Source organism: Podarcis tiliguerta (assembly GCF_965153285.1).
Source record: "Podarcis tiliguerta genome assembly, chromosome: 2".
Lineage (NCBI taxonomy): Eukaryota > Metazoa > Chordata > Lepidosauria > Squamata > Lacertidae > Podarcis > Podarcis tiliguerta.
The window spans coordinates 53,912,073-53,969,553 of record NC_139535.1 but is presented as its reverse complement, the minus strand read 5'-3'; the positions used below and the strand labels follow the sequence as shown (position 1 = coordinate 53,969,553).

At 41.4% G+C, this 57,481-nt stretch overlaps 1 protein-coding gene and 1 long non-coding RNA gene across 12 annotated transcripts; both read left to right on the top strand.

Moving 5' to 3' along the window:
• The first annotated feature begins 207 nt into the window (after positions 1-207).
• Positions 208-56,809, top strand: RBM6 (RNA binding motif protein 6). Of its 11 annotated transcripts, none has more exons than XM_083429349.1 (21): positions 208-349; positions 4,141-4,248; positions 5,704-7,018; positions 7,407-7,496; positions 8,245-8,314; positions 16,800-16,873; positions 43,088-43,162; positions 45,195-45,255; positions 45,913-46,206; positions 46,470-46,630; positions 47,486-47,583; positions 48,023-48,065; positions 48,531-48,588; positions 50,203-50,294; positions 50,384-50,536; positions 51,797-51,886; positions 52,766-53,032; positions 53,933-54,007; positions 55,032-55,129; positions 55,527-55,656; positions 56,546-56,809. In XM_083429349.1, the coding sequence occupies exons 2-21, from the start codon at positions 4,205-4,207 to the stop codon at positions 56,669-56,671; spliced, it is 3,414 nt and encodes a 1,137-aa protein (XP_083285475.1). In that variant the 5' UTR covers positions 208-349; positions 4,141-4,204; the 3' UTR covers positions 56,672-56,809. The 11 variants fall into 11 exon arrangements, with proteins under 11 accessions (XP_083285475.1, XP_083285477.1, XP_083285476.1 ...); XM_083429351.1 differs by having other exon boundaries at positions 243-349; positions 4,200-4,248; positions 45,919-46,206; XM_083429350.1 differs by having other exon boundaries at positions 243-349; positions 4,200-4,248.
• Positions 35,674-40,366, top strand: LOC310672426. Its single transcript, XR_014508567.1, has 2 exons — positions 35,674-35,815; positions 40,140-40,366. It is a non-coding gene; the product is annotated as an uncharacterized lncRNA (long non-coding RNA).
• Positions 56,810-57,481: the final 672 nt, after the last annotated feature.

Sequence of the window (57,481 nt, the reverse complement as noted above, 5' to 3'; positions counted from 1 at the left end):
AAAAAGAAAATTCCGCAAGAAAGCTTGCTTTTTTAAAAAATTTGGCTGCCACACACAGCCCCAGCGACGCTTAAAATCTTGGATTTCTCCATTGTTTTCTTTGGGCAGCTCCCACTTCCGCCTCTTGGAGAGACCCCCAAAGATGGCTTCCGAAGCTATCTGGGAACCGCTCTATCCGCCTTAAGTCTATGGTTAGCCGTATAGGCCGCTGCGCGCGTGCCCCGGGATGGCTGGGTGCGCTTTGCAAGGTCACATGGTTGAGCGCACCGGAATTTCCGGTTTCTTCTGGCTCGGCGTTGCGGCTTCGCTGTGGAGGCCCAGAGTGGCCGAGCTGCCCGCCTTGCTTGTGGTGGGTATCTCCCCTTCGCGCTCCCGCTCTTTCTCTGGCACGGAAGGCCCCGCCTGCCTCGCTGGGCTTGTGCGGCCGACTACAGTCCGCCTTGGGTCGTGAGGGAGGCGGGTAGGGAAAGCCCCCCCCCCTTTGTCCCTCTTGGAGCAGCGAGACCGCACGCGGGAAACGCGCCTGGCGCTGACAGGGCCGCGCGGGACAGGGCGGCGGGGAGGGGAGCCTCTTGCCAGGGATACCGGCGACTCGGACGCATCCTCAGCTCGTGGCATTTGCTGGGTGGGGGGCAAGAAGAGGGGGGCGTTTGGGCCGTAGAAATGCTCTCCCGGCAGGGGGGGGGGGGCTGGAGGGGTGTCCGCTTGTTAACAGTGAAGGAGGTAGACCCAAGTTCTGCACCCGGCGACAGCGAGGACTGTTGGTTTATTATGTTTTTTGTGTCCTTTTTCTGTAGTTTTGTGTTGTGAACCGCCCTGTGATCTTCGGGTGAAGGGCGGTATACACATTTAATTGACAAATACGTAAATAACTGGGGGGTGCGATGGGTTTCAAGCTTCCTGTGAGAACGCCTTTGGAAGGTTCCCCTTCAGTTACTGGTGTCTTCAGTTGACAGGGTTGTTCAGAGGCCTCTCTTCCTTGGCACTTTGGCGAGCTGCTGCCAGTGTAGGCTAAGCTGGAGGATGTACCATTGGATTGGCTTGTGTAGTAAGATTTCCTGTGCTGTTAAACTCTGTCAAGGAGATGTGGGGCGCTTGCAGATTTGTGGTCCAGAAGTATGATTGGAACTGAACGTTCAGAAACAAAAACAAAACCCCTGGCTCTAGGAATAATTGTGCAAGCATCTGGGGAGGAAATGAAAAGTTAGTAAATTTAAATGATCTCAGGAAGGTGTTTTTATTTTAAAAAATGTGTTCATTGTTTTATATAGTTAATTGTGAAAACAACAGATATCACCAGCTGTCTTATCACCCGCCTTCCCATGTCTCACACGACAGAATGCTAGCAGTAACACACACACACACACATATGCATTGCAGGGTGTTGGACTGGATGACCCCTGAGGTCCCTTCCAACTCTACAGTTCTATAATTCTATGATAATCTAAAAAGCTAGTGCTCTTCCCTTTAAAAAATATTTTAATTTTATGTGAAGTTGTGCAGATGTAATCATATCATTTTTACATCTCATCCCTAACTGGAGTGGGATAGAAATTTAATAAGTTAAATAAAAATGTCTGCTTGGAAGCTACTTCTGTTGAACTCCATTGTATCTACCCCCAAGATAGTAGAATTAATTCTATGGCCTTAATTAATTGGCTATGAGTAATGACTGTAGTCTTGGAATCAAAGCAAATGCGGTCACACTTTGTTCCAGTGACATGTTGTTGCTGCAGGCAACACATAAATGAATGACAGATTCTAATTATGCAAACCATCAATAACCCTTTACCTCTCCCAGAGCTCCTTAGAGTATGAGTGGGATAAGAAATGAAATAAATAAAAACTATTTGGCATTTCCCCCATTATACTTACTGACTATCTGGAAAGACTTGTTGATGGATATAGAGCATATTCTTGTTTTTATTAGTTTTAATATGGTAGAATTTTTATTCAGAACACACTCTATTTGAGCATTGGCTTGGGAACACCTAATTCTGTTGCCATAGTTTAATTTTGTTACAGCTACACTTATATGCTGCTAGAAGACACCCATTCCAAACTGGCTTTAAGCAATTTAATATAATAAATACCTGAAAATGCAAATAAACAAAAGAACCAGTTTTAAAACAAGCATTAATTAATCATCAGCATCAAAAACACCCAAAATAAGGAAATCAATATATTGAACACTTTTTAAAGTATAATTATTATTTTAAAATAAAAGTTGTATTTTAAAATGCATCACATTGAGTTCTTGGAAAACAAAGGACATACCTCTACAAATAGTTTGTCTGCCATTAAAAATTGTTGTTGTTTTTTTTTAAAAGTTGTGTACAGTAACCTTCAGGGCAAAAATGGAATATCCTTGGATTGAAATATTCACCTAGCTTCTCTTGTGCTGCCATTTCTAATCACTGCTTTCTGTCCTTTCATTGTTGTGCAGAAAATATCCTGTTTGTCCTGTGTAAACTATAGCAGTTCATTGTTGCAAGTGATGGAAAGTTGTTTGCCATTGTCAGAAAATGTAGTAATTGGTTGTTGCTAGGATAACATGCAGTTAGTTATCAGTTCAGTAGTTATTCTTATAATGCTCAAATCAATGCAAGTTATTTGTGACTTTCTTTCAATACGAACTGTTCACAGGCTAGTTGAGGCACAGAACATGTATAGGTGACACATAAGGAGAGGCTTTGTTTATCCTGCTGCTCAGTCTTTTCTTTCCAGACTGCTCCACCCTAACACTCAGCTGTGCTGTTTTGCAATTTATCTTTGTTAATTCTACCTATAATTCAGGTAGAAATGTATACTAAATATGTTTTTCCCCCAGTGCACTTGTGTTCAAGGTATCTAGAACTCAGCACATTTTTGCTTTAGTTTACTGGATTATCATATTTACTTCCCCATCTATAAAAAGACAAGTTTCCATGCAGAATTAATGCTAGCACAGGTGTTTTTTTTACTTATCAGTATCAGATTAATAATATGTATTCCCTGCACTGGAATATGTATTGTATTAAGTGAAAACCCGCCCATTGGTTGTGGAATTCATATTTATATATTTATTTTTAAAGCCAAGCCCTAGAATTTATGCTGGAAACAAAAGTATTTTTGATATAAACATTGGAAACAGCCCAATTGGACAATGTGGCATAGTGCTGGCCACATATTTGCCCATTTTTGAGTCATATTATTCATTTGCAGAGTTCTTCTGAGGAAGACATAATGCAACTAGTATCCTGGTTGTTCCCGTATAATTAATAGTGGTGGATCTGATCTTTCTTCTTCTTTCACCTTCAACATATTGTACATCGATTTAAATTGGGATGCATACAGACTTTTGTTCTTTATAGAGTGAGTGTTTAAGGCAAATTGTGGTGGAGTTCAGGAAGTGCTGTACGTTTGCCAATATCCAGAATAAAGAGCACCTTGCTAGTGTTTTTGGCAAAACACAGGTGATTTATTTGTGGGCAGTTAGGATGGACTTGAAGTGCTCTGAATTTCAGGTATGCTAGATGTGTGTAAAGTTCAGTGAAGATTAGATAAGAACTCCTCTCTCTGATGTGCAATGTGCTTTGCTGGGCCCCCTTCCTTACTCTTACTTCCTCTTCTTCTGCTCTTTCCACTCTCCATATCTCATCTCCTTTGACACTTCTGAATAAATTATGGAGCAACTTCACACAATAAATTAGCATCTGTTGCTTTTCTTTGGATATGACCCATGTTGTGGTATTGATGCTATGTTTTAAATTGCTCTAATCAGAATGGGCTTATTTTATAATTCTCATTGAGTTAAATGCTGTCTGTAGATGTGCAGGATTCACTGAGATGTTGAAAGACCTGATGAACGTTCTAGACTGTCATTGATTCAACCACTCTTGTGAAACATAGGACCTTGCAAACCTCTTAGTGGTGGGGAAATGTTTTGATTTAGAATAGTTAAATCTCACAGTTTGCAGTGGAAATTCGCACTGTCTTTCAGTTGCACAGTGGTCAACTGCTTAGCTTTTGACTCTTACCTTGTAGGTTCAAATCATTCAAGAAGTTGAAATGGGTAATATTTGCTGGTTTAAAAGATAAAATTCATTAGCCAGAAGAATGCTAATTTAGTTGGCTTTTTATCATATTTGTATCTTGTAGAAAACACAGCTGCAGTTTGACAAAAACAAGAACTCTTTCTTCTGTTTGTCTTATCACAGACAAAATGTGGGGAAACCCTCGACCAGCCAACAGAATGGGTCCTTTTCGGTAAGTGTTTAACATGAAATAAGTTTTTGGATTTATATTTGTACTGCATTAGGCTAGATACCATGTAATAAGATGACACAAAATCTCTGCTTCATAATTGGTAACCACTTGTGACAACCCACTTGCACAGGATCTTTACAGGGCTTGCCCTTCCCCTCCATCAGCTCCTCCCCAAGGTTTCCTAGTGCTGCTTTTTATGTAGTCAAAATAACATCTCGAGTACACACAAGGGAGGTACCATTAGTTCTGGGGGAACCATGCTCAATGGTCATGGAATGCTGATGAGAGGAAGAGGATAGAATGGAGTATCTTGGAAGCAGATGTAGCTGGTGCATATAACTCAGTGTACACTTGGAAGGTATGGACATTTCCCTTGTCAAATTGACAGTTATATTAACAAATGCCGATAGGAATTATTGAATGTTGTTTTGGCAGAAAGTAAGTTCCAAAAAATAGATTCCACTCGATGTTGGGACACTGTAAGGTCATGGAAGAGTGTTTATGCTCGTGTTTAAATGTGCAGGACATGAACTTGACCCTCATGGCCAAAGCTACTTTGCTAGGCTACTAGAACTGTACGTTATGCCTTGTGTTATTGTAGGGCCTTGGGAGTGTCTAGGATAATGCTCCTGGAAACTTTATGGCATGCATGCCAGTGAAAAATCTTGAGAGAAACAGCTATACTGACAGAACCACATTGATAGGTTTGGGGAAATGTCTTCAAAGAGTAATGGATAGTAGCCATCAGCAGACGATAGAGATGCTTTGCTTTTATGCATGGATCTGCCTACTAAATACGCATGAGACATGTTAGCTGGGTATGCAGTTGTTACGGTGCAGATGAAGGAGCACATGAGGAAGGTGCAATATGCACTACTGGAAATTGAGATCAAAGTAAAACAATGGTGCGAGCTGAGAAAGTATATAAAATCTCATAATTGTCTCCCCTTCTTGATAGTACGTTAGTACAACTAACACATGGACTGGGCAGTGTCATTCAAATACAGTATTGAGCTTGTCCACAAAGGCCTTGTTTTATGAATATAGCAGCATGAGCATAGTTGCTCAACTGCTTGAGATAGTGATAAAACCAGATTTAATGGAAATTCTTTATTTGGAGGAGCATCAAGGACAAATGCGGTGGCTTCCTTAATGGAGAATTCCAAATGCCCCAGCTGTATGTACTGTGAGACTATGTAGATTGTTACCTTCAATGACTCATTAATATTTCAGGTATTCCATGTTGAGTTCAACTGGGAATTATGGTGAAATGGGAGTACGCAAGTTTACTTGTCACGCCTGTCGTATACTACCTCCTCTTAAACTACCAAACATCAATATCTTCTGCGGATCTTACTGTTGAACAGCTCTGTAAAAGGTTTAGAGAAGAACATGCTGATGTGTAGATTACAAACTCGAAGGACATTATGAATAACACTGTCTTTGTTTCTACAGTGGGAGCCAAGAAGAAAGGTTTGCTCCCGGGTGGAACAGGGATTACTCTCCTCCTCCCCTTGATAGTCTTGCTCAAGAAAGACACTCTGGCAACTTCTCTGGCAGAGAATCACTTCCTTTTGATATCCAGGGACACTCAGGCATCCTCAATCCTCAGTTTGCCAACAGAGAGGAACCTACTTTCAGCTTTGGAGGTAGAGATGGACCACATAGTGACTTCAGAGGTGGGGAGGGTCATTTGCATGGTTTTGGAGGCAGAGATTACCCACCTGATTTTCAGAATAGAGATGAGTCACACTTGGACTTCAGGGGCAGGGTGCCACTTCTTCCAGATTTTAGAGGCAGGGAGATGTATCAAGGAGATTTCCAGGATAGGGAGGGGCAGTCTATGGATTATAGTGGAGGAGACATTCCTCCAATGGATTACAGGAATAGGGATTCTTTCCGTATGAACTACAGGGATAGGGAAGCTCATAATATGAGCTATAGAGGCAGAGATGATGCTCCATCTGATTTTCGTGCAAGGGGAACATTTGATTTAGACTTCAGAAACAGAGATGGATCTCACCCACACTTTAGGGCAAGGGACATGTCTGAACAGGATTATAGGGGCAGGGAGCAGCCATATTCAGAGTTTAGGAAAAGAGAAATGCCTGATATGGACTTGAGGAACGTGGGTGCAGCTGACCTAGACTTCAGAGACAGAGATGTACCCCATTCAAATTTCAGAAATAGGCCAAAATCTCAGACTGATCAGGATTTTAGGGGTAGGGATGTGCCACCTCCTGTGGATTTTGCAGACAGAGATGTGCCCTCGGTGGACCCAAACCTTGTGGACTACCAGCATAGCCTTTCTACAGTGCCGCCAACAGATAGAGAATGTGAGGTAGATGAGGCTGGACTTGCTGCTAGGGAGCGGTCTTCCTTTAGTGTTCAAAGCAAGGAGTTTCCACATTCAGAACCAAGAGCCAGAGAAGAAGAATCTCAAAGACAGAAGCCCGAGACTGACTCTTCACTAGACTTCCAAAGTAGCTGTGGTCCTCTTACCACTCTTCAGGACCAAGATAAGCCTTCTCAGGCCTTTGTTAGCAATCAGGAGTTCCCTGCGGGTGAACAGCAAGTATCTGAACCATCTGCTCTTGGACTTAAGGAAAAAAGTGACCTGGATTTCCTTGGAAGGCAGGATACAGACTATAGGGGCATTGAGTATCGAGATGTAGATCATCGGCTGCCAGGAAATCAGATGTTTGACTATGAACATGGCAAGTCTTTTGCAGAGGGCAAGTCTTCTAAAGATTCTCAGCCAGATCTTCAGGTATGTGATCCGTTGGAAAACTTGTATCTATAATCATGTGTAAACATATTTATGAAAGCTTTGGAAGAATATGTTAATTACAGCCTCCCCTCCTTTGTATATTTAAAACCTAGTTAAGCTACTGTAAGGTAATATTGCAATGATATTTTATAATGTTGAAACTTTCTCAAATCTAGTCTTTCTTTGCTTACTAATAATTCATATTCCACATTCCTGACTGACAGGGGACTCCAAACAGTTTACATGTGAAGCTGGTTGTGCTTCAACATCGTGAACGTTTTATATAAAAACAATACTGTGTTATTTACTTTAAATCATTATAAACTGTTTAGTAAAATGATAGGTCTTCATTCTTGTCTTTAAAGTTTCCTTGAACTTTTTCTTTAAGGACCAGGATTATAGAACCGGCCTCAAAGATATAAAACCAAGCAAGCTGATTCGACTAGGAAAAGTGCCTCAAACTGCAACAAAAGATGATGTAAGTATTTATTTTGCTTCTTGATACTTAATTAGAACAGCCAGTATTCCACAGTAACAGTTTTCTCCATATGTTGTATTATTTTTATTGTTGTTGATGATTAAATTTATATGCTGTCCTTCAACCAAAGATCATTAGGCAGTTGACAACATAAAAGCACAAAATGCACAACATAATAGTGAAAACAATAACACCCCCCCCACACACACATTTAAAGGCCATATATGGTTTAACAGCCAAAGGCCTATTTGAAGAGGATTGTGTTTGCCTGGCACCTAAATGTATGTAATATGGGCGCCAGGCCAGCCTCCCTGGGAAGAGCATTCCATGTGGGGAGCCTCTGTGTAAATGGCCTATTCTCGTGTTGCTGCCCTCTGGACCTCTCACGGAGGAGACACACAGATAAGGGCCTCAGATGGTGATTGCAGGGTCCGGGTCAGTTCATAGGGGGAGAGGCGGCCATTGAGGATCTGAGGCATTTAAGGCTATATAGATCAAAACTAGCACTTTGAATTGGATCTGGAAATTAATTGGCAGCCAGTGCTGTTGGGCCAAGATTGGTGTTATGCACTCAAACTGTCTTGCACCAGTGAGCAACCTGGTCATTGAATTCTGCACCAGCTGAAGTTTCCAAACTGTCTTCAGAGGCAGCCCTGTGGTAGAACAGAATGTTCCTTTTTAAAAAATGTTATCGTGTAGGGTTTTTGGTTTTTTTAAACTTAACCTGAAACTTTGTTTGCTTCTGTAGATTCTTAATGCTTTCCAAGCGTGTGTTGGGACACCAGTGAAGAATATGCGCCTGAAAGATTATACTACAGGTGAGAATTTATTCAGTGTCTGTTGGGTGGATTTACAGTTCACTTTGCAATTATGGCTTCCTTTTCTAACATCCTCACTACTATTGATTAAATGGCCTTTGGGTCATCTAGTCTTCCCTTGCCTTCTTCAGGATTGAGCCCAGGCTTAGCAGAGGTGATTTACAGCTGACTTGCTAATTCTACGTTAGCCATGGAAAAAACCCAAAAAACACTCCTAAGGAAGCCTTCTGGAGATGACAGTGGATTGTTTCTAGTGGATGTTCTTTATTAAATCTTCTCATTGGGCAAGATTACTTGCCCTGTAACATCCTAGGTACAAATAGTCTTTTCTTGAGATGTTGTGGCACCTAATTCCAGTATTTTCAAGTCCTGATAGCTCTAAATAGCTCAGTAGAAACGTTTCTATACTTATATGCTTCCCAAGTTTCTATACGTTGGGTTGGACTTCTCATTTCAGAGGATGGCTTCATTAAAATCTCCTGGCCTCAATCCGTAAGTTCCTGACTTGTCCAAAGTTTGGTTAGGAAATAATTAGCAGTTTTCTTGGTGGGGTTTGGGGAGGCAAAGAAAGAAGGACAAGGTTAAACATGAAGGTAGGGAATGTGAGACATTAATATTATAGTTCCAGAAGGGGTGAGAGATGCAGGAGGAAAAATGGGGAAATGTTCTGGAACTGATTGTAACAGAAATCTCTATGAGGATTTAAAATCTGGAGCTTCTTTAAAGCAAACAGTCCTGTAACCTACTAGTGTGTGCTACATCCTTAGTACACGTATTTTCTGGGTCGCTGTGATGTGGGAATCAAATAGTTTCCTTATATACCCTCAGTCTGGGTACGGGCACTGAAAATATCCACAAAGTTGCAAATGTTTCTTTTCAGAAGTTGTTCTCCAAACTGCTTTCAATATCCTGAGTACAGAATCTGTTTGGAGACTTTGCATCAGTTTAAAGGGAAGCAAAATTCAAACTGCTTTTTGAACTTGGTGTATAAAGAGCAGTGTCTTTGTGCTATTAGGGCTGCTTCTGTGAAGGAAACTTGGGGGGCTGTGAGGAGACGTAGCAGCAGGCCATCACTGGCGCACTGAACACGTACCTTAGCATCATGCAGTTCCTCCTTCGCTTGCACATGGAGATCAGAAGCGTCTGATCACCGTTTTAGGCAAAGCACAATTTGCAGTTTGTCTGAACCCAGCAAATGAAGCTTTCTGCAAAATGCCTGTAAACCAGGTTTGCAAACTATGAGTTGAACATCGCTTGCAGTAAATCCATAGTTTAATGTTTGGGCAAAACTGCAAATAGTGGTTTGATGCAGATCATGGCTGGAAGTTCCTTATTTTCTCATGTGGGGATAGGAAGCAGAGCGAAAGCTTAAGGCTTGTTTTTGTGATGCCAAACCATGGGTGAAATTCAATATAGCACTTAGGCAAACATTCTGTCCTCCACCTCTCCTCCCTGTGTCTCCTAAATCTGTTCTATAGGTTTCCCCAGGCCTCTGGAGCAGATTTGATGCTGGCATGGGGTGCGTGTAGGGAGAAAGATCCATTGTGCAAGCAGAAGTGTTCTGTTCGCATAATTAATTTAGTTGAAAACCACCCCATGTTCTGCTGTTAAGTCTGAGTAGTTTAAGTAAGTCTGTTCTGCTGGATATTGACATTTGTCAATATATGGAGATTCTTCCTGCAACGACAAAGAGGCCATCCAGCGTAATAACCCCTAACTGGGAGGGAAATCATATGATCCGTGCTTCTCTGCTTCCTTTATGTATTGCTGTTTACAACATGATTCTGTTCAGATTTATGATTTTAAAAAAATATAATAAATATAATAATTAAAGAAATATTTACTATAAAATATTTATTTGGAAATGATAATTTCACACCCTTCTGTATTTCTACTGCCAGAGAGGTTGACTGCTAGTAGTAAATAGTTAAAAACAATACAGCATCATATTGAAAAACTAGAATTAAAGCATAGGTGTGTGCAGTTTTGTTTTACTTTCGGTGTCAACTGATTTCTTTTTGAAATGTTTGAAGCAAACCATTTGAGCTGAAAAACAAATCCTTTGAATTGAATCCCAGTGTTTATGTTTCTGACAAGTATGTTGGGAAATAGAGAATTGGGATAAAGTAGGGTTGAGTTCCGTTTCATGAGTAACTACACTGAATGAAAAGTTCATTAAATCATTAGTAAAATAGAATTTAGAGGAGAGAAATTTATTTTAGCACTCTGGTATGTATAAGCAGGCATAAAATATGTGTTTGATTTGTATTAAGGTGCAACTTCTCTTTGGATTATGACGTGTGTGGGGGGGATTACAAATGTGCCTGGTGTGGTTTGATTTCCAACAGTCCTCAGCACTGCTTGAGAAGCTGTACCCAAACTAGGGAGCTGAGAAATCCTGTCAACCATTTACAGAGCTTTCAGCCAAAACTAAATTGAATGCCATGTTCTGTGTGCTGCTGCAATATAGCAGAAAAAAATAATATAGAGAGGGGATTCTGGGTGCAGAGAAAGTTCTGTATTCTACAGGCATCTGTGTTTTCTGGGAAGAAAATTCTATTTTAAGCCACCTTATATATTTGTCAGAGTAATAAATCTATAGGATGTAGAAAGGGATGAAAATATTTGAATTATGTTCATATTTTGATAGTCAAAAGCACTTTGAGATACGTATTTTGCAACTATGATTTGATGTTTGTACTGATGCTTGGGGCGGTTTCTCAGGAGGTAAGCCCTGAAGGGGTGGCATGGGGGTAGAGCTTGTGCAGGAGATCGTAAAAAGTTCTCTATCACAATCTGTGTAGGTTGAGAACTTCTCATGTTAGCTGCCTTGTTAAAAATATATATATGAAAAGGTGGGGTACAAATTTAACAAATAAGGTTTGGTGAATACTTTAGGTTATAGTGAATATTACAGGTTATATCTGTTTGATGAAAGATCTTCATTCAGTCCTTCTCTAACTCGTTTTTGCCATAACTGAATTCTGCCCCTCATCTTTGGCTGCCCTGATATTTCTCTAAATTAATTAGAAAATAGTTGCATGTGGAACTGAGTTTCCTCTGTGTAATGCATGCTAAAGTTCTGGTAGGCAGGGAGTTTGCAGCTTGTTGAAAACATGGCATATTTAGTTCATATTTTACGTAGCCTCTTTAGGCAGGTATGCTACGTTGATGTGACCAGATAGCAACTGTAAGTCTCCATGTGAAAAGTGAGCAAGTATGGCCTGAATCTATCCTCTCTGATAACGTGACATAATATATTTGTTCTTACTTCTCTTAAGGATGCACGCTTCACCTAGCCACATCATACATGATCAATTTCATGCTCTTGTTTCTGGGATTTGACTAGTTATAATTCAGTCTGTGTTCTGCCATATATTTTGGCAGCCTAGATCTGACAGGATGTTTAAGCAAGCTAGAGGATTTGAGCATGATGGTAGACGGTTGATGATTTGAAGCTCAAAGAGAAGAAGAGATCTGTACAGTCATATGCTTCAGGCTAAGCATTTTCGGGTTGCACTCCGTGGTGACCCAGAAGTAACGGAATGTGTTACTTCCAGGTTTCGCCGCATGCGCAGACGCTCAAAATGACGTCACACACATGCGTGGAAGCGGCGAATCACGACCCGTGCACTCGCAGGCGCGGGTTGTGTTCGTTTCAGGATGCGAACGGGGCTCCGGAACGGATCCGTTTGCATCCAGAGGTACCACTGTGTATGAGTAATTTGGGGGAGAGGTGGGATGGTTTTTCAGTTTGTGCCTTGGTGCATTGAAGCATCTCATTTCCCCTATTTTGGGTGTGTACATCACAGGAAGAGATAACGTAATGTCATTTTTATGGCAGGCAGCTTGAAATTGGACATACGGCCTTTTGTTTCATATGAGCCAAGAAATATTTTAAGGAGTAGGTTGTCTCTAATAATGCTGACCAGTGTCATCATATCCAGTGAATGAGCTTGTGAGCAAGTCACTTTGTTTTCTAGCCAGCATTGTGATATCTTGTTAACTCCCAGAATGATGTGATCATCAAGTCTAAAACTAAATAAATTATTGAATAAAAGTTTATTTTAAAAAAAAGCCAAACTCCCAGTGTTGCCACTTGTCTGAAATATAATTAAGACAGAGCCATATTCTATTTGTTTCATCAAACCACAGTTCCATGGTTTCAATTTCATAGAAATTACATGTGATGTAATTTCTGCATACAAAATTTCATGTCCTATTTTTTAAATAAGAGATTAAACCACAGTTTCTTTCTGCTTGTTTGTTGATATCATGGATAATTGTGGCTTAAATAAGCCAGGTTCTATGAATGCAAGCCAAGGGACTAGGAGGGAGTGTGGAGTCATGTGATCAATTCTCTGGCCAATAACCATTATGTCTGAACTGAATCCTTATCTCTCAATTTATTAAAAATGATATGGTCAAGTGTAAGCTAATGTATGGAGGCCATTTCCAGCAATCTGCTGTGCCTATAAGGCATAGACCAATCTGAACCTTTATGTAAAATATCCATATGCTCAAATACCAGTGATGACTGATAAATATATGTTTAGAAAGATATGTAAGATGATAGTCACCATTAGAGAAATTCATACCGCTGTATGTTAACATAACACTTTTTTGAGGTTTCCCCCTGCCATGAACTTCTGAGCACAAACTAAGCAAGTTGTTGTTGTTGACAACAACTTGTTGTTTTAAAAAATAGCTAGTATGGGGTGGGGAAGAGACCAAATAGGGAACATATGGATATTGTGGAGTTTAACCCTAGGCCCCTACCATGATTCAAAACATTTGTATGACGTTGTTGGGAGTGGCCATTAGGAGATTTGGAGCAATGAATTAGTTCTCTGATGTGTTGTAGTCTAGTACCTGACATAGACTGATCTGAATGCAGTGGTGGGCCAGGTGAGGGCCCATAACCTGAAGCTGAATTTTGACAAGATTGAGGCACTGTGCAGAGGTGGTTCCTGGGTCTGGGAATTGAGGCTGATGTTGCGCTTACCCTAAAAAGGGGCAGATACATAGTCTGGGTGTGCTCTTGGTTACTGGTGGCTCACTTAACCTCTGTGGTAAGGAGCACCCTTCACCATCTTAGGTTGATGCTTCAGTTACAATGGGTTCTGAATGGGGGTAAACTACTGGCTGTGATCCATGTGTTTGTAACCTCTAGGTTGGATTGCTATTATGCAATCTCTGTGGGTTGCTGTTAGGTTTGGTTCAAAATCTGCAGCTAGCGAAGAATGGGTTTTACACTGCTGAGTGGACTCTCCTGTTTCACCCACAGCATCTGTGGAAAGAACCGCACTGGCTGCTGATCAGTTACTGCACCAAATTTAAGCTGTTAGTGTTGGCCTTTATAGCCCTGAGTAGCTCAAGACATGGATATCCCCAACAGACTGACCCAGTCATTACTGTCTGCTGAAGGGGCCCTCCTTACTGCGGCTCAACCTACAAATATCTCTTTGGTGGGCACCTGGAGAAGGGCCTTTTCTGTTGTGGCACCTACCTTATAGAATGTTTTTTCTGTTCAGATTTGGTGGGCACTAAAGGTGGCATGTTTCCTGCCATGAACTTTTCCTGATTGCTAGTGTTGTTTCCTGTTGCTGTTGGCTGCTGTGACGTTGTTATGAAAAATTGTTGTTTTTATTTACTGTGATGTTTTTACTGTGACTTACTGGAGTTTTTTAAGGTTTTGTGTGTTATGATTTGAACCGCTTTGGTATTTTTGAAAAGTGAAACCTAGTCTAAAAATCCTGTTGATAAGCAAATAAATTTTAAAAAATGCTTAAACCAAAATCCAAATAGGCAGTTCATAGAAAGTTTGAGGCAATTGTCATCTTGATCCTGCTTTGAATTGCTGAGAAATCTGTTTGGGGTGCTGTGTGGATAGTGCTGAATTTGTATGGCAGAGAATGAGCTTGAAAATCACTGCTTGGTCACAAAGCTTACCAAGTGGCGTTGGACAGGCTGTGAGAAGCCAACCTAACATATACTTCAGGGTTATTGGGATAAAAGAAAACTATTTCCATATTTCAGTGTAAATTAAAATATAAACTCATTAAAATTGCATGCAACTCTTGCTGGCCTTGTGAGAGGTATAGTAAATAAACATTTGATTTTTATTAAGATCTTAAAGTGGGAGATTGTCTCAGTACATGGAAGTAAAAATAGATTTAATGACAGAAGGCATTATCTATCGTTTGTGTAGAATATGATTAATTTCATCCTTAGTGTTTGTTTCTAATAGAAAGTCACAACAGTTAGTCTTGTGGTAAAAATGTGTCACAAATTTTATTTCCGATTGGGAATTTATAGATCTGTACAATCCTTTCCCTAGTATCTTTACCTGATGGCAGCTGTATTGCTGGGGTGTGTGGAGGCAGAGGAAAATCTGCTGCTTGCAAATGTATTTCACTAGAATGCAAATTTTCACACTATAAGTAGGTAGACAGATAGCATGAGACTGTTTTTAGAGGTTTTGTTTTCAATTCTGTTAAATAAAAATAAAATAAAATGTAGTTTTGCCTTCAAGAAACCTTTATAAAGCTGCTTAATTCAGCAGCTCATCTTCCAGATACATAGGCATGGGCATTACTCAATCTGCTGGTCGTCCCCCCACCAGGAAATAGACAAAATCTAACACCGTTAGCCAAAATTTTAGTTATTAGTGACATGGAGATACTGCTGAATATGACATCTCCTTTAAATATTCTGCCCTCTTTGCCCTTCGGTTGTGTAGCAAGTCATGTCATGACATACTCTTGCTGTAAATTTGCTTAACAGCCGCCACCAATAATATTGGTTAGGGATGGACACACAACATACAATGTGATGACATCACAATATGGATAAATGTTGTTGTACATTATGAAATGCTGCTTAAAAAAATAATAATCATTGGCATTATTAACAACCCAAAAGTGCAGTAGCAGGGTATTACATCATGGTATATAGAAAGCAAAAGAAGCAATAAATAGTAAGAAAAGGAAATGGTAAGAAACTAATATAACTCAAGTCATCCATATGTCCTGAGCTGACGTAGATGGTGAATCTTGATCATCAAGGTCCAAAGCATAAGAAAGAAAATCCCACCAGATGGCATAGAAATGTTCTGGATCCTCCAACCCCCAGGAAACTTGTAATTGATGTGCTCTTCCTTTCCCCCCACCTTAGCCAAATTCCATAGGTTCTTATATCACACATCCCTATGCTACCTGTAAAAAGTTCAGCGCTGAGTGATAAGGAGACCGAAGCATTGCAAACTAGTTTTAGGACACAGCATCTTTCCAGTGATTTCATGGCAGAGGAAGGTGGATATCTCCTGATAGACAAAGATGGTGTGTGTGTGTGTATGTCACATAGAGTTTCTGGTATTTGTTTGCTTGTTTTCTTTAAAGAAAAAACAAAAACAAAACCTATTCATACTCCTGTGCCAGTTACTTATCTGTGCTACACAAGGCCTTCTGTTGCCTTAATTTGTTCTATCTGCAGTACCAGATCGGACAGAGTTAGTACATAATGTTTATGTTTTGTATTATTTGTGAAAAGAACTGAAGCATCTGAGTAGATGAAGCAGTCAAAACAAAATGTTTTATTTTTGTTTCATTGTGAATTATTCCATTGCAAACCAGTTCTTGCAGTTTCAGCCTTGGAAACTTTGCACACTGTTCCCTGCTTAAAGTGACACATCTTCCCTTGAGTAAGCCTTGGTATTAATTTAGATGGTTATGAATCCTTGATAATTTTGAGGTAAGGACATCTTTATGTACCCTTCTGGCCTCCGTTTCAGGCAGATGGGTGCATTGCTTCTTGAAATAACTTTCATCACTAGAAAATACTATTCTATTAGTGGAATATGGTTAACTAACCATTTTACAATATGGTTAAAGAGATTACAAATGGACCCCTCAAAAAAAAAATTGCTTGTCCTTTAACTTGGACTACCTGTGAAGAAAGGAACATTAACATTTTAGGGTAGTCGTGTTAATTTTCTTGCAGTGTTTTAGAACTGCATTAGATCAGTTTAAAAATCAAAATCAAAAGGGTTAAATAAATGATCTTCACTTGGGGTGAAAAAGATTCTGAGACTAATACTATTACTGTAGTAAAAAATTAACAAAAACTTAAGCACTTTGACTTCTTGGTTTCACAAGGGTTGAAAGGATGCCATTGAAACCAGACTCTGCTGCCTGGACTTTTGAAATGGGTGTAACTCTGTAGTGTTCAGTATCTCCTTAATTTCTAGGAGAATGAGCCCTTTACACTTTTGATGGCTTTTTAATGGAAACCCACATTGCCTACTGAATTTTACAATGTTTAAGACCAGTTTTTAAAAGCACAACTATTGCCTTTGTTTTGTTTTATGGGGAGCATAGGGTGGCGGTAAATGGGTGTGTGCTGAAGGGAAGGGGAAACTGGGTACTGAAATTGTGGCTTTCTGGCACTAACGCAAATCCCGTCTGTATTTAAATGCTGTCCCCAGGTTACGACTATGGCTATATCTGCGTGGAGTTTTCCCTCTTGGAAGAGGCCATCGCCTGCATGGAAGCCAACCAGGTTGCTTTACACTTCGGTCGAAAATGCTGCTAGAAGAATATTTTTGTGGGGAGGGTTGACACCTAGTGATTTTTTTAAAAATAAAGATTCAGAGAAAGTCTTCCCCCCAAAAAAACTGTACAGCGTAACAGCCAATATGCTGATGTATTGCAGAAATCTGGAGAGGCTTAATGTTCCACAGAAAGAACTTAAGTTCATTTTTTTCCTAAATAGTCTGCCTCTCAAGTTGTGCATGCTTCGCAGGCTTGATAGTTTCTAAGTGTGGTAGTTAAGGAAAGGTTTCCAGTTCTGGTGGTTGTTCTTATGAGCTTGTATATGTGGTAGATTTCAAGTGACAGTAGCTAAACTGCTAATGTCAGATGTTTCACTTTCTTGATTGTACAGTAAAATGAAAATCTGTACTTCCTCTAAGCAAAATAGTTATGTTTCAATATGCTCTTGGGAGTGCAGACTCACACACACCCCTCTATGTGTATTCATGGGCTAGACCACTAATATGCAGCTCTGAGTGAAAAATCCAATTTGCATGCCTCATTTGTCTATGTGTTTTCATCTGGTTGGAGGGGCGGGCTTTGTCTGTTTCCTTGAGTATTCATATTTATATTTTTATGCAAGTTGGAGCTGCATAAGAGAAGTCTGGCCTGTTCCAGCTGCACCTGGTTAATCTGAATGTCTTAACATTTTCTTAGAAATAGAAAGTCGCTAGCATAGCTCCAAATTATATATTTGGCTAGGTAGGTGTGTGTGTATATATATATATATATATATATATATATATATATATATATGCTATAAGAGTAGTCAATTATAGCAGAAAATGGATCTTACAATAATACCCATGGCTTGGAAATTTTAGAAAATAAGCTCTATGTTTCCCCCCACTTTTAAGAAATTGATCAAATTCTCAGCTATTTTTACATAGTAAATTCTTACTTGTTACTCAGTTCTTCATATCCAGCTTGAGAAATGTCTTCCAGTTTCTGGCTGCTACGATTCTAGAAGTGATTTTCTCACAAAAATAATGTAAACTGGAAACACTGTGTCCTTGGTAATCTCAGTGAACAGATTGATGCTAAATGTGATGATTTATACCCAGTAATTTGAGAAATGAAATTTAGGAATCCTCGCCACGAATCTGTTCTCATAACATAATTATCAGATATAATGACCAGAGTGCTTTCCTGTTCCAACAGCTGTCAGGTACCTGTTTATACATATTAAAGTAAAGCAGCCATTTGAATGTTGTAGTTATTTTCTGACAGCATCCTATTTTTGTAGAATCTACGGATTGTCCTTCTAGATATTGTCATTGCCCATCCTTTTTTTGTTTACCGTCCCCCTGTAGCTCAAAAACTCAGGGCTGCACTATAGAAACATAGAATCATAGAGTTGGAATAGACCAACTCTATTAGACCACAAGGGCCATCGAGTCCAACCCCCTGCCAAGCAGGAAACACCATCAGAGCACTCCTGACATATGGTTGTCAAGCCTCTGCTTAAAGACCTCCAAAGAAGGAGACTCCACCACACTATATATAAGCCTGATTATAACTCAGAATATGAATTTGTTTTCCTTCTTCAAAATTGGCTTAACCAATAAGGAAGATGATACTTCATTATTATTGACCATTTATCAGTCACTTTGTACAATAACAAGTCTCAAAGTGACTTGGCAATGTAAAACATAACATACATAAGCTCTGTAGTTCTTGGTAGGGGGGTTGTTTCTTAACTCTTTGAGATGTTCCATAAATTCTCATTCACGACTGAATTTGAAATATTCCTCATAGCTGCTGTTCCAGTAGTCTGTCCTCAGCTTTATTCTCTTCTTATTTGCATTTATACCATTACATAGTTCATCCTATTCTGGACAGATAACAGAAGATAACTACTCCAAAAGAGGAAGTGATGGCAACAAATTTGGATGACATTAGAGAAAGATTAGACAAATTCAAGGAGGATAAGGCTATCAATAGTTACTAGATACACAATGGCTGTGTTAACCCAACTACCTGAGGCAATATACCTCTGAATGCCAGTTAGTGAAAGTGATAAGTGGGGAAAGTGCTTTTTGGCTCAGGTTCAACTTGCAGGCTTCCCACAGAGATCTGATTAGCTGTCTTGGTAGCATAGTTTAGATTTGTGTTAAATATGATTGGCATTTACCACAGTGCTGCCCACCAGCAAGGTTGTATTTTCAAAACCTACATGTCTCTTTCACCAGTGGCCTGGAAACAGTTTCCATGTTTCTTCTTCATCTCACTTAAGCTGCAGCAACCTCAGATGTTGTTTCCAGTAGCCGTACAGCCACAAACAAGTTTCCCACCATTAAAGCTTCTTACTCCGCAGAGAGTCCCAAATTAATCTGAGCAGTGGCTCTTGTGTACACATGGCTCAAAAAAGCACTGGCACAAGGTTAACCGTCAAACATAAGCAGAGGGCATATTGCAGAGCCCCTTCTCTTCCTTTGGATCAACTTTTGATTTATAATGTTTGGATGCTTTCTGACTCAGGATTGACCAGGTTCAGCTTCTGCCTGTTCATGAACTGTAGAGTTTGTGTGTGTGGGTGTGTGCTCTATATCAGGGCAGAATTTCTCTTTGACGTATTGTACATGAAGACCCCTCACTCTCAAAAAGCTACTTTACTTTTTGTAGGAAGTATGCCTGATGTACTGTCTTCTGCCAGTTTGGACTGCTGTAGCCAAACCAGTTAAAATATGTGGGGGTTTTTAATGTACCGGAAGAGTTTTAGAACCTCTCCTATTCAGATACAGAGAAAAAGCCCAGAAATTTATTCAGTGTCTGGCCATATCGGTGAAGGCACCCAGGTGACAGGAGCAGGGGGCTACTAAGCAGGATCTGTTGATGATGATGAAATCCACAGGGTTACTGTTGTCCTTGTCACCAGAGGGATTTATTTGGCATTCTAGGCACTCTTGTTGCTGCAAGTGCATTGCCATTTAATTCAGGGTAGAGAAATGAGTAAAGCAAACGATAATTGAATGTGTCTCCTGTTCTCACTGATAGAACACCCACTGTGTGATATTTGTAAAATTTTAATACCATGACTTTCATGGTGGTCTGTTGTCAGTTGTCTTGTCATTTGGTTTTGACATCACTTTCTCTGTTAGTATGTTGCTGCTGTCCATTTGGGGTGAGATGCCTTTTTAGGTAGGGAAGAGGTGGATAAAGTAATGTGTCTTATCTAGTTTGCATCGCCTGCATACACAAAGCTGAATTGTTATCTCACTACCAAAATAACATCAGAGTTAATGAACTGGCTCCTTCCTTCTTCAGACAACAGCCTTGAAAAGGAAAGAATTTAGCATTTCTTCTTAATAGAAAATTACTGAGTATGCCTTTTTTTTAATTGAAGAATTCAATTATTTCAAAAGGTTATTTCATTTTGAGGACATGTTTAGCTCCCTGTGTGGGATGGAGGGAGCAACCTGTATTAATTTTCAAAATCTCAGCTATCCAGGGTATTCATGCGCTTTTATTCTTTATAGTCACCAGGAGCCGAGGAAGATTAAAATTCTGCCTGTTCTGCCTTGTCTTGGTTCCTATTCTAAAATAGCCAATGTCTGTCATTTATTTTAAGCATAGATTACCTGTGATTGAAAACTGAAGAGTATTTGTATTAGATGATGGCATTAGTATAGTTGTCGTGATACTGTTGCCAGTCAGTGAAACAACTGAGCTGACACAAGGTTGTGTTACAAGGTTTATTTGCTATGCCTGAGTTGGGTGATCCATTTCAAGTTAGTTATAGCCCTTGTAATACAAAGGATATAAATTCCATAACCCAAATTGATAAGTGTGCTCAATTTCTCACAGTTGTTAAGTAGCTGTAAGCACAGGCCGATCTTTCTCTTACCATTTTCTGGATCATTGATAAATCATTAGAATGAGCTGGATAAGGAACTGTAGAAGAACCACAAAATATGTTCTCTTATCTTTCCTGTGAGGCCTGATTCATGTTAAGTTTGAAGCCCTTTGCCAACAGTGGTTCTTAACTGTGGTCCATGAACCACTGATGCAGGCAGTTTAAGGCAATTTAGAGCATTGACTTAAGGATGAAACATTGAGGCCAGCAGCTCATCTATGATACGTTTGACCAGTTGTGACATAAAAGGAAGAGAACTTTATTGGGAAGAAAGGCTGGTGAAGTGTGTGGCTGCAATTCTTGGAGTTCTTCTTTTACTTCTTATGTGCAGTCTGTGGCACATTCACTTGTTAGCTGCAGTATCCAGCAGCGGTTTTGCACTAGCAGCACATGATTGTGTATAGTGGGGTACATTATCTTTTTGGGATTGATCCTGCCAGCTCCACTCCATGCCTTCTATGCTGCTCCTAAAGGTTGGGGAACTCTCTTGGAAACGTGGGATATGGCATGGAAGGCTGTCGTGGGGAGGAGGAAATACTAAAAACTGGATGGCTCAACTTGCATGAGCAGAAGCGCTTTCCACTAGTACAAGGCATCATAAGTTACAGCCCAATATCTTTTTCCAGTAAAGAGCTTCATTTGTGTGCATCTGAGGTCTCAGACTGAGCATTTATTTGGGTATCCGTGTGATATCTATGGACCTACTGTGGAAAACAGTGTGAGACGACAAGTTGCTCCTGCAGCTAATTTTGTTGGCACCAAGTGGCTAGGATTTCTCAATGAGAACTCCATTGTGCAGACAATCCCCAGCCATAGCAGGGCTAAGTGGTTCACCTGATGCCATGGTGATGAGGTATGATTGACAGGTGGGCAGCCTCATCCACTGGTAAAAATGGTCTTCAGGATGGGATCTCAGAATGCAGCTTGTCCCGTCTTACAACATCTCCATTAGCTACCATGTAAGCACAGCCCCTGACATCATCTGAAGATGGCCCATTCTTCCACCCCCACCAGTTCCTTTCTTGCTTTTTGTTCCTTCCCCAGTGGCAGTTAGGATTAAGAATTCTAATCTGAGATAGCCATGGTGAAAATTGAAGCAGGACAGTGGTTATTCTGGGCTAGTTAATCCAAAACAGTTTTTTCTCAGGCTCTGTCAGTTATTTGCTCCGGCTCTCTCACTACTATCATGTACCTTCCTTCTTAAATAGCAGATTTACTCCTGAGGGAGTGCTCCCTCCACAAGGAAAAGATAGGACCTTGAGGGCTTTAGTTAATACAGTGGTACCTCAGGTTAAGAACTTAATTCGTTCTGGAGGTCTGTTCTTAACCTGAAACTGTTCTTAACCTGAGGTACCACTTTAGCTAATGGGGTCTCCCGCTGCTGCTGCGCCGCCGAAGCATGATTTCTGTTCTCATCCTGAGGCAAAGTTCTTAATCCAAGGTACTATTTCTGGGTTAGCGGAGTCTGTAACCGGAAGTGTCTGTAACCCAAGGTACCACTGTACAATCAACCTGAATTGAGCTGAGAAACAAGTTTGTAACGGGGGGCAGGACTAAGACCAGGATATTTTAAGTGTCATACCTGAGTGTTAAAGACACAGTGAAAATTACTTGTCTGTATATCCCATTGCCATCAGAGGTACGGTAGGTGAGCAGCAGAGATAGGGCCTTCTTTCTGGTAGTACCTAGATGGTTGAATGCTGTCCCTGGTGAAAGCTCTGGACTCCTTCCCTACTTTCATGCAGGTCCACAGCTAAGGCCATTTTCCCCCCAATAACCTTTTAATCTTTGACTATTGTGTCCTATTAATGTGGCTACTTATATTCTATTATATTTTGCGGTGGTTTCATTGTTTTAAAGCTACCTTTTGACAGTGTTGTATACAGCATTGAAAAACAGGACATAAATATAATGGAATTTTTAAAAAATGTCACTAGGGTCAAATACATGAGAAGTTGGCATAATATAAGTTGGACAATGTTAGGAGAATTGCATGAGAAAAATATTTGCCTTTTGCTTTCATCTATGTGTAAATACTTTGGCGATCGTATCTTTGCATAATTGGATTGCGTGTGCTGGCAATATTGTGTTGCATATTTTGCCTCTGTACAAAGGGGGAGTCGTTTGATTAACCAAGAGATTACAACAGTCCTTTCCATGTAGCTTTTACACTTCTGTCTTCTTTAGTCACTCTTGTTATTCTTTTGGCAGTCGTTTTTGTAAAGCAAAATCTCATATCAATATAGGATCCTGCTGAGATTGCACTAAAAAGGCTTTCTGTCCTCTTCCTCTGGTTAGGGGAACCTCTTATTGCTGTGGGATTTGGAAGAGGTGTCCACGCTGTACAGTGGTACTTCGGGTTAAGTACTTAATTTGTTCTGGAGGTCCGTTCTTAACCTGAAACTGTTCTTAACCTGAAGCACCACGTTAGCTAATGGGGCCTTTTGCTGCCGCCGCACCACCGGAGCATGATTTCTGTTCTCATCCTGAAGCAAAGTTCTTAACCCGAGGTACTATTTCTGGGTTAGCGGAGTCTGTAACTTGAAGAGTATGTAACCTGAGGTACCACTGTAGTAATATGACCACTAAATAGTGACCATATTCATCTGCAGTGCTAAAACAAAAACACAAACTAATACAGTAGCCCCCTCCCACAACACAGTTAAAAGGACATAGAATGTTAACCAGCCAAAGGCCTGTTTAAAGAGAAATGTTTTTGCCTGGCATCTAAAAATATATAATGAAGGTGCCAGGCGAGCCTCCTTGGGGAGAGCATTCCACAAACTGGAAAGCCACTGCAGAAAAGGTCTGTTCTTGTGTTGCCACTCTCTGGACCTCTCCACTCTCATGGAGGAGGCACATGAAGAAGGGCATCAGATGATGATCACAGTGTCTGGGTCAGTTTATATGAGGAGAGGCTGTCCTTGAGGTATCGCAGTCCTCAGATATTTAAGGCTTTGTAGGTCAAAACCAGCACTTGGAATCGGGCCCATAAACTAATTGGCAGCCAATGCAGTTGGGCCAGGATTGGCGCAATATGCTCAAATGGACTTGCCCTCGTGAGCACCCCGGCCACTGAATTCTGCACCAGCTGGACTTTCTGAACAGTCTTCAGAGGCAGCTCCTTGTATAACACATTGCAGTAATCTCTTTACAACACAGCATTTTGGCGAGGGGGAGGAATGAGTTGTGCATTGGGTAGTGGCATGGTGGTGAGTGTGTGCTGTTTGTGTGGTTTGTATGTGTGTAGCATGTTCTCTGTATACATTGACCATGCCAGTCACTGGTATGTGACCCTTAGAGGGGTGGCCTATGTCAGTGTGGTTGAAGAAGGTTCACAAGCCCTGACTGATAGGCATCACCGTGCAACCTGGTTATCTAATGCTGTTCTCTGAACCTGCCACCCTAAGTAGGAGTGGGACCATGGTAAAATACTATCCCCAACTCTGGAGACCCTCTAGTCCAGGCTTTCTCAACCTTGGATCCCCAGATGTTGTTGGACTACAACTCCAATCATTCCTAGCCAGGAGGACCAGTGGTGAAGGATGGTGGGAGTTGTAGTCCAACAACATCTGGGGACCCAAGGTTGAGAAAGGCTGCTGTAGTCAGATGCCATGGTCAATGCTATCAAAAGCCACTGAGAGATCAAGCAAGAACCAACAGGGTTGTGCTTCCCTTATATCTCTCCCATAGAAGGTAATCCAAGGCCAATTCTGTCCCCAAACCAGTCCTGGATTAAAATGGGTCCTTCAGGAGGGTCTTTAGTAGGGCCACCAATATCACCCCAAAATCTAAAGTTGTACAGTGCTTTACCACCAGAAGTGGTATTTGTGACTAAGGGATAATTCTCAACTTTCTCAGAGTCCAAGTAAGGGTTTGTAGGAACAGTCACCCTACTGCCCCCTTCAAGGCATTAGGCACCACCCCCTGGCTCAAAGAAACATGAACGATTTTCTTCCCATGTAATATACGTGGCATTAAAGTGCATGCTTCTAAGCCTTATTTGTACTACAGCATGACTGGACATGCTGCTTGCCCTTGGCACACACTAAGTCGAGTGGTAAGAAGCTAATCTCTTGGAGAGATGCTCTGGAGGATTCTTGTACCTCCTCTTTGGGGTACTGGAGTAATGACCAGGTTTGCTCCAGGGTAACAGCTGCGTGGGTCAGCCTACTATGCTGCAACTTACAAAAAACATTTCTGGTTGAAATCATCCTTTCATACCTTATATAAAAGAATGAAGCCCTGCTTCTGATGATACAGGAATGTATTTTAGTTATTGCCAGAATGAGAGAGTATGAAAACCCTTTCCTGCCTTGACAGAACATCAACTAAGACCATACTAAGACACAGAATGGCAGTGTCCAAGGGAAGTCCCATCATAGTGGTAGTTTTGTGAATTTGATGACCCCCTCCCTTTAAATTCGTTATTCAATAAGTGCAAAAACCAAGCAATATGCAAATCACCTGCAGTGAATGTCAGGGTGCAGACTGGTCATTGTTCACCATCTTATATGGGTATCTTAGCTTTACTTGACAATGCTAACATATATAGACTACGTGTTTGTGTACTGTGAAATATCGGCATAGCTTCTCATAAAACTTTCTTCACTTCTTATAAAGAAGGGTGTTGGCCTCCCCTGGCCCATTCATCTGAGTGCTGTCTTTGATAACTTTCCCTGCCTTAAAGTAGGATGTCACAACTATGCATGGAACTTTCATAATGCAAGCCTATTAATAAATAAAGGACACAGTTGTGAGAACTGAATGTACAGTTGCTTCCCTCAGGCCAAAACAATGCATTGCAGTGAAGCAGAAAAATAGCCCTGTGTACAGTCCCTCGTGTGCAGATTGATAGTACATAAGCAGTGTACAGGGGACTCTTGTCCACCTAAAGGAACTAGTAGCTCTTGATGGCTTGGAGGTGATGATAGATCTACTGTTGAGGCGGAGGTTGTAGCCATGAAGATGATTAAGTTCTTATACAGTGGAATCTTGGGTTGCGAACGTGATCGTACGGGATGCACATTCGCATCCCGCAGCGTTCACAACCCGCGTCTGCGCACATGCAGGTTGCAGTTCGGTGCTTCTGCGCATGCCTAAAGCGCAACCGCCGAAACCTGGAAGTAACTCACTCCGGTACTTCTGGGTTTCGGCGGTCCGCATCCTGAAAATACGCAACCTGAAGCATCTGTAACCCGAGGTATGACTGTATATGTTTAAGGCTATTCTGTTGTATTTCACATATAGGGTGGAACAATCTTAAACAAAACCATCTCATTTTGTAGCTTATTCATTGACTCCTTAAACTCTATGCATCTTGTGCCATAGGAAAAAATGTGCTTCTTAGGAAATCTTAGTGAAAGCAAGGACTTCAAGTGTGGAGACATTTCAGTTTTTTATAGATCACTTTTATTTTGTGTTTGGCATTCATGGTGAAGAGTCCCTTGATATCCTTTTTATGACATGCTGTAACGTATTAGAAGAACCTTGGCAGATTTCCCATAGCATTGTTTTCTTTCACAATTTAGAAGACACAGCACAGGATGTCTTTCTGTCAAGTCAAGTTGCTTTCTTGAGACAATTAATCCAGGCTGTTCCTTTTCTGTGCTTTCTGTGCTGGTAGAGAAATGAATATTTGAGTAGCTGCAATAGTTCATATACAGCTATCCTGTTGTGACTGTCCTTCCATTGTTGGATTGCAAATTAGTGTGCATTCTGATTGCCTGATTGAGCTTTTCACAAGAATCTGTCTGGTGATGAAATGTGTGGTGTAAACATGCCTAGTGAAACAACTGAAGAAAAACTTTGCTCCTGCTGCAGCTCGTTTTTACTGTGTATTGGTTGTAGTCAAGTGATTGTTTGGGCTGTTAGGAGTCCAGTGGATCCTGGTTTTTTTGTTTAATTTACTGGCATGGTTAAAGGAATTAAAATCATACATGGCTCCTAGTAGCAGTGAGCTATGTGGTAGCAATCCATGACAGAAAGTGTGCTTCTACAGAAACTACTCACTGGCTGCAATCATGCAGCATATTACAGAAAAGAGCTTGCAGGGTCATATCCAGATTACCCATGGGATTCCGGACAATATCAACTTTCCTGTAGCAAGAAGCGAGTGAGTCCTCTTTGCTGTAGAGGTAAGTTTGAATTACCCTCACTGACTGAGTAAATCCTATATAGGAATTATGCAAGGGTAATAGCAGGAATCTAAAGGGCCATGTGTATCCTCCTGGGCAGGGCTTTCTAGCCTTCTGCCTTTAGCATTTAGGATTCTGGATAGCTCAGTTGGTTAAAGTGTGGTGCTGGTTGCAGGTTTGATTCCTGTATGGGACAGCTGCATACTGCATTCCTGCATTGCAGGGAGTTGGAATAGATGATCCTCATGGACCTTTCCAACTCTACAGTTCTGTGATTCTACAACCTTTCTCCCTCCTCTATGTGACATCCTTTTATATATTTGAACATGGCTATCATATCACCCCTTAACCTCCTCTTCTCCAGGCTAAACATGCCCAGCTCCCTTAGCCGTTCCTCATAAGGCATCGTTTCCAGGCCTTTGACCATTTTGGTTGCCCTCCTCTGGACACATTCCAGTTTGTCAGTGTCCTTCTTGAACTGTGGTGCCCAGAACTGGACACAGTACTCCAGGTGAGGTCTGACCAGAGCAGAATACAGTGGCACTATTACTTCCCTTGATCTAGATGCTATACTCCTATTGATGCAGCCCAGAATTGCATTGGCTTTTTTAGCTGCCACGTCACACTGTTGGCTCATGTCAAGTTTGTGGTCAACCAAGACTCCTAGATCCTTTTCCCATGTACTGCTCTCAAGCCAGGTGTCACCCATCTTGTATTTGTGCCTCTCATTTTTTTTGCCCAAGTGCAATACTTTACATTTCTCCCTGTTAAAATTCATCTTGTTTGTTTTGGCCCAGTTCTCTAATCTGTCAAGGTCGTTTTGAAGTGTGATCCTGTCCTCTGGGGTGTTAGCCACCCCTCCCAGTTTGGTGTCATCTGCAAATTTGATCAGGATGCCCTTGAGTCCATCGTCCAAGTCGTTGATAAAGATGTTGAATAAGACCGGGTCCAAGACAGAACCCTGTGGCACCCCACTAGTCACTCTTCTCCAGGATGAAGAGGAACCATTGATGAGCACCTTTTGGGTTCGGTCAGTCAGCCAGTTACAAATCCACTGAGTGGTAGCATAGTCAAGACCGCATTTTACCAGCTTCTTTACAAGAATATCATGGGGCACCTTGTCAAATGCCTTGCTGAGATCAAGGTAGGCTACATCCACTGCGTTCCCTTCATCTACCAGGCTTGTAATTCTGTCAAAAAACGAGATCAGGTTAGTCTGACATGACTTATTTTTCAGAAATCCATGCTGACTATTGGTGATCACAGCATTCCTTTCTAGGTGCTCACAGACTGTTTGCTTAATGATCTGCTCCAGAATCTTCCCTGGTATTGATGTCAGACTGACTGGGCGGTAATTATTTGGGTCCTCTCTTTTCCCCTTTTTGAAAATAGGGACAACATTTGCCCTCCTCCAGTCTGCTGGGACTTCACCTGTTCTCCAGGAATTCTCAAAGATGACTGCCAGTGGTTCTGAGATCACATCTGCCAGTTCTTTTAATACTCTTGGATGCAGTTCATCTGGCCCTGAAGACTTGAATACATCTAAACTAGCCAAGTATTCTTGTACTATCTCCTTAGTTATTCTGGGCTGTGTTTCCTCTGCTGAATCATTTGCTCCAAATTCTTCAGGTCGGGCATTGTTTTCTTTATCGGAGAAGACTGAGGCAAAGAAGGCATTGAGGGGTTCAGCCCTTTCTGTGTCCCCTGTTTGCATTTCACCATCTTCTCCTCTGAGTGACCCCACTGTTTCTTTGTTCTTCCTTTTGCTACAAACATACCCATAAAAGCCTTTTTTGTTGCTTTTAACCTCTCTAGCAAGCCTGAGTTCATTCTGTGCTTTAGCTTTTCTGACTTTGTGTCTACACGTGCTGGCTATTTGTTTAAATTCCTCTTTGGTGGTTTCCCCCCTTTTCCATTTTTTTGTACACATCCTTTTTTAATCCTAACTCAGTTAAAAGTTCTTTAGATAGCCACCCTGGCTTCTTTAGGCACCTTCCATGTTTCCGTCTCATTGGTATTGCCTGAAGTTGTGCTTTTACTATCTCCCTCTTAACAAACTCCCAGCCATCATGAACTCCCTTTCCTTTTAGTATTACTGTCCATGGGATCTCACCCAGCACTTCCCTAAGTTTTATGAAGTCTGCTTTCTTAAAGTCAAGAAATTGAGTCCTAGTATGCTTGGCTGCTCCTTTCCGCTGTATAGTAAACTTCAGAAGAGCATGATCACTCGCGCCTAATGATCCTTCCACTTCTACCCCACTAACCAGGTCATCAACATTGGTTAGGACCAGATCTAAAATGGCAGTTCCTCTTGTTGCTTCTCCCACTTTCTGGACAACGAAGTTGTCTGCAAGGCCAGTGAGGAATCTGTTTGACCTTATGCTCTTGGCTGAGTTTGACATCCAACAAATATCCGGGTGATTGAAGTCCCCCATTACTACTATCTCCCTTCCTTTTGCATGCTTGGCCATCTGTTCCAGGAAGGCATCCATGTCCTCCGTTTGGCTTGGGGATCTATAGTAAACTCCCACAATGTGGTCACTGTTATTCTTCTCTCCCTTAATTTTGACCCAAATGCTCTCACTTTGGCTTTGAGGTTCTAAATCTTGGATCTCTTCACAGGTATACACATCCTTGACATGTAATGCCACTCCTCCTCCTTTCTTGTCTGGTCTGTTTCTCTGAAATAGATTGTATCCCTCCATTATTATATTCCAATCGTGGGACTTATCCCACCAGGTTTCAGTGATGCCTATTATGTCATATTTAGTTTGCTGTACCAAGAGCTCAAGCTCATCTTGTTTATTTCCCATGCTTTGCGCATTAGTGTACAGACATTGAAGTCCATTAATCATTCCCCCGTGTCTCTTATTTAAGGATTTTTTCCTCCCACCACTAGGTCTGCGTACTGTTTGCTCCATTTGGTCTATGACATTTGGATGATTATCTTCATCAGTGGATAGACTCCTACCTTCAGGAGCACCGTCTCCCTCCCCCACATTAGTCAGTTTAAAGCCCTCCTGATGAGGTTTCTGAGATTTTTGGCAAAAACATTCCTCCCAACCGTTGTGAGGTGCAGCCCATCGCTTGCCAGAAGTCCATCTTCAAGAAACTGCAGTCCGTGATCTAAGAATCCAAACTGTTCCTGTTTACACCATTTGCGAAGCCAGCTGTTCACTTCCACTATTTTTCCCTCTCTCCCTGGGCCACGTCGTTCAACTGGGAGGACAGATGAGATGATAATTTGTGCATTTAATTGCTTCAATTTCCTTCCCAGAGCCTCGTAGTCTCTTTTGATCTTCTGGAGGCTATTGCTTGCAGTGTCATTGGTTCCCACATGAACCAAGAGGAAGGGGTATTTGTCAGTGGGTTTTATGATTCCTTGCAGTCGTTCAGTTACATCTTGGATCTTAGCCCCGGGGAGACAGCACACTTCCCGAGAAATCTTGTCAGGCCCACAGATCACTGCTTCTGTTCCCCTCAGTAGGGAATCCCCTATCACCACTACACGCCTCCTCTTAGGTTTGGTCGCGGTTCTTCCGTGAGCTGTCCGTTCCAAGGTCGCCTGCACATTCCCTGAGGATTGACTTTGCTGCTCGTCTTCATATACCTGATCAACTGTAATGAGGGAGAGATCCTCAAATGGGGTCTGCTCTTCGTCTTCCATGCTAGGGGAGAGGACCTCAAAGCGATTGTGTATTTCTAAACAATCAGAGCGAACCCTGGGCCTCCTACTTCTTTGAGTCACGTTTCTCCATATATCTGGCTCCTGTGTTGGTGAACTAGCCTCCTTCTCAGGGGAGTCCCCTGTCTCCTCCTTGGTGGAGACGGTGTGCTCTGTTGCTTCCAAGAAGAGCTCCAGCTCTCTAATTCTTTGGAGCGTAGCTACACGTTCCTTCAGTTGCTGGACTTTGTCTTCTAAGAGGGCAATCAACATGCAATTGCTGTAGGTAAAGCTGCCTGCAACCTTTGGCAAGATGGCAAACATTGCGCAGGAATCCAGTTTGGGCTCTGAGAATTATCAACACTCATTGTGGTTGGATCTAGACTTCTGTTTGTGGAAGGACCAAGCTCCAGCAAAGGGTACCGCTGAAGGGAAGGGGGAGCAGAGAAAGTGGTTTTTTGGCATATTCTTTTGCAGTTCCACACTGTTAGAGGGGGTCTTACAACTCTCCCGAGTATGATTACCAGATGTCTCCAGTTCCTGGGGACAGCCCCCGGATTTACCAATCTATCCCCAGACAAAATCCATCCGCTGAATGTCCCCGGATTTAATGTAATGTCCCTGGATTAATCATATGCCTGGGGACTTCCAGACCCTCCCCAGAGCCCAAAGCAATCATCCGCTACCGCTCCAGAGAGGGTCTCCTCTGGAGCTCGAGGTGCAGCTGGGGTTTGCTGCAACTCTCATGCCTTTCAGCTGACGCACTAAAAGAAACCTCCCTCTACATCAGCTCTGCAAACAGCCCTGCTCCTCCTGCTTGCTTGCTTGAGCCGGAGAGGCAAGGCTGCTCTTTGGAGAGGCAGAGCTGAGGTGCAGGGAAGAAGCCTCTCTGCATGACATCTCTGCAAGCTACCCTGTCTCTCCTGCTTGCTCATGAGGAAGGAGGAGCACTTTTTCATGCCTTTAAAAGCCCCCTTTGCTGCATTCTGCCTGCTTCTGAGCTGAGCTACCAAGCCGGCAGAAAGCAGGATGCTGCCTTAAGCCTTCCCTTCGCTCTCCCAGACAGAGGCTGTTGCTTCAAAGTTAAGGGTGGTGGTGGAGGAAATTGTCTTGCCTCTTTTGCTCCATTCTGCATGTTTGTGAGCTACATTGGACTGCCTTCCCTCCCCTCTCTCTGTGTTATTGTCTGTCTCCCCATTTTTTCCTCCTTACCCATAAACTCTTCCCAATTCTCCCTTTGTCTTCTCACACATTTGGTTCCCCAACCCTATATATCATTATGTGCTGCTGCTTCATTTTTCTTCCCTTGCACCCACCCCCACTAGCAAAAAATAAAAGGGGAGGAATGTTTTGTTTATTTGGGGGGTGTTTATGTTGGTTCCCCCTAAACAGCTTTCCTGTTCCCTTCTTATTAAAAAATGAACCTTAAAAAAGTTAAAAGAGGCTGCCTCTGCTTGCTTGCTTGCCTCCCTCCCCTTCCCTTTGATAAAAAGGGAGAGATTGGTGGGCTGGGGCTGGGGGGGTACCTTCTGTGTCACAATAGTTGTAAATGGAGCAGGGAAGCCTTATGTTCTTTTAAGTTGTGGCTGCTCTTGTTGAGGTACCTCCATTGCAGGGGGTTGGCCTAGATGCCCCTCAGAGGTCCTTTCCAAATCTGTGATTATGTGATCATCCCACAGTCGTTTTCTCAAACTCCACTGGTGCCTGTGCAGGAGACGCCTGTGCGGGCAGGGCAGCAGCAGGAGGAAGGGGTTTATGCTAACGCTTACTCCTGAGTAAGCCTGTAGGGGATTGCAGTGCAAGGAGGGAGAGGGAGGGAGTGGAAGCACAGCTAGCCCTCCAAGAAAGCAGGCTGGGACCCAGAGGAAGGCAGCGCAACAGAGGAGACCACAGAAGAGAAGATATTACTACTTAATTTTTTAAAAATAACTTTACACACACACACACCATTTATTTATTTATTTAAGTGTCCCTGGATTCATTGAAAAAAATCTGGTAACCTTACTCCTGAGTAGCTTTTCCGTGGACAGGGGGAATAAGTGCCTCCCCACCTCTTAACAGAGGAGTCTCATGGATGGAGTTCTGCCAACACATTTTTGTTCATTTCACTGGCGCCGTCTTGCGCCTGCATTTCATAAAAGTTATTGCTGTCATCTTTGTCTATTCCTGGATTTTTATCACATGGATCCAAGTATCTGACATCTGGGATCTCCTTAATCACAAGAATAGTAAGGACTGTTTTTAAAAGACCAGTTTGAAAGCTCATGATCCAATGCTGGGTACATATTGTGGGTTAGATGTAGTTGTTCATTGGGGTTCTGAAAAGAAGTAATGATCAGGCCTTTTCCTTGGCTACAACAATGAAGCAAGGGCATAAAATCCAAGTCCCTGTAGACCTTACTGTCTTTTTAAAGGGCAAACTGTTCACTGTGGTGTAAACCACTGAGCCTGGGCTTGCCGATCGGAAGGTCAGCGGTTCAAATCACCGTGATGGGGTGAGCTCCCATTGTCTGGTCCCTGCTGCTGCCAACCTAGCAGTTCTAAAGCACGTCAAAGGGCAAGTAGATGAATAGGCACTGCCATGGCGGGAAGGTAAACAGTGTTTCCATGCACTGCTCTGGTTCGCCAGAAGTGGCTTAGTCCTGCTGGCCACATGACCCAGGAAAACTATCTGTGGACAAACTTCAAATCCCTCGGCCAGTAAAGCGAGATGAGCACCGCAACCCCAGAGTCGTTCACGACTGGACTTAACTGTCAGGGGTCCTTTACCTTTTTTTTTTTTTTTTTTTTTTTTTTGGAGATAATGAGAAAACTTAATCATTTGAAAGACAAGTACAACTGTTGCAAATGGAGACAAATTCCAAAAGGGTAACTGTGTTGGTCTGTCACAACAAAAACAAAATTGGGCGGAAGCTTAAACACTAACATGTATTTGTAGCCTATCTTTCCATAGGACAAAACCCACTGTTAGATCCATAAGTGGTAATTTAAGGGGCCTGGTATATAGCAAGTTATGCCAAGTTCAGAGAGGAGAAGGGGGGAATGTGTGCATTAAAATGAAAGGTCAAAGAGTCAGTAGAAGTTGGTATGTAACAGTACCCAGGAGAGCGGAAATGGAAGATTCAAGCAGTGTGGTGACATCCACTCATGACTAACAGCCACTGGTGAAAAGATGTAGCATGGTCACCAGTTTAAGTGGACACCTACAGAAGGTGTACTTTCCTTAATGAGTAAGCTGTTCTTAGGATTTGTAGAGTCCATCAAATGGCTAGATCACTGCAGCAAATATTGTCCCTCTGTAGGTATTTACTCACAACTGATCTTGCTATATCTGTTCATCACTAGTGGGAAACGTGGATCTTGTAATAATTTTATTGGGTTCCATGCAACCTGTACCATGCATAGAAGTGACACATCCACCACTATCTCTTCTGTATTTTGTCCTAGCTTTGTTAAAACAACGGTCACACATTTCCCCCCTACTTTTCTTGGGCTCTGGTCCAGAAAATAAGTATGCCGCAATAAATTTGTTACATCTTTGAGAAGACCCTCTGTGGCAGGAATGGCCAAGATGATGCCCTCTATATATTTTTGGTCTTCAGTTCCCAACATCACTCACCATTGGTCATGCTGGTTGTGGCTGTTGTGAGTTGTAGTCCTGTAACATTTAGAGAGCACCATACCCTTGCACTAAGGATTGTGTGAACCTGGGTGTTTGCAATTGAGCAGGGCTTGCAGAAGATGTAAGTGAAATTCTAAAAATACCATTGAGAGCTCACAAAAGTTGTACCAAATGTAACAACAAGGATTCCTGTATATAATATTCTTCCAGACTATAGTTGACTAGTTCAGGTTAGCAAAAGACGAATCTTGCATCTCAGAGAATGCTGCTTTTTTCACAAGAGCACAAGGGACTATTGGAGCTGCTATGTACTTTGTCCTACATTTTCCATAGTTGCCATAAGATCTGGGCAATGGCAATAAAATGAAAGCTCATACTAGTAACAACTAGTTCAGCTGCGGCCCTTTGATCCACAAAGGTCTAGTTTTAACATGCAACACAATTGAGTGAGTGCTCATCTGTTGGTAGAGGCATTATTTTTGTTTATTAAAATATTTATAGTCTGCCCTTTGTGAATGCAGATACAAGGATGGGGTCCAGAACACAAAATAAAAACCAACTAATCAAATTTATAAAATAGACAAGACATAGTAAAATACACCATCAAAGAAATAAAGCAACAAATAGTTCTGCAACTGTAGAGACCCTAAGCTTATCTTGTGACACCCTCCTCTCATTAAAAAAGTTTCTTAAAATTCTGTGCTTTGTAAGTTATATCTCTGGATTCTCCAATATGGTACTGTCACATCTCCTTAAGTCTTCCTCAAGAACTAATTCCCCATAGTGGGCACTTTGGCCCCCATTGAGTATCTGAGTTTGGAACTTTATCATCTTAGGTTCAGATTACAGTACTTGTTTCTAAGCCTCCTGTGACAAAAGGGAACCCCTTGAATTAGAAGTTTAAAAGTTTGTTTTTAAAATGAACCTGTGCGCAATTTGGGAACAAACTCTGTATTTTTGTGTTTTTGTTTTTATTTAAATTTGACCTTTTAGGTTGAACATATTTCCAAGGTGGCTTACAAACAGCATTTTTTAAAAAGACCACCACCACAAACAAGGGGGTATTCAGGTTTTATTCAGAGCAGACCAATTGAAAATCATTGTACCTACCTTAAAAAAGGTAAAGGTACCCCTGCCCGTATGGGCCAGTCTTGACAGACTCTAGGGTTGTGCGCCCATCTCACTTAAGAGGCCGAGGGCCAGCGCTGTCCGGAGACACTTCCGGGTCACGTGGCCAGCGTGACAAAGCCGCATCTGGCAAGCCAGAGCCGCACACGGAAACGCCATTTACCTTCCCGCTAGTAAGCGGTCCCTATTTATCTACTTGCACCCGGGAGTGTTTTCGAACTGCTAGGTTGGCAGGCGCTGGGACCGAACAGCGGGAGCGCACCCCGCCGCGGGGATTCGAACCGCCAACCTTTCGATCGGCAAGTCCTAGGTGCTGAGGCTTTTACCCACAGCGCCACCCGCGTCCCTCAAGTTGAAATTAGCGAACATTCAATCTTTGGGGGTTGGGTCTGAAGTCCAGGAACCTCTCCCTGCCCCCATTTTCAAATCTTTGAAATGCTCTGTTAGGCTGACCCTGTGTTTTGTCCTTTGACAGCCATCTAATTCCTATCTGCATGATCACAGTAAGTCCTTTATAATGGTGTGCCCACATAGTATGGGGTGACTGAAAATAGAATCTAAATTAGGAGATGTTGAGCTATAAATTCTATTTTTTATACATTTTGCTGTGATTAATGCCCTCTCTCCCAGGAGCCCCAAACTGTGGCTCCATTTGTAACTTGTGTACGTCTGCTGCTTCTCTGTATGTGTCTATGACTAAATTTTATTATAGCATGTTTGTTAAGATTCCATACCAGAACAGCATGGAGAACCTTCCTCTGCTATGATGACTTTGGTGATTTGCCCCTTCCCAAGCATGACTTTGGCCAGCATTTCAACCACTTCCTTGCACTTCTCAGAGTGCAAGCAAGAGAAAGGAGTGTTGGAAGTATTCTTCATTGGAGAGTATTCTAGAATTTGTATATTTGAGCCCTATGTTTTTCAAGTGGTGTTCTTCTTTTAAAAAAAATCATTTTAATTGATTTTCCAGTAAAAAACATCCAATTAAATATCCAATCATAATACTTCAATTAAGTGGTGTGCTGATGAAACCTGGACTTCCTCATTGAGAAGAAGATAATAATGGCATACAAACTTGCCCACTAGAAGTTATCTTCCCCTGTGATGTGCAGCGATCGGGATGTGTGCATTGGTGTCTTTTAAAATGCACTGTTATTTCACACAGGACCATGATGAGTATTGGTAAACCTGGCAAGTGCTGCTTCTGAGCAAGATGTGCAGGCTAAAACACACTCCAGATTTTTCTGCAGCTGACAGGGTTTAAGGCATATGTTTGAGGGTTGCTCAGCAGGTGTTGAAGTGTAAAATATTTCCTGAATTTACATTCTTACACATTTATTTGGGAATAAGTCCCATTGAATTCAATAGGAACGTTTCCAAATTTTACCTTTTACAAAAACGGAGAAGACCCCAAAATGGCTGAAAACATATTTGTATTAGGGAGTGGCCATACGCAAAATGGGAAAATGTCTGAAAGCAAGTGCTAAAATGCTATTTTGGTTATAAGATGTTTAAATATTAAGGGTGGAATCCAGTTGGTGCTCTTGTGCTCTCAGAAGGGCTTTTGATTCAGTGGACCCATCTGTTAAGAGAGGAAGGCAGTTTTTGCCAGTGCCCCTGCAGCCCCCCAAGTTGGGTCTTCTATTAGCAGAGGCTTTTGCTGGATCAGACGCCTTTCTGGGAACACCTAAGCAATAAGTGGCTGCCCGTTTGCAGGATGCTCTCCGCAGGGAAGCTTGCCTGGCACCATCATTATATATCTTTAGGCACCAGGCAAAAACATCTCTATAACCAGGGCTTTAACTATCTGTGAGCTTTTAGAAATGGGTGGGATGTATTAATGTAAAACACTCTGCACTTGGTTTTAATATATCTGTGGGGAGCTTGGTTGTAAATCATTTTGGGTTGCCTTGGGCAAGTTTTAACAACAGCAACAACGGTGACTGGATTGCACCCTGAGCTATTAGTAAATATACTGCTTAAACAAACAAGTGTGATACTTCTTTAAGACTGTAATGCTTTTTTTTTAAAAAAAAAAAGTTTCCTATCACTGCCTTTTAAAATTGTGGCGAATGGGAAAGGGGTTTTAGTAATATTTAGAAGGACTTTTGAGAGCCACATTTGTGGTAATAAGTGCATTTTCTTATTTGCTTTAAGCAGACTAATTATCCATCTTTTTGTAAGAGTGTCTCCAACACTGAATAGCAGCTGCAGTTGCTTTAAATCTCTAATTGTTTTGGCATTTGTGTGTGTGCTCTCCCATCCAATTCCCTCAAAATCTTCCCTGTGTGAGTAAAAGAGCTTCCTCTGTGTGGAGCACAGAAGAAAGAGGATTTTTTTCTGCTGGATTGGAAGCCCTGGAGAATTCACAGTGATCAGCCAGAGTTTCTGGCAGCTCAAGACTCATCCTGAACTGACCAGCCAGAGGGGATTTGGGAAAAGAAAAGGAGACAAATTTAAAGATAGGAGCTGTTCAAATGAATTCTACCCTAACCTAACTCCAGCGTGACATAGATACTAGCGTGGACAAAAGATAGCAAGATGTTCACAGACACAAAGCGAGACAGTGTGAAACATCCCACATCTAGCCTACAGTATATAAATATAAAATTCGCAGTATTAGGAACTGCCTGGAAACACCCTCATTTAGCTTGACACTGACTCTAGGCTTTCCCTATTCTGTTCAGTAATGCACCCTTGCCATAATTTAACAGAGTGGTGGTGGGGAGAACACCTGAAGAAACTGGGTGCTAGCATGTCCTATTGTGTACAGTTTTATAAACATGTTACCCACTTGGTTAAACAGGCGGCAGTTTCCTCTTCTCACCCCTTCCTGTGTAGTTCTCACCTGTCCCAAATGTCTGGATTGATGTAAAGGCAAGCTGATGAATTTAGCAGCCAGCCATCAGATAGGGAGAACAGAGGGAGGAATGTCACACTTTCAGTTTTTCCATCAGCACAAACATTTCAGCTCACTACATGCATCAATCCCTCCTCCCACCCCATGCTGTTCTGGGGGTTTGTCTGATCTTCCCCAAGCCAGTTTTTGGGTGGGTGGGAGAGTGGAAAGCCGCATTGTGCGGGTTTCTATTAATAGGGCCCAAATTGTAATGGTCAAAGTGTGCCATCCATTTTTAAAAGTTGTGGAATGATTCAACATTAATCAACCTTAGCCTTGAGCATTAGACTACATGGATTTTGAAAGTATTTTAAGATATAGTGTGAAGAGTTGGGCAACATTTTCTGTTAACATTGCAATTCAGAAGGATTTTTCTCTGAAAATAATACTATTTCTTGACACTAATTTTTATTTCAAAATGGCAGTCGTATGGTAACTGTGTTGTAAACCAATTTACACTTAAACCTGAATGATTAATTCCTGAAGATGTATTAAGACCACATATCTAGATTTCAGTTAAGGAAACAATGGCAAGGGCTCCACGCATCACACAGCTGCTAGGATATGGAAGTGGGCTTTAGGCTTGCTTTTCTTAAGCAGCAGTCCCCCTCCCCCTCCCCCCGCTCATCCATATTACATGCCATGAGACGATCTTCAAAGCAGTTTGATATATGGGTGTGTATATCGAATCTTTGAAATTAAGTTCGCAACATTCCAGGTATTTAATTCCTACTTGTTGCTTTTTGTAGAGCAAAGCAGGTTTGAAAGGACAATTCTGTACTGCACTTAAACTTACCCGCACTTGCCTCTTTCCCCAGTTGCTTTTTCCTCACCTCATTCATGGGGTTTTGGAAACATATCGGCAGTGCAAGGAGAGGGGTGGTTGCAGTGGGTGAAAAAGGTTTACTCTCTGTGCTTCTCTGCTGAAAATGGAATGCGCCAGAAGCTGTTTTTTTACATCTCTGCGTTTAGCATGTCATTTGGCCCTTATTATTAATGCTTTATGATCCAGAAATGTAACGGTGTACATTTCACACCCTCCCATCGGCTCTTCTTATTTCTTATTTTTAAAAAGAAAGAGTATGTGAGTATGGCTGATATCCAGTGATATCTGCCCACTTGTTCAGTGACAATCCACTTGTGCAAATGGGACTTCCTGTTTCTTTCCCCCTACAGTCCTGTGTACCCCCAAAATCTGTGACAGAGGGTCCCCCAACCCTCCAGGGCAGTTGGGGGCTGCAGGTGGGAGGGGAGAGAAAAGAGAAGTTCTTTTGCCTTCCCATGCTACATTGGCTGTCACCCTTTGACTATTACCAGAATGTGCCATTTATGGTGATGATCTGTCTGGGAATAAAACTCAATGTATCAGAGACTGCTTGAAAATCTCTGCGTATAATCTGTTTTGGGAATGGAAAATAGAAGCTGCATAAAGACACGTCTTGGGCAGAGCACGGTTGAAGGAATCATGTGAGCAGGGGGAAGGCTAGGATAAAAATGTAATAAGAAAAATTATTCTTAAAATAAGTGAAATGTTAAACATCACTTAGGTGCTTCATTCTCCTTCCTATAAAAATGTGCTAAAGTACAGAGATGAGTTTTAAAGCTTTAGTCTCTGAGATAGAAATAGAAAAGGGTTCAAAAAAACCAAACCCACCCAACACCTTTTCCCTGGAGTGTTTTCCTGTGATGGCAAGAAGTTGGGGAGCAGGCTAATGTAGTTTCTGACTTCTTGAAATTTTGAGGGATCCAAGGTCAATGCAGCATTGCTAACACAGCCACTATTAAGCGGTTCTTATAAAGAAAGAAAAGCTTGTTGTTGATGACTGCATCTGGTAAGTAGTAACTATGATTGTTAATAAAGTAATATAAAAATATGCTAATAAGTAATAAAGCTATGTTATTGTTCATGAATGCTTTTTGTGTTTCAGGAGATCAGCTGTTTCCAGGTTGGAATCCACCTCACATTTAGGAATATGTGGAGCGCAACGAAACTGTGATCTTCAGTTTGAGAATCTGAATTGGGACATCAGAACATAAATACACAACAAACCGAAGAAATTCGTATATTACTGCTGTTAACAAATTAGCCTTGATAGACAAGAAATACTTTGCTTGTCATAATCTGACTTAAGTAAAAAATTGTTGTAAAAACAAAGGCTCCTGGTTTTTCTTTCATTTGTGTAGGACTAGAAGAATACATCCATTTTCATTTAATATATGACTGATAAATCATGCTTTGAGTAAGCATGATAGCTAAAAGCATTTGGAAATAACAAAATTAGCAGAAGTAATGCTTGGTACCTATTTAGAAGTGTACGTGTTTGCGTAAGACCTCTAAAAGATTTGATGAATACAATACAGTCATTTAGTAGCAAATTTGCATAGGTCAACCCTTTAACAAATTAATGAGCACAGGAGGGCATCAGAGTTTTAGCATCAGAGTCTGACAAAGTCTAGGTTAAGGGGTAGGCAGTGCTGTGCAGTGTTCCTGTCTGTGAAATGAGCTAACAGCCAGGCCAGAGGTTATCCCCAGAGGAAGATACAATTTAGGGAGCCAATCAGAAAAGACCCTCAAATTTTGAAGGGAAAAAGTCAAGAGTAGATAAAAGGCTGTTGTCTGAATGGGCTAGTGGGGAAAGAAAGGAAGAAAAACTAAACTCAGGGTTGACCTGGACTTGGAGGAATTAGAAGCAATATATCTGTGTATGTTGCTTAGTCTTAGCTGAATAAAACTTTACAATTAGTTTAACTAGCTTGATCTGTCATAGCTTGCTTTAGTTTGGGTTGACTCCAGAAATGCATGACTTCAAATATGGTGGTAGGATATCTGCTGGGGCTACACTATACTGTTTCACCACAGAATCCTCACAGATGATAAAACTGACTAATGGAACTTGAAGGGAGATGATGTCTGAACCAGATTATAGAGAACAAGTTTGGATTTGGATATCCATGGGGCGGGGTACTGGTTTTGTTGCTAATTTAAATAGAATATTATTGGAGTCACTTGTGACTATCACTTGGGATGGAAATTACAAATCTATCTAGGGAGTGAGTAGGAAATTGAATCAAGAAAAACAAATTATATCTGCTAGGCACCTTTTTATCTTTACTGTCATGGGACATATGCAGATCTCCCGTAAATAGACGTTAAACACTCTCATCTTGGGAGCTTTTCTTAAAACGACTCTCTTGCCTTTATTCCATGGAACTAATATTTGAAGGGCTGTCATATATGGTAAGAGCCAGTTTTGTACCATCAGATGTGACAGGACTCCCCCCTCCCCCCGCCTTCCTGTAACCCTTCATGCACACAGCCCATCTGCCCTGGCAGGTCCGCCAACCCACTGGAGTTTATAACAGAACTCTGGAGTGATTGTTCCTTTGTGTTTTGTCAAAAGAAGGTGCCGGTTTTGTTTCTTTCTGTTTTTCGGTAAAGAGCAATGTGTTAGTGCCAGAAGCATTTCCTGTATTGTAAAAATGGTGCTAGATATGTGTCCGCCACCTTTTCATCATAATTGTATCGATGACAGGTTAAAAGTGTAGAGAGGCGGGTATTTTACTTTCTTCTAGTCATCCTTTGAAGGAACCGACTGTTCTGATTACAGGGTATTTCTTTCGTTTTAATAAACTTGAGTACCACATATCAGCTGAATATTAAATCCTCTTATGTAGGCCATCACAAGTTTTCAGTTCTTAATATTTCATAAGTTGATTCTAACTGGCAAAGTGTCACCTGTTTGCTTTCATCATAAGACGAGCACTGCTGAGAATCTCTTGAGATGTAACCTACCTTTTCTGACAAAGCTTTTAAAGGGAGACGTGTTTTAAGATATTACTTAAGCCTTGTGTTCAGCCTGCAAGTCAAGCAACTAGCTTGCCAATGAAATAAATATGCATCCAAGTCTTAAGATACATGTATGGAAAAGGTAATTATTATTTTTTAAGCCCTAAGACTTTCTGCACTACCACGCACCATTTAGGATCAGGTAAGGGGTAATAATAATAATATTTTTTATTATTTATACCCCACAAATCTGACTGGGTTTCCCCAGCCACTCTGAGCAACTCCCAACAGAGGACTAAAAACAGAATAAAACATCAAATAAACTCCTCTAAACAGGGCTGCCTTCAGATGTCTTCTAAAAGTCAGATAGTTGTTTATTTCCTTGACATCTGATGGAGGGGCATTCCACAAGGCAGGTGCACTACTGAGAAGGCCCTCTGCCTGGTTCCCTGTAACCTCACTTCTCACAGAGAGGGAACCACCAGAAGGCCCTCGGCGCTGGACCTCATATCATATGACTGGGTAGCAGTCATATCAGCACAACATAGCTCAGTCAGGGTTGTGGGTTCTAGGTGAAAGATTCCTTCAGGGGTTGGACTAGATGACCCTCACGGTCCCTTCCAACTCCAAAAATCTCTACTAAAACATGCTGTTGCATGTCTGTGCCACAGTGACATGGCAGGCAAACTAGACAAGCAGTGGCTTCTTTAGGATCAGAGTGTAAATGTCTTTACCATTAAATTTGCTTTATTAAGTCCAGCCTGTATTTGTAGCGTATGGCTAAAACTTAGTTTGATCATCTCCATTTCCTCTTAACACGCACATGTATAACCTTTATTAAAGGCAATACCATTTTGCCTCTTCTTTGTAGAGTTAACTTGAGATTTTTGCTCTGTCAGCTTATAGCAGTATAGAATTGATGTATCTGAAATGCAAGTCACCTTTTCCTTGTTTGTTTTCATTCATTTCCAACATTTCAGGTGTTTAAATCAGCCACATGACTTTCCCCAATAAAGTCCCTCTTCAGGTGTGTTTTTTTTTTGTTACATTTGGCATGTAAATTCCTCTTTCTCTTTTTGATTTTAATAGGGACACCTTGTGATTGGTGGTAAAGAAGTGACTCTGGAATACAGCCAGTCGCCTGAATTCTGGCACTGCAGGCGTGTGAGTATATGGAAAGAGAACTGCAAGTTATCTCAGAAAGACTATTGAGAATTAGACAACAGATACAGTGTTGTTGAATGCTATCCTGTTGGTGTGCTACTTTCTGGGGGAGAGATCTCCAGCTGCTAAGAATGTTGTGGGTATATGTGTACCATCCCTCTGCTGAGAAAATAAATGTGATTTTTTTTTGGATGTGGAATCTTTCTAAGCCCACATGGGATGGTGCTGCCAAGGTTTCCCCATTGGCAGGGGAGGGAATGTGCACAAAACTAGATGCTTTCTGAGTTGAGAATTCTTCCTCGAATTAAATGAGGCTTTTGTGAATTGGCGTCTAGTATAAAAATCCCAGAGGTATTTCCCCCGTTTATTTGTTTTATTTATTTGTTTATTTCATAAAATTTATACACCGCTTGACTGTAAGAAGAAGAAGAAAAAAACCCCTCAAAGTGGTTTACAACTTTGGTAAACAGTAAAATAAAGAAATAATAATAATAATAATAATAATAATAATAATAATAATAATAATAATAATAATATCATCTTTATTGTCATTGCCCCCCTTCGGGGACAACAAATTACTTGACTGCTCCATAAAAACACTAATTAAACAATACAGTATAATACAGCAAGGGAGATTAGATGACTTTCAAAGTCCGGGCTTCCCATTCAAGGCCGAGATCGCTCTGGAGAAGAAGCTGTTCTTAAGACGGCTCGTTCTTGTCTTCATCGTCCTGTATCTCCGTCCTGATGGCAAGAGCTCGAAGAGACAGTGACCAGGATGCGATGGATCTTTTACTATGTCCAACCCTACTTTAAAACATACAAAAGTTGAAGTCCTAAAACAGATTAAAATTACCTCAACTTCCTAAGCATCTGGGGAGGCTTATCTAATAAGCAGTGTTTTCAGTATGTGCAAAAAAGAGAGAATACAGTGAAGGCGCCTGCTTGATCTCAATAGGCAGGGAGTTCCAAAGTGTAGGAGTTGCCATACTAAATGATCAAGTTCTTACAAATGCAGAATGGGCATTATTTGGCACCTGCAGTACTTTAAAAACAGACATTAAAAGGAAGGAACCTGCACTACTGCAAAATGTTTTGTAATATATAGGGCTGCTGTAAACAATGAAGATAATAAGCTTCACAGGTAGTTTGATCAAGAGCAGGTTTTATTACAAGCAAATTCCAATGAAGAACATAAGACTTGGATATTGCCAATGAGGAGTGATGATAATCAAGAGCTTTGAGATTTTGTTCCATTGAACTCAAGACCTCTTAATAACACAGGCACTGGTGCTGCTTGCCTAAGGTCTAAACTACACTATGAGCAGATGCATGGGAGCTGCCTGCTTGCATCTCTCCAATAATGTGTAATTTGGGGGGCAGGGGAAGCATAATGTGTCATTCTGTAAGTATCCCTCCCCCACCCACCCCAATTCATTTAGCTCCCACTTTCAAGAGTTGGGTAAACACTAGCATGACAACACATCATGCTTTTTATCTGCACAATACCATGGAGATTGGGGCAGATGGGGCTCAGCAACCTGGGAAGAAGAACCTCATCAATCTAGGAGAAGGAAAACTCTGGTCTCAAACCTCTGCTCTCTTGCGGGATATCTTTGGGACAAGAAAAGGCTTAGGAGTGAACCCTACACAGATCTGGAGTGGAGCCCTAAGACAGTCAGATGCCTCCTTCCAGGATCTCCTATAGCCAAGCTGGTGCCAAACATATTGCTCTGCTTCCCTTTGGACCACATCAGCAAGGTCTTGTCATCTGGGCAGCCCAGGACCACCTTATGTATTGCCTAATGCAGTGGTTTCAATTCATCCCTAGAGGCGCACTCCATTGTCTCTCAAAACAGACAGATGCCAACAACCCTGGAGATGTAGGTGGTAGCGCACACACCCATTTTGATGCAACATTCAGCTTATGCTTTAATAAAGCAATGGCATTTGTATAAGAGCTACAAAGTATATTGGATGGAGAAAAACATTTTAAGTGTCTTTCCCTCATGCTGTGCCTCTTTCATTGCAGTGTAAAGTGTCCACAGTAGGGTATCGTTCATCCTGTTATTACTGCAGACTTCCAAGAGATGGTGAGCCCACTTTTGTTTAATTGACATTTAAATAAACAAATAGTGTGAATTCTAAGTGAATAAAAAACAGAGATGCATGTGGTTCTCCAGATGTTGTAGACCACAACTCCCATTAGCACCAACAACATCTGGAGAGCTGTAGGTTCCTCAACTATGATGTTCTAGCAAATATTGCCAGCATTATTTGTAGTTATTGTGTTCCTTTCTGCAGATGGTTAACTTAAAACTAGTGAAGCACTCTCCTTGACAGAGAGATTGGTCCAGACTTGGAACAGTCTTTAAGTTTGTATGAGTTGCAATCCTTTTTTTTTTTTTTTTTTTCTTGCTTGACAGTGCAGTGTTTTATCCAAAGACTCTCTCTTCAGTAATGCTATGTTGGCAAGCTGGCACTACCAAAGAGAGAGGAAGGGAAGAAATTACCTCCCAAGCTGTTAAAGGCTAATGATGGAGACTTAGAGGAACAAGTGGTGCTACTCATGTTTATGCTGATCCTTGCATCTGGTTTGTTAGTGTGATCCTGCCTATCACTAACAAGTCTATAATATGTAGACGGCTAAGCTGAAAACAGTTTTCACTAGTACATATAAGGGACTAAAAGAACAGTTTTAATACAGTGGTTACTGCAGACAGGGCTTCACTTGTTTTACTTTTTGCTAGTAACAGAAGAAAAGGTTGAAAAGGGGGAGGAAGAGTTATCTGAGGAGCCAACACCAGAGGAAGAACCTCCTAAGGACCCTGCTCCTCCACAGGAACCTTCTCCTCAGAAACCTACTTCTGAGCAGGGAAGTCAACCTCAGGAACCTGAGCCCAAGAAGGATGAAAGTAGGGAACAATGGCCTTCACAAGAAAAGAAAAGGGACTCTGAATTGTACCCACCTCGAAGGGAGAACCAAGAACATGGTTCAAGAAGAGAATCCATGGAAACCAAACATCAGGAGGATGAGAGTAAAAGTAAGTAGATTATACTTGCAACCATTTGGTCTCGCTGACTGAGTTCATAGTGGACACTTGGACTTGAGTAACTTGCAAAAAGAGGCTTGAATTGAAGCTTGCAGTTTAGAATTCTCTTTGTGTTCTGCAGCATTATTGATTTTAACACTGGGTAGTCTTCAAGTCAGCTGAGCTTAATACCAGGAGCTTTCGACACAGGATGACAGAAAAGTTGATGTACATTTCTCCTCCTGAAGTAATATTTCACTTTCTCCTTGTATCAGCAATTATGCTAAAACGCATCCCTCGCTTCACTCCGCCGGAAGTGATTGTAGGACTTCTGGCACCCTACGTCCGCTTGTCTACTTCAAGTGTGCGTGTCATGAAGAACAAAGCCGGTCGGATGGGCTACACCTATGGCTTCATTGAACTGGACTCTCATGCTGTATGTTGTCATTCACCACCCACCACCGCACAGTATAGTATTGACAATTCTATGGTAGACATACACTTGTGCAAACAGTGTCACCCGTCCTGTACCCCCCCCCCCCATGTGCTTCACGGGGAAGGAGAGGAAGAACAATTATGTCAAATCTGGAGCAACACTGGATGTTTTCCTGTGCCTTTATCTTCTTATGTGACGGAGCCCCCTTCTGGCTTGTGTTTTTGTGTATAATGTTTAGTTCCAATATTGGAACAACTTCTTCTGCCTTCTCTGTCCCAGGCTAGCCAGCAGTGGTTGCATAGTTAATGCATTAAGAGGATACTCTTCCTCCTGATGTGGCCATAAAGCTTCCACTTTATAGTTTATTAAGCGCAACTCAGTGTTGCCTCCAAACACAAAACTGTGGTTAACCTTAACTATGGTTTACAAAAACAAGCCAGCTTCATAAACCATAGTTTGAAGTTGACTTGCTTTAGAAAACCATGGTATAGAGTACCTAATTTGTTTGATTTCACCTGTAATGCTGAGCTATAGTTAGCCAAGCTTCTGAACTCCTTGTGGCTATGTCTCATAGTCTGGGTTGGAGCTTTTTCTTCAGGGCATAAAGGCCAGGCCAAGAGAAAGAGTATGCCTCGGATCAACTGGTGTCAGAGGGAACTGGTGACCAAGAGGAGGAAAGTGAGAGCTCCTTTGGGGATGGGTGGGACTCACTTGGACTTAGGGCCGCTAGAGGAACTTGATGGGTGGGGGTATAAATAATAAAATTATTATTATTGTGACAACTTATTTCTGGCTTAGTGGCTCAAACTTGTCTCCCCACCCCCCCCACCCCCAACTGGATTCTTGTCTCCACAGGAAGCAGTCCGCATAGTGAAGGTTTTACAAGATCTGGATCCCCCAATCAGCATAGATGGCCGTGCTGTGGATGTAAACCTAGCCACCGGAAAGAGGAGGTAATAGAAACCTCACTAAAAATACACAGTTATGACTCTGTGTTATTAACATATGCTTTTACACCAGGCACCAAAACATTCAGATTGATGCTTGATTATACATTTGAGGGAAGTTTTGCAGAGGACGTTTTTTACAAAAAAACAAAACAAAACAGTAGTGTTATGACTATATGCAGTTGAATCTCCTTGTTAAGGTGGCTGTGCTGCTGAACTCAGCTCATAGTTCCTTTGCAACAATGTGGTGATATCACATCTAAGCCATTTGGAAGGTAATCATAGTGAACATAAGCAACAGCTGACTGAGCTGTAAAGCCAAGTTTCTTGTTGTCCACTGAAACTAGTAACGTTAGAGTGAAGCAAAAGTAACACTTGCCATGCATGTAGCATCTTCAGAAAACTTAAATTGGTATTAATTCAGATGTTCTCTTTCTGTTGCTAGAAACGAATATGGAGACCATGGTGATGTTCCACGCTATAGCCAGGTATGCTTGTAGTACAATCTGTGATGGCACTCTGAGGGAATTGACTCCTGCCTCTCAGCTATGAGGACACTGAGGGATTGAAGAGTTTGATTTATGAGTGTTTGCTGGCATTCTTAACTGTTCTATAGAAGTTGCCACTAGGGAAATTACCTGTATTTTCCAGTATTGGTTTAGATTACTGCTCTTCCAATCTTCTTCCATGATGAGCAGGAAAAAGTCATCTCTTCTGTAGGCATTTCGGTAATGCACATCTGATCTGATTTAGTGCCTTTTGATGTCAATAGGGGACCACATACTGGCTTTCCTGAGTTGCACATTTCGGTCAGAGAAGCATACATCGGTGCCTTTTATTACATGACAACCCAGTATATGCAGATTAGTCTGAAGTACTTTGAATTGTGGGGAAATGTCCACCAGATGTTCTGCTTTCTTGGTTTGTGTTTTTAAATGCCTTTTCTGTATTAGGGCAAACGGGGCACAGGTGACAGGAGATGTGCTGACTCACAGAAGCGAAGATCAGAGTGTAAGACTCAACTTCATTTTCTTGTTACTGTGTTCTTCTGGTCACTTTCTACTTGTGAAAGCTCAGGGTCCTTATTCCATTTTTAAAAACGTTCCTTATATAGGGTTATATCCAACAAAGTACAGGTGTGAATGTTCCATCAGTATATATTTCTACTTGTGCTACAGAGCATGCTTCCCTCCTCTATCCCTGTGCACCCGCTAAATCTATTCTAGGGGTTTCCCCAATCCTCTGGAGCAGATTTGGGGAGGGTGCAGGAGGAAGTCCAGTTGTGCAAATGGAAATCCTTGTGCTGACAAGATGTTTTGGTTGAATTCTGCCCATAGAATTGTTGACATTTCCAATAACAGTTATACGTTTTTGCAAATGCACTTTTCAAAACTGAGTATGTTTTGAAACAAAATGAAATGTGTACACCAGCCTTACATTTCCTGGGGGTTTTTTTGGATTTTGTATTGGACATCGGAGATTTTTCAGTGGAAATATGTGTTGATCCTGTTTGACTTTTATTCTGACTGCAAAATCTTGCAAGAACTTTTTCTGACATGAAAAATTCAGCCAAATCGAGTGTAGAATTGTAAGGCTTCCCTGCTCTAAATGTGGCTTGCCTGTGAGCCATATCTGGCTTACCAAGTCATAGGAAGTAGACATTGGTCCCCACAACTCTTATCACCTGATGGGATCAGGAGATCAAGCTATCTATCCTTTAGAGAGCAATTGGAAGATAGAATCCCTCTGCTTGTTCTTTAGAGATCTACTCCAAAAGGTAGCCATAGGAATCTTTTATCTCTGATCTCAGCACTATGTACCATAGCACTGATACTGAAGATTAAGCCTAGTCTTTAAGATGAAAAGCCAGCATTTCCCCTCTCCTTTAGCGCTGGAGTGGGGAGTGCTGAGAGTACTGGTTTTGTGTATGTGGGTCTGCATGTGTTTGTATATGAGAGGGCACATGTTTCCGTATTTAATTGCACTTGTGTTTGTGTGTGAGAAGTGTATGTGTGTGACTGAGCTCTCTGAAACTGCTGAGAGGCCCTTGGGAGGGATGACTGAATGTCTTTGGCTGAAAAGTTAGCTCTCCCTGCCCCACATAATTACCAGCTTAGAAAGGGTATTTGAAGTGATACCAAATGCAATCACTAATTTCTTACATGCACCCCAAGACCTGACTTGATTATAATTTGACTGGTTCTCTTCTGTTGGATTGACACTTATTGGAGGCCTCAGGAAATTATCAAGCAAATAAAGTGACACCTTCTCACTCCTTGGAGAGAAGTACATTGAAGCATAACGTGCAGAGATGTGTAGTGCTAGTCACCTCGTCCTTATTAAATTTTTAGGTTGAAATCTCATCATCTAGTCTCTGAGCAGGATAATTTCTACCCAAGCATTACTCCATTATTTCAGGACTGTCCTTACCGTAAGGCAGAGTTTCAGGGTATCCTTAAGCAACAGCAGTTATTTAGTGTAATATATATTTATTATCCTGGCAACCCTTTTGGAATCTTCCCCCTCGAACACCAGAATGTCTTGGGCCATCTCTGTTTTTATTTAAATAATGTTTGACATCTTCAGAAGTATATGATGTTTGTCTTACTTCTTTTTCCCCCTCAGCTTCTTCCGATGTGTCCACATTCATTTATGATCCAGACACTGGAAACTATTTTGACCCCATTACAGGAGTATACTATGATCCCAATACTCAGGTGAGGGCATGTGCATGTGTGTGCTCACTTTGCCATTTCAGTGCCAGGGGAAAATATTCTCTAAACATGTACCAAATATCTCCTTCCAGAGAGATGTTCCAATGGGTCGAGAATCATCTTCATCCCCACCACCACATACTGGGAGGAGGCGCAGGAGCCAGGATAGGGCAAGTGAACGAGATGAGCCATCCAGTAGAGATAACCGAGAGAGAAGAGAGAGGCACAGAAACAAGTCAGCCAAGGTAAAATATCTGCGCCATCGTCATTCTTATGAACTGTACAAATTGGCATGGTCCAAAGATTAATGCTGCCATAGTCAAAGCTTGCTTTTGCAGCTAGGCAAGTCTAGGAATTTGCAAAATATGCAATAGATAGGGTTTAGCTTAACCTGTAGATAATCCAATTTCCTTTTAAACTCATAATCCTTTTAAGGCACCCAGCTTCTTAATGAGCACAAAAGCTCACTTGATCATAAAAACAAGCAGATCAAACACTCTTTTAAAGGAGGGCACGGGTTTGTGGATCCAGAAACCAAGTGCCATTAAACCTAAGTGTGTAGTTTAAAAGATGCAAGCAAAGTAACTAAAATATAAAAATCATTATTTGTAGAAAATACTATGATTCATTGGACTGTTGAGATGGTACACTGCAGATCAGACCACTTGAGTGTAGACAACATTTTAAAAATGACCATTCACTCTTGAAAACGTACAATCCTATTTAGTCCCTGAAGTTGCCAGGAGAGCAAAGCCCAGTTCACACCCAGAACTGAGAGTTCCAAGGGAGGTGTTAGTAAGCCCATAAATGGGCACAAATAGTTCAGTATAACTGTCAATATTATTTTCTTCTTTTGAGATAAAAGTTCTGAGAGTGACAAAGGACTATAATTTGATTTACAGGCTGCTTCCTCAAATTGCTCAAGCTTCTAGTTTTCCTGTGACTCATCCTGAACAAATAGGAGAATTTTCCAGTAGTAAACTGGATATCTAAAATACCAAGTTTGCATGCACAATCTGGTCTGATACTTGTGTAATCTCCAGAGAATCTTACGTGCTAAGAGTTACCCAGTAAATGAGTGCATTGCACTTGCCCTTGTTTAAAAGCTAGTTTGACTTGATCTGAGCAGGGAGGGAAGAGCAACATTAATTGAATTCAAGAACAGGAGCTGAAAGCATATTTTCAACATCTCATACAGCCAGTAGCAGATTTCAACACTTGGCATACGTGTTCCTCCTTACAGCTTTGATGCGCTGTTTGCTAAGTATCTACCAGCTACACAATCCCTTTGGAACACCCTCTGACTCTCAGCCACAGTTTGTCATTCTTCGATGCAAAAGAGTATAACTGAGGATAGCAAAAGTGAGAGAGACAAGAAAGCATGTATCTCCTTTATGCTTGTTGCTGTAAAGGAAGTAAAGGTACTAGTAATAAAAATGGTTGGAGGCAGTCAGTGGGGAAGCTGAGCTGGCAATAAGTTTTAACTCCCAGTCTTAATGTTTCAGAATGAGAATCCAGAAGAAAAACTTCCTGCAGAAGATGTCTTTAAAAAACCACTACCTCCAACACTGAAAAAAGAAGAGAGTACACCCCCAGTAAGGACTTTACTTGGCGTTTGTCATCTGGAACATTTAATTATTATTTATTGATCTTATCAAGTATGAGGCTTACTGTCCTGCTGAAATTTGTCTGGTGCATGTTGTAGTAAGCTAGTCAGTAACAATTCTTAGCACTGTAGCAGGGAAAGTGTCCTGTCCCCCTCTTTCTTGCAGCAACACTGAATGGACTGCTGTGTGGTTAGGGGGCCTCTTGGACTGTATCCCTAAACCTACTTTCAAGTGGGAGCCATTGAACTTAGTGGGACTTACTTCTGAATAAACTTGCATGCATAGGATTTTGTTGTCAGTGTTTCTCTTGATGGGCTAAGTTGTTTAGATTTCATTTCTCTTCATATCAATTTTTAAAAATTGATTGAAAATGAGGAGAAATTGTAACAGATTTCAAATTGTCCATGTAGTGTGCATGAAAAAAAGCAACATGTCAACAGGAGCAACATGTGCAAGACAGAAGAGACAGCAGTGCTGACTTAGATTTGGTCTACACATGCAGCAGAATGTTGCATTCAACTTGTGAGCTAGTTGAATGGCCTGTACCATTTCAGTCTCTTGTTTCAATCAGGGATTGAGTCAAAGTCAAATTTATGCAACAATAGTACCAGTTCCCAATTATCTTTATTTTGCATGCAGGCACTCCTTCCGTTTGTCTTCTTACATTTTGGCTATCAGTTTCCCCCCTAGTGAGTTCATGGTAGAGGCGAGATTCAAACCAGGGATTTCCCTGATTGTAGCTTAGTCACTTAGCAACTGTACTAGACCAAGTAATACATCGGTTAAGGCATCTAAGACCTCTGATCCACTGAATTGGCTTTGGTTTGCATGTGGTTCTCATTCTGCCCCCCCCCCCCGCCCCTTCAGCCAAAGGTGGTGAATCCTCTGATAGGACTCCTAGGAGAATATGGTGGAGACAGTGACAATGAGGAGGAGGAGGAGGAAGAAGAGGAACCACAGCCACAGCCACAGCCTCCACGGCCACCAGTGCAACAGGAGGAACGGCCACAGAAGCTTGAAAATGATGAAGAAAAGCTGACTGACTGGAATAAGTTAGCATGTTTACTTTGCCGGAGACAGTTTCCAAATAAAGAAGTCCTGATCAAGCATCAGCAACTTTCCAATCTTCACAAAGTAAGGAAAAAAGCAACCCGTTCAGGAGAATCTGCTATTCATGCTTTATCTTGCATAAAATAAAACTTCTCCATATTTCACAAGTGCCTCTCAAAGATGTAATTTTTCCTGATTTCTTTTCCTTCCTGTATTGTGTCCTGCTTGAATGCACTCCTTTCTCTTTTCAGTGCTGTGATCTGCTAGTGTTATGCCTGCTTTTGAAAACAGCTTCAAATCCTGGTTTCAGATTGTGTTAATCGCAAGGCAGGTGTAGCATTAAACCATGGTTCATACTGAAAAGGGACGGAGGAAAGAGGATGGTACATGTGAGCTTGTGGAAGATATCAGAAAGTGTTAGATGATCATTGTGATCCTGTTTTCCCTTTCCCAAAAATTAGCTCAGTGCAAACCTTTTCAATCCCCTTCTCAGCAGAAATAAAAATCAGAACAACAGTGAGAAATCAACAACAGTGTTAGATTAGCCAAAGGCTTCCTAAAAATCCCAGGTTATACCTGAAAGGGAACAGTCATTGCCTGCTGAGTTTCTCTGGGGAGGGCATTCCACCAAGTTGGTGCCCAGGCTTCATTTGGCAATGACAGCCAAAACAAGGCCTCAGGTGGCCATTTTTAAGAGAACGAAAAGCTGTCTTTTTAGGAACAGCAATACACGGAATGGATATGAATAAATTTAATTTCTTTGCTTTCATTTTGTACTCTTAGGTATATTTATTTTGTAGTAATATGTACTCAGCTGTTGGAATTCAGTATAGCACTTCGTTTTATTTCCAATTGTTGCCCATACATCCTACTATCTCACAAAACTTAAGAAATGGCTAAACATTTTACATGGCTAGAGTAAATATTTTTCATTGCATGAAGTGAGACAATTCAAAAGCTATTCATTCATTTTGCTTCTTACAGCAAAACCTAGAAATTCATCGTAAAATAAAACAATCGGAACAAGAGCTTGCATATTTGGAGAGGCGAGAACGTGAGGTAATTACATCTGCTTTGTATGGTCCTGTGCAGCTGTGGCTCTGCATAAACAAAACACTAATTCCCTGTGTGCCCCACCAATGCTTACTTGGAAGTGTGTGTGTGTGTACATACACACACACACACACACACACACAGTGCAGCAGGTATCTAGATTCTAGGCTTAAGTGACTCCTGAAAGTGAATTAAACAATCATCCATCATCTATCCAATTTTTTGTCATGCCGTGACAGCCTTAAGCAGCACCATCAGTTGATACTGAGAACTTTCCTTTGTGTAACCTCTGTGCCTCCCTGAGATTTCCCTTGCCATCTGGAGAGTGCTGTTGTTTACCTTGTTTTTCTGGGCGCCATTAGTCTACCTGCTATTTAGAAATAAAGTCAAGTGCCAATAAAGGCTCCAAGTGGGAAAGAATTAAGCAACCTGATCGTGTAGGAACATGGTTTGTTATAAACACCCAGCCCTAGGGACTCTTCTCTTAGCTGTTCACAGAGACTGCACTGGCTCTCGTCTTGCCTTGATAGGGAGAGACACAAAATGGATCTGTCAGAAGATGTAGACTCTGACTGCTAAATTTATGCCCACAGAAAAGTCTTGCTTTCAGTGTGCAGAGGTGTTCTTGGATCTGAATGTCAGGCCCCTTTCTGCCTTAATGCTAGCACTTCATTCCACACTTCCAAAGAAAATTAAACACCCTGAAAGATAACCAAATGGTTTCAATTATATGGAGATGCAAGATCAAAGTGGCTGATACTTGTGCTTTGATATTACATTGATAATACAAAGTTAATAAGATGGGTAGGCTCTTGTAGATGCTTGTTTGGAAATGTCTGGAAAATAAAGCAAGATGCTCTGTTGCAGTACTGAGGGACTACTGGGGAATTTTTCTCCACTCCTTAGGTTAGTTGCACAAATAAAATTTTTTTTTGAGAATGAGTGCATTTTGGGAGGAGATGCAAGATCTCCATTTTGGGAGGGAAAATCTGTGATGCCATCTTCACTAACTCTGCCTTTTAATATAAAGGGAAGGTTTAAAGAAAAAGGAGGTGACAGAAGAGAGAGATTTGAGGAACGGAACTCTCCAGAGAGAAAACGACCGAAGAATTTCAGGAATTCTGAAAGGTATTGGGACATTCTTATCTCAAAGTTGTTTTTGCCAGCTTATTCCTTAACAGCGAAACAGGCTGCTTTGCAAAGTGTGATCTCTTTTTGTTAGAGGCTCAATGACTATCTTACAGGGATGCCGAGGTAATGGCTTTGCTGCATTGACAGATGGTGGTGATGGTGGGAACTGAAGTGTCTCCCAACTCTTTCAGTTGTATACAGCTAAGTTCTATTCAGAATAGATCTATTAAAATTAATGCACCCTGGCCTAGATGCTCATTCTTTAGGCAGCTAACAGCCCGGCTCCTAAAGTTTCTTTGCCTCTATAAAACACGCTATTGCTTATACAATAATTTCTAAGGCAGATATGCTCCTGAAAGTTTATTCATGCCAGCATACTTACATTTGTTTGCAGTGACTACAAGCCCTCAGATAGAGGAAGACTGGAGAGCAATAACAAAGGAAGCCGTATGATGCAGGCTATGGGCTGGAAGGAAGGTTCAGGTCTGGGTCGCAATGAACAGGGCATGACGTCACCAGTGGAGGTAAAATTATTGTGTTTGCAAAGGCAACTGTTTTGAATTATTGCATCTTACGACCATTTACAGTATTCCTGCAATATCTCTCCATACTGGCATCTGAAGTGCTATTAGTGGAAGTGAGGTAAAGGGTCTTCTTGGTTTCAGCACCCAGGATATGGAATATCCTGCCCTGGGAAGTCAAACTGTCCTCCTTATTAGCAGAGTCTTCACATGAAAACATTTCTGTTCTAGTTATATTTTTTGTTAACTCCTGTTACGTTAGTTGTCTTGAGCACTTAACTGAAGTGGAAAGTGAGGGGTATGGTTTTTTTAATGTAGTTGGCAATACTGGAGCAAGGTGGGTTGTGGTGCTGAAGGTGGGATTCAGAAAAGATCCCCAAGAATGGAGGTGGCATAACGTGGCCACTTAAAGGACCAAACACTCAAGTGTCCTTATTTACAGCATTTTTAAGGCAAAGCTAGCTGGTATTAAATTATGTATTCCCTGTACATTATCCTTACTCAAAGCAATATTGTTAAGCTAGGATTTAAATAGCTTGAAATGGCTTTTGATTGTTCAGGTACTCCCTTGAACATGCAAAGGGCTAAAACTGTCTAGGGATAGGGGTGCGTGCATGTGCAGGCAAGTCCTGCTCGCCATGTGCCTGCATGGGGGCTCCTTTCTGATTTTTGCCCAGTGAGTGGAAAGACATGAGGAGCCTCCTTGGGTGGGGTTTTGCGGGGAGGGGCAGTTTTCACCCAAATGAGTTTGGTGAATGCCTGTACTGGACCTGTCTGTAACATGCCAAGCAATGTTTATTCCTTCCCTAGTGATAAGAAGTGCACTTGGTGAATGTTCTAGGTGCAAGTACAACTAGCTGCTTTTTAAATCTCTTTCTCTTTATTTTTCCAGGCTGAAAGTCGAAAGAGGGGAGCAGGATTAGGGACCCAAGGGAGGCCCAGCAGAAGGCAATCGAATGAAACGTACCGAGATGCTGTGCGGCGAGTCATGTTTGCCCGCTACAAGGAACTTGAATAAACCTGGAAAGAAATCCCACCATACCCAACACACCCCATACCCTTCGGCCCTTCTTTGTGTCTGTCTTGTTTTTTGAATCAATGTTTTTTTTTGCTGCTGAAGTGTGTTTTTGTTTTTGGAATAAAACAAAAAAGTCAATGTTTGGTCTCTTCTTTCCCTCTTTCCAGATTTTTGAGCTGAATCTTACCGGGGAAATAGTTTCTGTTCAAATCCCTTTGAAATGATAGTACATTGTTATATAATAGCAGCCTCATTCTTTCTTTCATAAAAGGAAAGAAAATAAAATTATTGATATACAATGAACAATATGGAAATATTAAAGAAGTAATAAATGACTTCATAAGAACAGAAAGGGAAATCGAAAGCAGTGCAATGTTACCAAAATAACTGATACAGCACAATGTATAAAGAAAATAACAGCAATTGCATAAGATTAATTGCCAAAACAGTAAAGCAATTATAGATGGATACAGATATTATATAAAATTACCAAGCTCTACATTGCAGCCTCCTAATACTTACTGCAGCCCATCTATTTCTAAAGCACTGTAAGTTTCCTACCTGTTCTAGCCACATGATATTTTAGCATTGAGCTGAAGAGAAGAATCATAGTTGATCACCAGTCGGGTATGCTGCTGGTTTTAGCCACAGGCAGTGCAACCCTAAGCATAGCTACTCAGAAGGAAGTCACACAGTGTTCAATGGGATTTAATCTTAGGTAAATATGTATAGGATTCTATTCTGGAGTATGCTACAATATTATGAGAACCTAGTATTTTTTTCGCCCATTTGATGAGTGGGCAATATCAA

Bases quoted from the DNA above. Each gene is read 5' to 3' on its own strand.
- RBM6 (XM_083429349.1), top strand. From the start codon at position 4,205: ATGTGGGGAAACCCTCGACCAGCCAACAGAATGGGTCCTTTTCG. The intron at 50,537-51,796 runs GTAAAATATCTG...TTAATGTTTCAG, and splicing joins ACAGAAACAAGTCAGCCAAG to AATGAGAATCCAGAAGAAAA. The intron at 53,033-53,932 runs GTAAGGAAAAAA...TGCTTCTTACAG, and splicing joins AACTTTCCAATCTTCACAAA to CAAAACCTAGAAATTCATCG.